Raw genomic sequence first — 72,089 nt, 5'->3', positions numbered from 1 at the left:
AGAAAGGAGAGAAAAAGAATGCAGAAATGCTAGCTACACAGAGACACAAGTCCTTGTTTTCCTTCAAAATGGCTAGTTCAGTCGCAAGGAGGTACATACTGTGTACCACACAGTGACCTCTGTCTGATCCCCCCCCAAAAAAATCTTTAAGTGGTTGGAGTATTCAGGAAACATCCTGGGCAGGTTTAGCTATCACCTTCTCCTTGGGCATTGATAATTCAGTCTACTGTATTACTCTCAATTTCCCCTTTCCTCAGTTCAAATGACTGATCATGTTTTAAATTCGATGTACCTGAAATGCCATGCAAAAGATCCACTGAAGTTCTGCCTTGACCTAGGGTGAGGAATGGCTCCTTGGTCCATGTCTTTTTAGCCACTCTATAATCATACAAATACCCCTGATTTGGTCTGGTTTTGCACATTTGTTTGAAGTCAGAGTGTGTACTTATTTTAGAGAGCCCTGCATTAAAACTGAGAGTGCATTAATATTGCAGAGACAAGTCTGCAATATTAAAAGACTGCAAGTCTGAGGCAGTCTTTACATATTTGTGAATTCGGACTTCAAAGGAATCCTGTGCTTAAATCCTGATGACCAATCACCAAATGAAATATGCTGGTTTGCTTAATCCCAGAGGTGAGAGACGCTCATGCTGTGATACTTGGGTACTCGAAGACCTGTCTCTGAGGTCTGTTTCTGGACAGAATTTCAGCCTCTGATCAGTCACTTCAGGACAACACTGTGGCCTCTCCCCTGCAACTTTAGTAACAGCAGTTAAATTCTTCTTATGTGCATCTTTCCTTAATGTAAAACTTTTTTTTTTAAAGGCTTTCAAGGAAGCCCGTATTGTTGGGTCACTTCAGGAAAACTTTTTTTTAAGGTAGAAACCACCGCCTTGTTAAGCAGCTTCTGCTGTTACGGAGCCCCCATAAAATCACAGCTCTCTGCTTCTGCCCCTGCTGACTCCTTACCTGGACAGCTGTGGTGGTTTCACCTGTGGAAACTCATTGATGGCCTACTGCTAAGATGGCTGGTCCTTAAATAACTGAATTAACTGACACACACAACATAATTGGAGAAAAAGAGGCCACGACTTTTTTGATCACAGCAACAGTCATCTTGGCCAAGCATTGGTTTGGATCCACCTCGTCGGGGGACCCAAATGCCCCCCGATGTCACCCACTCCTTGAAAGACCTCTGGGTTGGCAGTTCCCCTGCGAGGCCATGCAGACGCAAGCCACTTTGTGTCTCCCTTGCCTCCTAGTGCAGGGGCAAATCTCTCCCCCCCCCCAAGCTGGGGCAGATCCAGGTCCCCCGCCCAGGTTCCCACGTGAGGATTTCTCACTCATGCAGACATGCAGGTCTCCACCTGCTGTCCAACCATCGGTTGGATCCTCCCCAATGCCTGAAAATGCCTTCCACGCTGTGATGATTGAACACATAAAACTAATAACCCAACAAAGTAATAACCATATCAACCTGTGAGCACAGAAAAGTAGTGCAACCAACTAGGGCCAGCGGGCAGGGAGACTTATGTTCTGATGAGCAAGGCTCCAAGCCTCAGCTCGCCTTTCTTTTTTAACTGTGCTGGCGGACCAGACTGAAAACCCTGTTCATCAGGTCCGCTGGCTAGCAACCCCACACTCTCTGCCCTGCGCCATCCCAATCCCTGCAGGGGACGTTGTCATCGAGCCAGTGCAGGCCACCCCCGGCTCCTTTGCCACTCGCCATGTGGTGGCGGCCATCTTTTTTCTTGGCAGCCACCAGCAGAACCCAGCAGTTGCTCTGGCCTCAATGCGGGACTGGGTAAGTCTGTGTCCCGATCATTTGAAAAAAAAATGTACATCACAACAGATCCAAGTACATTTTCTTCATTGCATAGTTGTATCCTTACTGTCCAATTTGTGCTCAATGTGCTGCTGTTAACAATATAGCAACTCTGCCAGGGAGAAAAAGTCTGGCTTACTGCAGGGATTGTTTAATTTTGTATGCGAAAGATACCTCCCCCTTCCCATTTCTGCATTCCTCAGTTCATTTTCCCCCACCAATTCATCATTTCCTCACAATGACTCTGTGAAGAAGTAGACTAAGTAGGAAGTAGTGTCTCGCCCAGGTCACCCAGAGAGTTTCAGTGGTGGTCTAAACATAAATCTTCTGAGCCCCAGTCCAATGCTGTAATCACTGCTTCCTTCTTTCTGTTTGCCATTCTAGAGAAAAAGGTGGTTTCATTACCACTATTTATTTATTTATTTATTTATTTATTTATTTATTTATTTATTTATTTATTTATTTATTTATTTATTTATTTATTTAACTAACTAACTAACTAACTAACTAACTAACTAACTAACTAACTAACTAACTAACAAACATATGCCTCCCACACTACTCAAAGGTTTCTTATATTGAACTAAAGTGACACATGCAATTTCATGCTACTCATGTAGAACTAGCTCTTCTTTTTTAAAAAGATGGACACAGACTTTTCCACCCTGAGGGACAGAAATGAAGAGTGGAAACAATTAAATGTGCTGCTTAGATGTTTGAAGCACTCTCTGGGCAGTTTACAAGTTTTTAATTATGCAGACTAAATGTTGCCCCCTCAGCAAGTTGGGTACTCAGTTTACTAAGCTCGGAAAGATGGAAGGCTGAGTTAAAATGTGATCTGGCTACTTAAGCCCGTTGTGATCAAATTCCGGTCGTGAGCAGAGTTTTGAGCGCAGTACTGCAGTCTGACCATTGTACCACGAGGCTCCAGACATAGGGATGCAGTACGATGAGAAATGCTTTCCCTGATGAGTTATGCCTCTCCTACAGGCACAGTCTTGCCACATGCATAGCCTTAAATCGTGGGATGATAGAGCAGGAGCAAGATATGCAAGGTTGGCTCATAGGAACTGGAGTCAAATAGGAGAGATCTAAATCCACTATTAGGTTAACCTAGAATAGACCCACTGAAAGGAGCAGGACTTATGTCAGGTCTGACTGACAGATCTCATTCATTTTATTGGGTTGGATTTATGGATTTATGGACTACGGTGTTTAATTTGCTTTTTACTCCCTGCTAGTATCAACCACCTATTGTCATCCTATAACTCTTCGAAACAAAGCATTTGTTCTCTGTAAGATACTTGATTTATCATAGATATTATTGGTTTTTCTCCCACCATCCATATGGTATCCCCTCTGTCTCAGTTAGTGAGGCTTAGGGCGCTGAAGAAGTCAATCAGCAACACATCTTTGGCTATGGAAAAAAATAAATGAAGGAGTCAAAACTGGGGCAACCTTTAAACTAATTCATCTTAGACCTGTTTGGGAAGTTTTCTGTGGCATAGCAAAGAATAGTACCATATGGTAGGTGACAAAGTGTTACCATGCATTTCTTGCTAAAAATTATCACTTTATCTTTGGGTGCCAGCTCTTAAACATGGCATAAATCACAGGCTTACATTCAACACATCACGTTTTTGAGCCTTCAGAATACAGGAGCAAGAAGATATTCTATCTGATGCCATCATGCAGCTGTTCAGGACTTTTATCATTACTGTCCAGTACATGGTGAAATTACCTGAATGCCAGCCATAATTCAGCCATTAAAGAATCCTGATAGGGCTGTCATTGTGGAAATGCTTGATTCTGAAATGGTGCTAATTAAGTTGGAACTACAGGGCTACAAATAGCCAAAAGGTCTTCAATTCAAGATCAAATCATGATGAGAAGAGGATGGGAAGATTATATTTGGACTATAGTTCCCAGACCCCCTAGTCAACATGGCTACTTGGTATGCTTAGTGAATTTTGGGACTTGTTATCTAAAAATTACTTGATCAAATTCTGAGCTCTTTTTGTTTTGGGAGCATGTATTTCAAGGGCTATAGATTTGGAATAATGAGCCTAATGGCTCTTCTATAATCTACAGAAAATGTCTTCTGCTGGCAGGTCCCTTCCTTTCCTTTTGAATAGCCCCCACCCCCAAAGAAAGGAAACATTTATTGAATAGGAGAGGTCTATAGCAAAATTAAAACTTTGCAGCATTTGGAAAGCACCTGGAGAAGACTGCAAAAAATTGGAAATGCCTGGAGAAAGAAGGGCTTATGCAGTTTGGTGGCCAGATGCAAGAGAGGGCAGGGCTCCTGCATCTTTTGTTCAGTAGAAGAGGGAATTTCAGATGGTGAAACTCTAGATCTATGCAGCTGCAAAAGAGCTCTGCCCTGCTGTATCAAACCTGGCAACAGAGTAGGAGCCAAAGAGCTGATGAAATGCTGTTGTAATTTAAGCTGCTGTCAGTTCTTTCTACAAGGTATTAATTACACATGTCCTGTACCATGATTAATGAATAGAAGATTTTTCTTGTGCTGGACTTGCATAGGAAAAATGAGTGCCTGGAACATTTCCTGAGGCTCAGCAGAGGGTGATTAGAATAGGCTTCGTTTAACAAAGGCCTTTTAGTAAATGAAATGGGGTTGGGGATAAAATCCCTCCCAAGGAAATTGCGATTCTGTGGGAAATACGAACAAAGCAGGCTTTCCATGTTGAAGAACTATGGAAGTTGTAATCCCACATATTTAGAGGGTACCAGATTGAGGAAGGCTACTGTAGAGGACAACTGTGGCACCAATGTGTCCTAAATAGCAAAGGACAAGGCCCTACCTGAATGGCTAGCTTCTGTTCGAAGGGTTCTCCAATCCACGTCTGGTGCATAATCAAAGAACATAAAAAGTGGAAGCATAGATCTTAAAACTGCTTTTCAGTTCCTGTATTGATGAAAGTCCAAAGTCCGAATCTGAGTATCTGTACCAAGTCCCGAGTCCGAAGTTTCAAGTCTGAATCCCTACTAAAAACAATATTCCCCCCCCCCCGAGTCATTGGGGGGAAAAACTGGTCAAGTCTGAGTTGAGTTGCTGGTGTGACTTAAGTCTGACTTTGCAGTGCGTCCCATGACTCAAGTCCCCATCCCCGCTGCTTAAAAGATATTAATTACTTGTAGAAGATCAGTAGCTGGCTGGATAGCTCAGTGGTTTAGGTATCTGGTTGAGGAACCAGAGGTTGGAAATTTGATTCCCCACTGGGCCTCCTACAAGTAAAGCTAGCTTGTGTGGTCCTTTGGCAAGCTGCACAGTCCCAGAAGAAGGGAATGGCATGCCATGAGTATTCTTTACCTGGAAATCCCTGAAAAGGCTCACCCTAAGTAAAAATTGACTTGATGGCACATGGTTGTTATTACAATACCAGCACAATCTTATGGCCTCTTTTTCAGTGATCCGTTTCTACTTGGGGAGGGTGAACTACACAAGTGACCACTTTACCAAAAACTGTGCACAGCTGCCTGCCTGTTTCCTAGATAACCTTATCCCTTCCACACACATCCCATCTTCCTTTCAGAGCACAGTGAAGGTGAAAAACAGTGATCTTGATAGTACTGTATATTTCTCCATAAATCTATATATGGGAAATCTGAAGCATGGGATTCAAACATATCATTAAAATAAGGTCTATTTTGGCCAATATGGATACGACAGGTTTTGTTGTTGTGTGCCATCAAATTGATTCTGAATTATAGTGGCCCTAATAATTTTTTAAAAATGATATGTGAGATCTTCAAAGAGTGAGTTTCCATGGCTAGGTGGAGATTTGAATCCAGGCTTTCTGAGTCCTAATCCAACACTCTATCTGCTACACCACACTGACTCTCATGGCAGGTTTAGTGTGCAGCCGTCTCTAAATGAGTCTGGAGGCTTCTACAAATTTGCATAGTTTTTTTTCCTGGTAGCATCACCTTTGTTCTGGGGTGTGCCAAGGAACTGGAAAGGCTTTGGATCCACTGTAAAAATACCTCCTGAAAGGATATTCATGTGCATGTATGAAGTACTCCAGCCCTTATTTTACATCTGTTAAAAGAAAGTGGATGAATAAGAGGGAAGGGGTGGAAAAATGCTATCTTTCACCGTCTTCTCTGCTGGTATAGCCCTGGAAGGAAATAGGTACTAGTCCCCCACTCCACTGGATTGTTCAAAGATTGATTGATTGATAAAGAAAAGCTTTGTGTCTAGCTATAGGTTCTAATTTGTTTTTCTGTGCCTTTTCAGAATCTACATATACTTATATTGCTAGATATAGGACAGTCAGGGATGTGTGTGTGTGTGTGTGTGTGTGTGTGTGTGTGTGTGTGTGTGTGTGTGTGTGTGTGTGTGTGTGTGTGTGTGTGTGTGTGTGTGTGTGTGTGTGTGAGAGAGAGAGAGAGAGAGAGAGAGAGAGAGAGAGAGAAACCCTTTGCTACAGCCTTGCCCATGTTCCCTTGACGAGACAAAGCTATTGAATTATTCCCTGTTTTAGCATTCAGTCTGGGCATCAAGATTGCTCTGCCAGAGGCATTGACTGCTATTTTTAACTTGGGGACCTATGAAGCTCTGTCCTGCATTCCTCAGTAAATAACACTTACGTGAACCTCCTTCCAATCAATCTACCTCTTTTCTAGTGAGACCGATGTTAATAGGGAAGCCATGTCACCAACCGAACTGTGGAAGAAAGAGAGATAAATCTTACGGGATTCAATCTCATTAAGAGGCTAGGGAGAATGCTCTCTGTTAGGGCTGTGTGATGGATAGAGATCTTAGTCACCAGAATTCTGATGGCCTCTTTCTCTGGATAGGCTCAGCTCTGGCCTTGAAGACAAAAGAAAAACAATCCTAAAATAGTTGTTGTAGGTTTTTCGGGCTGTCTGGCCGTGTTCTTGAGGTTTTTCTTCCTAATGTTTTGCCAGTCTCTGTGGCCAGCATCTTCAGAGGACAGGAGTCAGAACTCTTTCTGTGCTCTGTCTGTGGACTGAGAGTTTGGCCAGAGAGCCCAAAAAACTTACAACAACCATTGGATCCTGGCTGTGAAAGTCTTCAAGAATATTAAAATATATGACAAGAAGCCCTGTGGACTTCCCATGGGCTCTTGATCATAACTTTTACTGCTTTAAAAACAAAAGAACTGATTTCTTGAAGAGCTTGAACAATCAATGGACTATGTCCCCAAATCCTCTAGCCAACTTGACCAGTGTCAGTCTTGGCTGAGCATTCTGGGAGTTGTAGTCCTAGAAAGTACGTTTTCAAAGCTCTGAAGCTAACACTGGTTTTCTTTTGTGCTTCCACATCAGTGAGCTAGGCCATGACAATCTGATTTGACCTTCATTCTGGATTGCTTCTATTTATGTAATCATGATAAACTGAGAATCCTTCTATGACTACCAAGAAAAGAAATGCAATTTTACTGTTAATTCTGAACATAGTTGATAGTAAACAGTTTCTAGCGGCCTATCTCATACCCTAGGCAGAATTGTGGTCATATGATTTCAGAAATTAATTTCCGAAATGCACCACAACATAGCACTTCAGTGCTGCCACATCCAATGTCCCTACAGCTGTGATGCTATCCAACCTCCATGAAGAGAGGAAGAGAAGAAGAAGGTAAGAAAATATAGAAAGTGGATGAAAATATGAGGAGTTTGAAGATGGGAAAAGGACCAAGAAAAGAGTCTGTATTCACTTGAGTTGACCATAAGTTGCTTCTATTTCAAAGATGGGAGGAAACTGGAGGAAATGTGTTGCTACTCTTTTCTTTTCCTTCTCCAATCCAAATGCACCTCTAATTTCCTACTGAGAGGAGAATCTAGCTTGCATTCCTTTGGGTTGGCATCCCACCAGGAGACCTGGGTTCTCCTCTCCTAAATACACTGTGTGCAGCTTTGATGATGCTGACAGAGCACCCACTGATGCAAGTCAGAGACGAATGGAGTCCCAACAGTTTTTGCCAGCAGACAGACTCGCTGTAATAAACTGTGTTTGGTGCTAATGAGAAGAGTCATTGGCGCCAAGGGCACATCCCTCTGGGGACAAGGTCCTTTCAGGATAAAGGGAAGCATTTCATTAAGGGCAAATAAATGGACATGGAGGAAATGAAGGAGAACTGAAGTATTAAGTCCAGTTTTAGAGCAGTGCAGAAGGAATAAGAGAAAATAATTTTTAGTTTTGCTAAGCAGAGTTGCTATTAATAATGCCCTTTTAACTTAATAATAATGTGGCTTCTAAATCAACATACATTACAGCAACCTGTTGCACTAAATATGAAGTAAAACAGGCATGGCAGGATTCCTAGTGATTTACAGTGGTGCCTCAACTTATGACCATAATCCATTCCAGAAGAGATCGTAAGTCAAAATGGTTGTAAGTCGAAGCAGCATTTCCCATTGAAATGCATTGAAACCTGATTAATCTGTTCTGGCTGTTTTTTGGTTGTATCTAGAGGTGCCAGTTGCAATTTGAAGCTTTTGTTCCTATAGAAACAAATGCAAAAAGCGGTTAATCCATCCTCTGCCACTAGGGGGAGAATGTTTCTTGTTTTAAACTAAGATGACTTAGGTTAAAAAAAGGGCAGGAAAGGAAGGAGGGAGGGAAGGAACAATGGGGAAAAGAGGAAAGAAAGAAGGTTATTACTGGGGCACACAGACCCCTCGGACAAAGGTTTGTTCTGTTAAGCACAAAAACAGAGGAGAGAGAGAGAGAGAGAGAGAGAGAGAGAGAGAGAGAGAGAGAGAGAGAGAGAGAGAGAGAGAGAGAGAGAGAGAGAGAGAAGACAATGTGGGGGGAGTTTGGAGTCTAAAACACCTTTTGAACAAAACACCTTTTAAACCAAACACCTTTTAAACCAAACCAAGCACCTTTTAAACAAAACACATTTTAAAACCAAATACCTTTTAAAGCCAAACACATTTTAAACCCACCCACCAACACTTTTTAGAAGACTGGAGGGCCTGGCGTACTCTGGTCCATGAGGTCACGAAGAGTCAGACACAACTTAACATCTAAACAACAACAAAACACCTTTTAAAACAAAAGAGAGGTCACAGTACACAAACCCTAGGAGCCACAGAATGCAAAAATTAATAAATAAATTTTACATTTTAAAATTACAGTCTAATTTTCACATTTTATACCCACACTGCAAGACGCATCAGAACACAGAAACATAACCCCCACCTAGCCCAAACCCACGTTTCAAAAACCCTGTACAGTAAATACAGTACTCACCCAGAACAGGCAGTCTCTCTATTTTAAAAAAGTCAAAAATCCAAAAAGCTATTTTTTTAAAAGCCAAAAAAAAACCAAAACAAAACAGTACAGTACAGTATCAGGCAGTACCAGGCAGTCCAAAGTCTCTCTCCATATCCATACACACTAACCGCTGGGGTGAATGAGGTACAGAGAAGCAGCCGCTTCCCTGACCAACGGTTAACTGAAAGCAGTTCAAATTTCCCGCTTTCCCTGCATTTTTCCCCCGGTCGTAAGTCAAAGCTCCGGTCACAAGTGGAAGCACAATTTTGCATCTGGAGCTGTTTGTAAGTAGGGACGTTTGTAAGTCGAGACACCACTGTACTTCAAAATAGGCTGGCATGCCGTGGGAAGACCTGTGCAGGAAGTGGTGGGTGTGAGAGCAATTTATGTTTGTTGTAACAGCCACCATTTTGATATGTCTCCTTCCCTCTGCATGTCAGCAAAACCCATTGAGGTGGTCATGGCAATTTTTTAAAAAAATGACTTTTCCATTCACTGGACTGAACATGCCAGGAATGAACACAGCACCTTAATATATTAGTAGGCATGCCTTGGCTACCCTGAAAAGATGACATAAAATATTTCATATAATTAAATATAAATATGCAGAGCTTGAAATATATACTGCTAGCATTTATAAAACATCATTGTCATGTGGATTTTTGACTTCCAGACACACACAGGTCTGGCAGCTATCCTACTGGAATGGAGTCAGGACAGCTTTCCCCAATTACTATTGTTTTACAATACAGAGATTCCAAAACTGGATTGAGATAGGTTATTATTATTCTAAGGTAGGGGTGGGCCAAATGCATATCTCCAGATGCTGGACTGCAGCTCTCATATATCACCATTATTATTATTATTATTATTATTATTATTATTATTATTATTATTATTATTATTATTATTATTATTATTATTATTATTATTATTATTATTATTATTATTATTATTATTATATTGTAGATGTTGTGGTCTACAGTTCCCATCACCCATACCCAGCATGGCTAACGTCAAATGATTGTGACAGTTGTAGTCTGATGTACCTAAGTGGCAATGGGTTCTCCACTCTGCTGTAGACCTATCTAGCCTGATGTGCCTAATTTCAAGGTGAAGACTATCAGGCTAGCTCTCCTAAGGTCCCAATCCAGCCTGCTTAGGTTCCCTAGACTGCCACCATCGTTTTGGTGGCTTCCCATTTTTTGTTTGAGTTTTCCCCAATATCATATGTTCAAATGCCTCTCCTGACACTTTAGATACTGACAGAAGAATTAAATATATTTAAAATTAAAATATGCTGGTAATACTGGGCTCATATTTTTGGTTTGGGCCCTATCCATCATTGGGAAGATTTCCCAGCCCAGTTTCTTATCTGATATTGAATACAGTCCTCAGGCTGAAAGGGGCTCCTCTCTTTGCTCTCCTGTGACTGGCAATGGCTCTCCGGGAACCCAGGCAGAAAGAGGATTTGCCAAACCGCGCTTCTTCAGATCCTTTCACTGGAGATGTTCAGGACTGAATTTTGGGCCCTTCTACACACGAAGCATAGTTACAGTTATTCTGTGATCATGTACAGTGGGGTCTTGATTTGAGAACTTAATCCGTATTGGAAGGCAGTTCTCAAGTCAAAAAGTCTGTAGGTCAAGTCTCCATTGACCTACAGTGCATTGAAAACCGATTAATCCCGTAACAGGCCGTTTTTGCTCCATTTTGGTTTTTTTCTGGTCTGTAAGTCAATTCTCATTCTGCAAGTCAAACCTAAATTTTGCGGCCAGAGAAGTCTGTAACTCAAAAAGTCTGTAAGTCAAGCCATCTGTAAGTCAAGGGTCCACTGTAATAGTCTCCTTGGTCATAGCCCCAACTATGCATCACCAGAAGAAAGGACAAAAGAGGGCTCTGGCCAGAATCCTGTTTAAGAAAAACATGCACAAAAGGGCCATTGCATGGGTGGTTACATCATTCTCTCCTCTTGTCCATCTGGCAGCTGGGAATGTGACTGGTTGCATACAAGTAGTTGTTTTCTCAACCAGAGGAAGTAGTGAAAGGCAACTGCAGAGGCTGGGTGGTTTGCACGGCTGTTCAATCACAGTACACAGTCCCTACATAGGTAATTTACATGTACAGATGCAAAATATTATTATTTTGGCAAGTTATAGGAAATTACAATGCATAATTACAAGTGGGCAAGAGTGAGGCCAGGTGACCTGTGTGTCTGCTGAGGCTCACTGTGGAAAGGCAATTTCAGAGTTTCTGATCCCCCTGCTTATGGTTCTTATATCTTTTAAACCAAACTCACACTGAACAGCCATTCAAATAGAGGATTCCTTTAAAAGGAGGACTGTCCTCTGGCAGTCCCTTCAAATAGAAGACTAGCCTCTTTAAACCAGGGCATGTGGCTGCCCAAAACCGCCAAGCAATTTTTGGTTTCACTCCAGGTCCACCTAATTTTCTGTTTCCCTTGTTCCTGAGCACCAGACATTTCACACCGTGTTTGTGACCAGCAGCATGTGTAAATATGTAGAAAATCTGCCCTTTGAATGTTTCTGTTTAATCTCCCCAATTAGGGCATACAACACATTTCAATAAGACAATTAACAGTTTGAACCTAATCTAATTTTGAATAGCTGTGCCATTCATATGTTCAAGCTTTCAAAAGAAACATCTTAGTCCATTCTTGACCCTAGTCCAACATGCATTCCAGCAGCTAATTAGAAATTATAGAAAACTGTACTTTCTTTTAATAGCCCTGAACTTTCCACCTTTCAGTTAAAATGAAAGTAAATAATGTTCATTCTGCTCATGAAAAATATTCACACTTCTGAAACTATTCACAAATGCATATCAGTGGCTTATGAGTATGCCCATTGAGTCCATTTTTAAATGGTTCTTTGTCTGTGCATTGGACATGAACTAAAGAGCTGTTCAAAAATAGGTCACCTTCAGATAGAGAACTCTCCTCTGACTTAGGAGATATGGCCACCCTAATATGCGGCTTTGGCCAACTGGACTGCAGATGTAGCCATTTGGGATGATGGAAGCTGAGAGGAATGCATGCAACCATATCTTTCTGCTTCATCACACATTTGATTCCCATAGTGCAGGGTGGTGGAACTGCACAGAAGTGAATATAAGGGGCCCTTCTGCAACTGAGCACAGCAACACATACATTCTACAGAGCAGTAGTTAGAGCAGTGTGACAAGAACTGTCTCCCTAGAAGAGGGGTTCCCAGTCTGGGGTCTCCAGATATTCTTGGACTGCAGCTCCCAGAAGCCTTCACCACTAGCTGTGCTGCTAGGAGCTTCTGGGATTTGCAGTCCAAGAATGTCTGGTGACCCAAGATTGGAGAAAACTACATGGTTGGGCAACATGAAACTTGGAGGCTGCATGCATCCCCCAGTTTCCATGGGGTCCCTTAGCAATATGATCCCCAAATTGTTAAAAAGATCTATTCAGGTGGGGCTCAGAAAGTCCCCTTGTCCACAAGTAAGTTTTGAAGACAGGGACCAGTGATGTATTGCCATCTTTGCATGAAAACTTTTATGAAATTGAAAATTTTCAGTGCTTAATTTTTTCATTGAAAAAATTCCATTCATAAACAACAATTTAAAAAATGACCATAGTCATTTTGCACCAGATTAATTGAAATTGTGTCAAGATATGAGGGCCAATTGTGGCTGACATGCCAGTCATATGCTCAGTAGTGTGCTAGTTATGTTACTGAGCATGTGGCAAGACACTCAACCAAGACCTTACTAGCTGCAGTATGTGGCTCTGACTTACGCAGTTTCATTTACTCCAGAGTGAAATTGCAATGACTGCTTTCATAAAATTCATTAGTGGATGCCTATGTGCCTCACTCTGAAATTAGACTAAAGCACTACATGTAATTCTACAGATTGTCACAGGAAAACTGGAAATGGCCATATGACCTCAGTGGAAAAGAAATCAAGGCCAATTTGTTAGATATGCTAAAATTATTCTGTCAACAGTTTTCAATGTCTTTCCCCCTTAAATTTAAACAACAACAAAATTAAGGGTAGTTTATCTAAAAATTTAGGGATGTGTATTTTAATGAAAACAATTTTACTTAGTACTTTAAATGTGAACATAATATTTACATTATATGAAGTTGGCTTTATTCCCCCTTCTCATAAAAATTTTAATTCAAATATCTAAGGCCTTTGGGGCAGAAACATTTTGTTTCTTAAACAGAAGTGAAACAAACATGCTAAATTAGAGCAGACTTTCTTTAGGGTGTTGGAGATTCTCCTAATTTTCAGGTACAGATTTTCTGGAAACCCACCTCACTGACAATGTAGGGAATTTCCATATAGCAATCACACCTAATAATCAAAGCTCAAAAAGGCAGCTTTTGTGAACATTCCAGAACCCTAGCCAAGAAAATAACTTATTCCAAACTGTTGTTACACTTAATAGCCAACAGATTTTTCTTAGTTCTTGTGTTGTGGCTCAGGAAGGACACAGCCCTCAACTGCAGCTTTTTAGAAAGCCTTCTTGAATAAACATGTAAGAAAAGTGTCTTCTGTCTCGGACTTCCTGAAGCCATCCAGTGTTATTCAATATTTGTTCATCTGCATTGAGAATTGTAATATACATTTAAATGAACCCAGCAATAAAATGTCATGGAAATAAACCCTCAATATGTGTTCCACATTAGCAAGCTGTTGTTAACCTGGGAGAAGCAATCCATAGGATTTCCCAGGGTGTGTCTGGAGAAGGCATCAGATTAGTTTCACATACTGCTTAAGCAATTGACAACCACAGGCACCCAGCTCTACGCGGCCCTGATCCACTGTTCTCTTACAAACTTGGCTCTTATTTCCTTCTTGCCACCTTGCTGCTAGTCTCTCATTTCAGTTTAAATATTTGTTGACATTTCCCTCCCCTTCCTTTTGATATTGTTTGTGGGTAGCACAGCTTGGGAACCCATCATTCCTCTTGTTTGATCGGAAGCAGTAGCTGTTCACAAGATGGTGCCAAGTCCTGTGGATTTTTCCTCACAAGGAAAATGCCATCAGGTTTAGCAAGACTTGGTCCTAAGTAAGTCTATCAATTAATTTTTTTCCATTGGATGTATATTTCTTGTTTTCCCCCAAAGGAGGACACTCAAGACAACTGATTAAGATAAAATAAAACATAGCAAATATAATTAAAACATAATTTAAAAAAATACAAAGAAGAGAAACAGCAGGGCCCACACAGTTAAAAGCACCTTCTGCAATCACACAGTTGTTAAAGACTTGCCTGAATAAATATGAGAGCAAGGAGTGGGAGTGCTGAGCTCTTGATGTAACCATTGAATTGTAGACCACTGGAAAAAAAAAGAGATAAGAGATAAATCTATTTTTTTGTGTCATCATATTGTGAACGTGTCACCCAGAGATCTCTTCCCATGACCTGCCCATGAACCGTATTCATGCATTTCCTGTTCCTTCCTGTGGCAAACAGATCTAGATTTGGTTGACTCCAGCAAATGCGTGTCTCTTTGAAAACATGGGGTGCAAATTCTCACACATGGATCAGAGTTTTCTGTCAACTCGAGGAATCCATCATTTGGTTGTCTTCTCTTGCAACATGGACAGTTTCTGGGAAAATCTGTCTCTGAACATAACATTCCCATAGCTGGGCTGACAGATAAAGGAGTGACATGGAATGGGTTCCCCTTACTCTTTATGGTGGCGTTATCTGTAGCCACTTCTACTACCTTGCTCATAATTAGCTTAACCTGATCTTTAGTCTTGTATGGGTAATGACTGCTATGGTGGATGCCATGTAACCCAATTAGTTTGGAGCCATGTGAGCTGTCTCTATTGCTCCTGCCATAATTTTTTTAGAAATATTAATTTCTGTATCCTGTCCACTTTTGAATTCAGAATGGCTCCAATATACTGGACTAATCTTATTGGTCTTAAATGTAACCATGAAGAAAAAGATCTATCTATCTATCTATCTATCTATCTATCTATCTATCTATCTATCTATCTATCTATCTATCTATCTATCTATCTATCTATCTATCTATCTATCTATCTATCTATCTATCTATCTATCTATCTATCTGCCTGCCTGCCTGCCTGCCTGCCTGCCTGCCTGCCTGCCTGCCTGCCTGCCTGCCTGCCTGCCTGCCTGCCTGTCTGTCTATATCAGAATTGTCATCGAAAAGTGTAACTTTTCCAGTTCTTCTACAAAGTATGGTATTGACAATATCCTTTCATTTTTGAGTTTTCTTACTTCTGGGTGCTTTTGAATTGTATCTTGGATAGCAATCCAGCCAATTATGTAGTTCTACATTTCATTGATTCCAATCAGGGAGTTAAATACTTGCCTCAGTTTATTAATGCTCCTGTCTTTTACAAGACTGGCAAGATGTATTGCTCACATCATGCTGGAGTTTTATGCACATGATGAAGTGATTGGCGCTAATGGAAGTTCATCTTCTAATTCATGAACTAGTCAGACACCATTACAGCAGTATTCTTCAGTCATTTTGCTCTCTTCCCCCCCCCCCCCCAGCATTTACTCAGTGAGGAAACAAGCCTGGATGACAAGTGAGGGATACGTTCCCTGCCTGGTCATCTGATGAGTCTGGCACACAAATGGATCCTGCCACCAGGGGTCTTATATTGCAGATACCTGTCCTACAGTTTAAGAAGCCAGGCCAGGTGCGGGCAAATGTTGCTGCACTACAAAACTGTCAGCTCTGGCTGCATAGGTAATGGTCATGAACGATGGGAATCACAGAATTGTAGAGCTCAAGGGACCCCAAGGGTGGCTTAGTCCAGTCCCCTGCCAAAGCATGAGGTCCATAGTTAAAGCTTCCCTGACAGGTGGCATCTAACCTCTGCTTAAAATCCTCCAGTCCACCATGCTCCAGACAATCCATTCCAGTGTCAAGCAGGTCTAATGTCAAGAGTAAGGTAAAGGTAAAGGTTCCCCGGACAATTTGTCCAGTCGTGTCTGCAGACAATCTTCCATCGTCATTTGAATCCATTATTTTGAGTCTAAAGAGACCTGGGAGGCTGGATTTTGCCCATGCCTGATCCAGACCCTGAGTCAGCCTTCCACAACCTAGTAGCTCAGGATAGTTTAGACTGCAGCTCCCATCACCCCCAGCTAATACAGCCAGTGGTGAGAGATCATAGAAATTGAAGTCCAAAGCTTCTGGAGGGTACTGCATTGAGGAAGGCTGCAAAAGGTGTTATACTGTCACACACACACCCTTTCTGCTGCAACAGATTCCTTTTTTAGGATATAAGCATGTGATTGTTGGAAAATGTCCAGCAAGTTAAATGGTTTGGACCAGGCCTTTGTACATGACACCCTAAGTGTGAAAACAGGCAAGACGTCTGCTGTCAGTTTTCTTAACCAATGTCAAGCAGGTGTGGAGTAAATAATGAATGTTGGTGTTGTTGGCTGCAGAGTAAAACACTCTCTACCTTTTTGCTATATGAAGCCATCAGACCTGAAACAACACCCTGCAGCTGCAGTGATATATCAGGGGGGTGTCCAGTGGCAAAAGCAAACAGACTACAATGTTTCTCCTCTTGCTTGCTCTGAACTATGGTTCCAGAGACAGGAATTAACAGCAATGCTCTTTGCTCACTCCTCCCCCTGCCTGTGCCTTTCATTGCTGCAACATATTTGCTGGGTTGGCTGCATTAGGACAAATGAAAGGCATTCTCACTGGCTTAATTGATCCTCAGGGGGAATTGATGCTGCAGAAAGCCAGGCCCCATGTATCGCAAAAGGCACAGTCAAGTTCTGTTTTCTTGACCTGCCACAGGAGTTGCTAAGCTCTCTGCTCACACATTCCTGTCAATGGCTGTGATTTGATTTTTGGCATCTGTGGTTGCTTCTACCACCAGCATAGTCATATCTACCCATTTTGTCCCATCCCAACGTTGCCATAGTCTATCTTTTTCACCCTTGTTGGTAATGGAGGTGCAAGAGGAGGCCATATTATCCAATATCATGGCCTCGTGGTAAGAGACTATGCTATATTGATGTCTAAGGATAGTCTCTTGCTGATGTGCAACAGCAAAATCCCCATCTTCAAAGTTTGCAGAATAGTAATAGAAAAGAGATGCTTGTCGCTTGTCCCAGCTCCTGCCAACCTAGCAGTTCGGAAGCATGCAAATGCGAGTAGATAAATAGGTACCACCCCGGTGGGAAGGTAACAGCATTCCGTGTCTAGTCACGCTGGCCATGTGACCATAGAAACTGTCTTTGGACAAATGCTGGCTCTACGGCTTGGAAACAGGGATGAACACTGTGCCGTAGAGTCAGACATGACTGGACATATTACTTTACCTAATAGAAAAGAGAGGAAGGATGCTGTCTTACGGTTCCTGTTGTACAAAGGGAAAGACTATATTTAAGTTCAGCTGGATGATCCTGAAGCAATTAACTGTTGTTAATTGCCAATCAAAGAGAGGAGGATTCAGACAAAACCAGAATGACATGAGTTCAGTTCTGCCTGCAGTTGGCGCCACCATTTTTTGACAGTGGTCAAAATAGCTCTTATCTTCAAACATCCACTGTCACTCTGAGAGTGCCCTTTATTCTAACCCATCCCTTTCCTTCCCTGATATTTAGCTTCTAATCAGGACATAAAAAAATGTTATAGTAGAACCAGGGTTTGCTGAGTTGAAGTGCAGTCTTTTTTTCTCCCAAGCACCCAGAGATGTGGATATCATCTGCCACACCCATTTGTCTTCCACGTTTATTCTGAGCTTAGCTGAATTGCTCACAGAAGCTGGAACAGGGAAAGATTTATCCCAGCAGCTGTATGTTGCTGTGAACTCTCCCAGTGGTAATGTAAAATATTTTGGGCACATTTGGTCTTAGATTAAAAATTAAATTAAGAGACAATAACTTGACAAAAGACTAGCTCATCCTCCTGCAAATGAAAACAGCTGGAACTGGTTTGCTGGCATGGAATTAGACAGCTGCCTACATTTTTAGACTCTCTTTGCAGGTGCTGCTAAAAGGATGATCATGATGAACTTCAGAATTTACCACTACAAGGAGTTGAGCAAGGGGACTGCTACTGAATGCTCTTCAGCTAGTTCTTGGCACTAGCACATAAGTAATCTCATAGCAATTATTCATGGTATACATATATGTTAAAAGCCTTAATGTAGAGGATACTAAAAATAGCACAGAATATGTATTGTGTAGGGACAGAAAGGTCAGGTTGAACATCCTGTCCCATGTCTCCCCAAGCTCCATCATGCTATACTGACATGAGTACAACATGGTGGAAGCAAAACCTGGGATATGGCTATGCAGGTGGAAGTAAGTGAAGATGATTCCAAATGGCTTGGTCTACCCATAAGGAAACAGGAAAAGGTTCACCTCCAACTATGATGTCCCAAACTATCAGTAAATAGTAACCAACCTCCATGCTGGAGCATAGGGACCAGTTCCCCTGCATTATCTGATCCATTTTCAAAGGCAGCCCCAAATATAATACATTGTAGTACCCTAACCTAGGGATTTCCCTGTCCAGATTAGGACATAGTTGCACTACCAGCCAAAGTGAGCAAGTGACAGTGCAGTTCCACTACCTTTCTGCTGAAAATAACTCTTCCAAAAGGCTTCCAGGAGTGATGTTAGTCTCTCAAAGAACAAGACCAGCGTGTGTCATGCAGAACACAAATAAGGACGTAATTAATACTTGTAGGCTTTTTTCATACTCAACCAACAAAGGTGTGCTGATATACCAAGACACCTTCATTGAAAAAACTTTCAACCACTGCAAGAATTTCCAAATGTTTTATTCTCATCTGCAATAATGACATTAAGTGAAGATTTACATCCCTAGCAGCAAATTATGTGGAAAGGCAGAAAGCAGTCCTAGAGTTGAAGTTATGGATGTAATACAGTAATGGAAGTCTGGATCTTTCACCTCACCGAATACTGTTGTTTTCAGCTATGCTCTGTTATCTATTAGAAATGTCCAAAGTAAATCTCAGTTGCAGTTTATGAGGAAGTCCACAGGATGTCCTCAGAGCTTCACACAAATGCCACACTAGAGATTCCCTGCTTTTTGTTCTTAAACAGTCTTGGCTATTTTGAGCTATTTTAATTTTGGGGGAGACTAAAAACAAAAACTTTAAGTGGCAAGAGAGGTCAGACAGTAAAATAACTGCTTGAGATGTATGAAAAGCTGGTCTGGGTAATAGTGTTGTTCTGGGATTTTGCCCAGGGACCGAGTGTTTGTGTTTCTTTTATCCTAACATAGAGGGAATCCTGAGCCCCATTACCTCCACTAATATTCTGAGCCCTGGCTAGACTCCTGAGACTTTTTATTTTCCCAATTTTTGGAAATGACTCTTTCTAATCCATTCAACACAAAGAACTCAGTGAGTTGGGTATCTATTGCAGAGCCAGAAGTCTTCCACACGGTGCCTCCCAGGATAAAAGCCAGTGTATGTGGCCCTAGGTGAGCTGCACAGTCCCAGGATGCCCCTAGAAGAAGAGGATAGTAAATCATTTCTGAGCGTTTTATATCTAGAAAACCCTGGAAAAAGGTTGCCATGTGCTGGAGTCAATCTGATGGCATGTCGTTGTTGTTGGTTTCTCTAACCAACTCCATCACGAGATCAAACCAGTCATCATGATCAGCAATTTCCATTGCTGCCATTATTTTTTTATCTATCTATCTATCTATCTATCTATCTATCTATCTATCTATCTATCTATCTATCTATCTATCTATCTATCTATCTATCTATCTATCTATCTATCTATCTATCTATCTATCTATCTATCTATCTATCTATCTATCTATCTATACATACCCCGCCTAGCTGGTCATTGCGACCACTCTAGGTGGCTTACAACACAAAATGCATAAACAAATATATAAAAAAAGAATTATTACACAATTAGACAATTCTGCAAGATGGAGAGCACACAAAATAAATCAAACAGATTTAGAGGAGGGGAGGGAATCAGGAATTAACTGGGAGGAAGGCCTGCCTAAACATCCACATTTTTAATTGATTTTTGAAAGTACCCAGCAAAGGAGCCACGCAAATCTCCAGAGGCAGATTGTTCCAGAGGCGAGGAGCCACTGCCGAGAAGGCCCGGTTTCTTGTTTTTTCCTTTTGGGCCTCCCTCAGCGTCAGGCCATGCAGATGTACTGTGAAATGTTGCTACCCAACCTCTCAGAACAACCAAATGGTCATAACTGGATGGAAAATACATTATACGCTATAATTTCTCAAGGGCAAGCTATGTTGGCCTGTAGTAGGTTGCAGCAGAACCAGCAAAGAATCATGTAGGATCTTAAAGATTAATGAATTTTATTTAACACATCTGGAGAAATGGACAATTGTCCACAAAAGCTTATACCAAATACAACTTCCTAGTCATTTGAGATGTAACAAGATTCATTGTTTGTTTTGCTGAAACATCCTGTGTGGACTCCATTTTGTCTTACAGCCTCTCTTTTGCCACTGAGAGATTATGCCACTGAGAAGTTGAAGTAAATCCAGGACCCAGCTCACCTGGTGTCTTGATAGCACCCTGTGGAGCAATGTGGAGTGAAATGGTTCTGATGGCATGGGCCTGCTTTACAAGTGCTTGCATACCTTACATGGGCATACTAGAACTCTCTCTCAGCCTTGACCAACCAGAAGAGTGGTCACTGAGCCCAGAGGAAAGGGCCAGGTGGGCATATCTGAGAGGGGAGGTTCTCTCTGCTGTCCACCTTAACAGTACAAAACTGTTTCCCACCAAGCTCCAGGTTTCAGTCTCAAAGACCCTACCCGCCCTCCCTGTTACTTATTTTGCATACCTTTATTGTGTTTTATTATGGATTTGGTGTTTGGCCTTATATGTATTCTGGCTCTTCTGTTTTGCAATATTTGGAGTATGATCCAGGCAATGAGCCTGATCCAAGGTGAGGTTAATGAGATTTATGTGCCAGCCCCATTTGAGGGAATCCCCTTGAAAGATCTTAGGATGAATTCTTTAAGAACAAACCCATTTTAGGATTTTCTGGGCCTGCTTCCCTCCCAGGTGGTAGGAGAACCACATAGTGGCTTACATCCATATGGCGTTCACTCATTTGCTATACTTCCTGTGGTTTCTGCCAGCTGGTGTGCTGTGGGTGGAGGGTCATGGGCTGGCAGACATATTGTCTGATGCCTGGATCTGTTGTGTTATATTGCAGCAAGGTACTTTAGTAGTAAGCAATATAGTCATGGCCAATTTCACTGCAGGAGTGTGTGTGTTCATGTGTTTTCTTTGCACTCGTCCCCTATTTTCCCTGCCTTTTACTGCTACGCAGCTGCCACCTGGGAGTTTCTCAGCATGATTAGGTATGGCACAAGAAGAACATAATATTTGCAAGCAGAATTGTTTTCCTTCAGCATTCTCATGGGGAAGGTTTCCTGTGTACAAAGCAACCCATAATCTTCCTTTGTTAGGCTAACTAATTCCAGTTTTCCCTCCATCTCTTGTGATGTACCTTTCCTTCAGATCAGCATGCTGTTGACTCAAAGCAGGAAATCTGAGGGATGTTTTGCCTGCTGAAATGGTTATGTACCAGAGAAACTGATTTTTCATCGACACCCACTGCCAGTATTTGCATCACCCCCTGATTCTGCCAAGTCTGTACAGGCAGAGGATTAGCACCGATAGCTATGTCAGCCTGCCATTGGAAAACTGGTCTTTGTATACAGTATGCTGCACCAGAAAACCTTTGCCATGGCTCCTGCTGAAGAGAAGCAACAGCATTTCACCAGCAGGCAAGACCCTTAGGCAATTTACACTCAAGATGATTTCTCACTAAGCCTCCTCTTCTACCCCTTTACCCTGCACAACTTGGTCTGCATAATATGAGCAAGACTGCAATATGTGAAACTGCATTTTTGTCCTAAGCCATCACTTTATTTATATATACACAATATAATATGACTGATTATTGACCTGAACTTGGAATAGTTACTTTTTTAAAAACTACAGCTCCTGGAATTCTCCAGCCAGCACAGTTAGTCGCAATACTAGTTGAGGAATTTTGGCAGACACAGTCCAAAAAAGTTACGTTTCCTAATTCTAATATTGTTGTTATTAAAATTAGCCCCTTGCCTATATCATGGGAACAAAAGGTAGGGTGTTTCTGTTTGTTGTTTAACATTTGTCTGCTGTGTTTATTTTCTCTGGTGTACATATTATCAGTCTACATCAGGGGTCAGGGAACTTTTTTACTTTTTACCCCCCACCCAAAATTTATTTATGTTGACATTACCCCCCTTGGCTCTTGCCGTCCGCAGCCGACCCACGCCCCTCCTGCGCTCACCCGGGACCTGTGGCCACCATCCAGGCAGCCAGTCTGGAGCTGCCACATCGCTGGGAAAGTGCGTCCTTGGAGAGGGGAGGGAAGGGGGCCTCCTTGCCAGTGCACTGGGCAGGTGGGCGCAGGCAGGAAGGAGAGCTTCGGCCAGGGCTCCGCTGGGCAAAAAGTCCAGCTGGCCTGGTACGCCACCCTCCCCCCCCCACTTTGGAGGTGAGGAGGACAGGTGCGTGCCCTGTGCAGTTCCTCACCAGGGCTCGCTCTTCGCGCGATGGAATGCCTGCCTACACACAGCATGGTCAGAAATAAAATGTCTGGGGGTAAAATGCCTGCAGCGACCATCCCCATTGCCCCCAGGATTTTCATTTTTACCCCATTTGGGGTAATTTACCCCTGTTCCCTGACCACTGGTCTACATTATTAAATCATGGCTACATATTGTAGCTATGATCCAAATCCCATTTAGTGTTTGGGAGCCCTATCCCAGTGATTTCAACAGGCGAGACTTAAGCATGTGCCTTATGCTTCATCTGAAATCAGTGAAATCTAAAGGTATGAAATAAACCCCATGCATTTTAGCACAGAAGTTATTGGACAGCATCACCCAGCATTGGCTGTTGCTAGGGTCAATTAATACTGTTGTCCAACAACACTTCGTCTATTCCTCCTTTAAGCCCTACTCAGTTATTCTGTAATGTAGAATTATCAATATAGTTGGCTCTGCTTAAAATCCATTTCTTTTGCCTCAGACTCTTCTACTAATGAAGAGTGAGTTGTTAGAAGTCTCTTCTAATATTCAATCAAAATTCTGTCCTTGTCACTGGAATCAGGAACTCTCCTCTAGAGAATCTGAGAAGAAATTTATTCCATCATCTATATAGCAGCCTTTCAAATAACAGAAGATAACAGTCAAGAGATGCTCAGGCCAGTGCTTTCAGAAGAACAGAAATACTGGTGTGTCTAGGATGTCAATACTGTTAAGTTTCAGCGGTTGGCTTTCTGAGAATGAGAACGCTGGTACCTAAAATTTCCAGGCAAGAGTTCGTATTCTGACTGAAATTATTTAAGAACCCATAGCATCCTAATGAGTTAATATGTCTAATTAAGGGAGAATTAATGGTTTGCCATCAAAATCATTCAGCAGTAGGATGAATGAAAAGGATGAGTGAGAAGTTAAAGTTTAAAGAAAAATTACAGATTTCCCCATAGGATCTTCTGGATAGTTTTCCATCCTTCAACCCATTTGAGTTTTATATCTACAGTCTTCTGTTTGGGTTCAACACAGCTGGTTTCCTTTATAATTTTCTCATGATTGTGAAGAATCATTTGGGGAAGACTGTGAGAAAGGAGATTTGACCTCGTCCTTGCAAGTCTTGGGTTGACAGCTACAACTGACCTTCCTATGCAAAGGCTACTAGAAGTGAAGAAGGTGTAATAACTATACAAGTGCAATGAACTAAGTGCCAACAGGGAGTAACAGAAGTAGAGGCAACTAGCTTGAGTTTCCTAGAGCAAAGGATTATCATAGCACTTTGCACCTCTTTTGGATATACCTCCATCTTGGTTGCATCTCTTGGAAAGAAATGTTCAGGTAGCCATAGGAATATAGATTTTAATTGTGTTACTTGCTAATAACTAGCCAGAACTGAAAGAGATCCACTGTACATTGTCTGGATGATACTGACAATTTCAACCACCAAAGGAAGTAGATGGGGGAAAAGTGAAATGCAATTAAAAAAAAATAGCAGGCAGGACTGCACTCTAGCTTTGTCAAGTGTTCTGTGGAAGCTGTTATGAGGTGAACATCTTACTGTGTCGCTGCTCACTGGTTATCATATGCCCAGTCCAGGTTTTGCAACTGGACCTTGGTGTGCAGTGGATTAAACCGAAATACTGAATACACACAACACAGACTGTATATGTGTGTGTACACACACACACTTGCAGGGACTAAAATCTGGGTCACTGATGCAAAGGCATCCATCTCTATACATTGATTTCTTGGCTATTGCATTTCAGCTTTCAGTCCTGTAGCAGAAGCAATATTCAACTCTAATTAGAGGAACTGTCAGTCAAGGCATCAGATTGGTTGCTCTCCCGCACACAGAAATGGCTTCATCCCTGCTACATGATTAGGAAATGCCCTGGAGGTTGTTTCAGGATTCTTTGAACCTGTCATGCCTAGAAATCTAATGTCATAGCAGGAACTATTGCACCGCCACAGGGCTTCCATGGGAAGAAATGAAGAGCCCACGACCACCATGGGTGCATTTTAAAGAGTACTGAGGCACACAAACTCTTGTACAGTCAGATTTTTGTTCTTCCTCTGTTTCCCCTACCAACTTGGAAGAATTCAGCTGAAGCCCTTAAGCTTCGATTGATGGCTGTGTCTAGAACATAATAATTCAGAGGATGGCAAAATAGTCTCACAGTTCACAGCTGATGGTGCTCTTCCTAATCCTTGGGATATCCCACCGCATATAACGAACCTTCATGTCCCTGTAGCAAAGCTGGCTCGTTCCCTGGTCATTCAGCGTTGACAGGAGGCGATGACTATAGATTCATCAATCTGTGGAGCTCAACAGCACAGGCGGCACCACATAGAAGAGTCTCGGCTAGCTAACAGTCAGAGCCACAAAACTGTAGCTACAAGGGTAAATAAGCAGCCTTCTCCAAACTACGCAGGGAAAGGAGTTTCAGGAGCGCAGCAGAGTGGGAAGGAAGGTGTGGGAAAGGTGTCAGTTCTTCTTGCACTGAATAATGCTGGATTGACACTCAGGATTGCAGAGTAGTTGCTTTCTCAGGCGTGTTGTCAAGGAAGAATTCTCTGGGTGGGCTAGCTAGGAGTCAGAGACACACAGAGCTTCTACTGCATCACTCAGGCCCTGGTTCACTCCACCTACAGCCAGGAGGCAGTTTTTTACCACAATGCTGGAGCAGGCACATCGTGGGGTGGGCATAGGTGGTAGGCATTCCCATTTGCTTTTCCCAGGATGAAAGGCCTCAGCTGATTCCAGAACAGTTGGCTGGTTTCCTGATGAGGAGGGGGGAGGAAGGGAGCAGAGAGAGAGAGAGACAGAGAGAGATACAGACAGACAGACAGACAGACAGACAGCACACAAGAATATTAAGTGAAACAATCAAATACTTGATTCTGCACTTTTATAATACAATGCAAACCAATTTTTGAACAAAACAAAAAGAAACCACAACCTTTACCACACCCAATATATCATTTTAATGGAAAGTCAGCATAAATAGAGATATAAATTAGATGTTTAAATTGTCTGGCTCCCAACTTAAGAATCCTGGAGGCTGTAATTTTCTGATGCAGCCAGAAAATTACAAATAAATTCTGAGCAGCTCCACATAATTATAGTCTCCAGGATTTTTTTTGGGGGGGGGGGAGGCGTGGATGAGAAACTCTGACATGTTCAGTTGAATTGGTAGTCTTGCCGTTCTCTTACCCCAGAAGATGGAATTGATTTTAGAAAAGTCCATGTTTCTCTGCACTTCTGAAGAAAGCATAGGCACAAGGAGAATATTTTTTAGGCTTGAAAATGAATTTATGGTGGCTTTCATGCCCTAGAAATAAAATGGTGTTGATTCTGGATTGTGTTCATGTTCAGGGCTACAGAAACAGTTCTGAATTTGTGGCATTCCATAACATATTTAGGACACCTTGTATTTTTATATAGTTCAAGTTTATGAAGATGTGGGATTTGTTTGGTTTCTACATTCCAGTTATCTGTAACATTTCTATATTTAACCTCTTTCTCTCTCTTTCATGTCATCTCTTCTCAGTCAGTTTCTTAAATCTAATGAAATAAGATTTTACCAGAATTTGAAAAAGTTACTTCTTTGCTCTAAACTACCCAGAATCTTAGCTATGTTATCCGGGGAAATCTGAGAGTTGTAGACCAAAGAAGTAACTTTTCCAAACTCTGGATTTTACCTCCAAAATGCTCCCACCATAGTAAACTAATTTCCGTGTTGGTAAAGCATTTTTTCTGTTTTTGTACACAGAGAGTAACTCTAGAAGACCACTAAAGGCCACAGATTGGAGTGGAGAATGTGTGGGCTCTGTGCACTATTGGGTTGCAACGTCCTTTCTTGTTGGCTATCCTGGCCAAGGCTGATGTGAGGTTCAGTCTCACAACATTTAGAGGGCCACACATTCCCCACCGCACCCTAGACTGTAGTCTGACAAGCAGAGACAGGTGGATTGGCTTTGTCAGGCTGATTGGCTTCCAAACTGTATTAGGAAAAAATGGCTGAAATCCTGTCATACTGCTACATATGTGGTAGACAAATGGTGCAACATTCAGTCACATCTAGCTGGCAATTAATGAGTCCCTGCTGGGAATCATGAGCATGTACGAAGCCACAAGGCTTACGTGCCCCCAAGAATCCCAGTGGGTGCTCATTAACTGCTACCTAGAAGTGACAGTGTTTTCCACTTGCCTTCTGTAATAAAGCAACAGGTTTTCATCAGTATGTGCAGTGAGGATGAGGCAACGTTAAGGTGAGATATGACTTGGTGATGAGATGGAAAAGTATACTAGAACTATTGATTTAATGAATATATAGTTCCAAAAGTTACAGAAGGATGTCTCGTTGAGGAGATGGGCACAAATCATTCTCACCTAATCCTCCAGCTACAATTATTCTTCCTTTCAAATACCCAGCTACAAAATCTGCTCGCCTTTTCTTCAGAAAGAATGAGCTCTCAGTCTTCATCCAGCCCCCTGAAAATTAACCAGATTATCTGTTAAGTAATTGTGATTCAATGAAATCAAGAAATGACATGTTCTACAATGACAGCATCAGGGAAAGGAGACATAGTTTGAATTTGTGTGTCTGACTACACAAATATTCTACATTTAGAATACAAAAACAAGCATATACAGTGGTGCCTCGCATTATGATGTTAATTCGTTCCAGCAAAATCGCTGTATAATGAAAACATCATAAAGCGAAATTAAAAAGCCATAGAAACGCATTAAAACCCGATTAGTGCATTCCTATGGGCTTGCAGCCAATGCTGCAAAGACAAATACTGCATAGGAACCTGGAATGTAAGATCTATGAACCTCGGGAAGCTGGAGGTGGTCAAACAGGAGATGGCAAGAATAAACATCGACATCCTGGGCATCAGTGAACTAAAATGGACAGGAATGGGCGAATTCAGCTCAGATGATTATCATATCTACTATTGTGGGCAAGAATCCCGTAGAAGGAATGGAGTAGCCTTCATAGTCAACAAAAGAGTGGGAAAAGCTGTAATGGGATACAAACAAAACAAAAAACCACCCTCAAGTTCTTTTCATTTTTATAAGTAAAAAATGTGAATTTTGGCGAATTCAGATAAAAAATAACAATTCATCACTAATTACTAGTATTTATTTCTGTGACATACTCTTCCATATTGTCCCTTTAAGTAGTGGATAGTAGAGACCGAGGGAGACCAAGGAGGAGCTCACCTTGCTCAATGTCAAAGACATCTACATTCTTCATAAACTTGGGCTGACGATATAACCTCCCCTGCCGTAATCCTCCAAGGCTGAAGATGTTGTTCTCTGTGCACACAAAGCTGGAGAAAGCTCTTTTGCTGGGAATGTTGGGGAATTTGGTCCAAGTTCGGGTCTCAGTATCAAAGACTTCAAAGGCATTCACAGCATATTTTGATTGCCTTCCACCTAGGATGAAAAGTGTACAGTACAGCGTCAATTTTGATCAACAGCAAAATTTTGGATTTCTGTCCATTTGCATAATTTGGTCAGAACTAATGGGAGTTAAGGACATAATCTTAAACAAAATTTTAAGAGGAAATAAAGGGAAATGATAACTCTGTGTCCTTAATAGATTTTTCCCTCCAGCAATTATTAACTGGATGGTACCAAGCTACCATTTGGAGGATATGAAATTGGTTATTCCTAGATAATCCCTTAAATCACTTTTTAAAAAAGCAATTTGCATTATACTGATTGTTATTATGTGCCGTCAAATCAAAACCAACATGTAACAACCCTTTTAGGGCTTTCAAGGTAAGTGAGATATTTAAGGAGTGGTTTTACCAGTTCCACACCCCCAGTGAGTTTTCATGGCTGAGTGGGGATTTAAACCCAGGCTTCCTAAATCCTAGTCCATCACTCTATCCACTACACAACACTGGCTATTCTTCATACAGGTAGCTCATCATAAAGTAGATTTGATTGCTCCTTGAGATTATAATCCAGAACAATCACAAAGCAGGACATTTTATATCTATCTATAACTTTGTCAATATATCTATCTACACATAGCACATGGGCATGCCACTCCATAAATGTGATAGCTTGTTTGATAATGATTCATTGTATGAATTTGTTGACAACAGTCCATTCCAAAATGATTCTATGAGTTCTTCTTATCTACCATTCAGTCTCTTAGGTATTGTATAATGCCATCATTCATATGAAGGCTATTTCAATCATTTAGAAAACGCTGAAGTTGTTCTTCTACAAATTTATTTTCTTTTCACTGTTTGTCTATTCATATTTACACTTGATCTTGTGAAACACACTTGTTAAAATGTATTGGGTGACCTCTAACACAATCTTGCATAGTGAGTGTCAACAGGGCTGGAGAATTATTGGCTTGGGGGATTTCTCCAGAAGTGGAAAAATATATATATAATTTAAAAGAAAATAAAAATAAAAATGTAAAAATAGGTCAATGCAGACTAAGCATGCTCAGTAGCCACAGAATGTTGAATATCACTCAGGAAAGAATAAACATAATATACAGTAAATTTAAATAAACAAGATGGAGTAGGACGAGGAACGGAATAGCATATCCTGGGAAAGAACATGGCTGACCTGTTAGGAAGGGACATTTCACTACAACATTTTGTTGCCAGCCAGTTTGATGTAACTGACTAAACAAACTGTCCTTTGGCACTTGCTTCAATTTAGCACATTTTGTTTTGTTTTTTGTTTTGTTTTTTGTTTTGCTACTTCTTCCTGAGACAAGCCAGTCCTTCACTGAAACTACTGTCCTTACCAGACCACACAATTCTGACAGCCTATTGAATTGGAAATTAAGCTTGTGGACATGGGAAATGGGGTGTTTGTTTCTCTCCCCCATCCACACCACAATTTTCAGATGAGCCTCCCCAGAAATCCATGAGCTCTTAGGGTCTACATCTTTCATCTCTCCACTACACTTTCTATGCTGGGCTGATATATTTTAAATATCCAAAGCAGAAGCATGTACAAACATGTCTTATTACTAAAACCTAAATAATCTTTGGTTTGATTAGGTTTATTTGCAATGTCTGTCATGAGGTTTTATTTGCAATGTCTTCCAGATGGAGTAACAGAATAAAAATATAGCCATAAAAATTCAAAGTAGAATATACAATTGTGTCAAAATCCAAAATCCTTCAACATACATAGTAGCTAAGAATAAATGAAAACAATAACAATGCGTTACAAGCTATCTAATATTTAGATAAACAGACAGGTCATCAACATATGCTGAAAGTGTAATAGCATCAGCATGTGTTTCATCTGCCCTCTTTTTTAAGATCATAAGAATGACCTTGCTCAGTCAGGAAAAGGGCCACCAAACTCAATATCCTTTGCAGGAATCACAGCCACCAGTCAAGAGGAAGTCCATCCAAAATTGGTCTCAAGTCCATTTTCTTTGTAATCTACATTTGATTTAATATGTAGGTAGGTAGGTATGCTCTGTCAAGCTGATTCCAACTTATGGCAACTCTTTTTAGGGTTTTTGAAGTAGAGACGACTCAGAAGTAGTTTGCTACTCCTTCCTTTTTGGTGCACCCTGGTACTGTGCAGCTTGGCTATACCTACACAGGCTGGCTCTTATCATAGGAGGCGCAGTGGGGAATCAAATTTGCAACCTTTGGCTCTTCAGCCAGATGCCTAAACCACTGCGCTATCCAGCCAACTTTGATTTAATATAAATTAGGTTAGATTCCATTTTAATGCCCATTCCATCCACATCAGCATAAAAGGACTGTAAGCTTAAAAAACCCTTCACTGATTGCTGCCTTCTTGTGGTGAAGGGGCTTGAATAATTCAGAGAAGCTATGGGCTATGCCCTGCAGGGACACCCAAGAAGGACATGTCATAGTGGAGAGTTCTGACTAAACGTGAGCCCCCTGGAGCAGGAACTGGCAAGCCACTCCAGCATCTTTGCCAAGAAAACTCCATGGACAGAAACAAAAGGCTAAAAGATATGACACTGGAAGATGAGCCCCTCAGGTCGGAAGGTGTCCAACATGCTACTGAGGAAGAGCGGAGCACAAGAACAAGTAGCTCCAGAGCTAATTAAGTGGTTGGGCCAAGGCCGAAAGGACGCTCAGCTGCGGACGTGCCTAGAAGTGAAAGGGAAGTCCGATGCTGCAAAACAGGAGAGGACAAGAATAAACATTGATATCCTGGGCATCAGTGAACTAAAATGGACAGGAATGGCCAAATTCAGTCCAGATGATTATCATATCTACTATCGTGGGCAAGAATCCCGTAGAAGGAATGGAGTAGCCCTCATAGTCAACAAAAGAGTGGGAAAAGCTGTACTGGGATACAATCTCAAAAATGAGAGAATGATTTCAATACAAATCCAAGGCAGACCTTTCAACATCCACAATAATCCAAGTTTATGCACCAACCACCAATACTGAAGAGGCTGAAACTGACCAATTCTATGAAGATTTACAACACCTTCTAGAACTGACACCAAAGAAATATGTTCTTGTCATTATAGGGGACTGAAATGCTAAAGTCGGGAGTCAAGAGATAAAAGGAACAACAAGTAAGTTTGGCCTTGGAGTTCAAAACAAAGCAGGGCAAAGGCTAATAGAGTTTTGTCAAGAGAACAAGCTGGTCATCACAAACACTCTTTTCCAACAACACAAGAGGTGACTCTACACATGGGCATCACCAAATGGGCAATACCGAAATCAAATTGATTATATTCTCTGCAGCCAAAGATGGAGAAGCTCTATACTGTCAGCAAAAACAAGACCTGATTGTGGTTCTGATCATCAGCTTCTTATAGCAAAACTCAAGCTTAAACTGAAGAAAGTAGGAAAAACCACTGGGCTAGTCAGGGACAATCTAAACTAAATCCCTTATGAATAAACGGTGGAAGTGAAGAACAGATTTAAGGAACTCGATTTGGTGGACAAAATGCCTGAAGAACTATGGATGGAGCCTCGTAACTTTGTACAGGAGGCAGCAAGGAAAACCATCCCAAAGAAAAGGAAATGCAAGAAAGCAAAGTGGCTGTCCAACGAGGCCTTAGAAATAGCAGAGAAGAGAAGGGAAATAAAATGCAAGGGGTATAGGGAAAGTTACAGAAACTTGAATTCAGACTTCCAAAGATTGGCAAGGAGAGACAAGAGGGCCTTCTTAAATGAACAGTGCAAAGAAATTGAGGAAAATAGTAGAAAGGGAAAAACCAGAGATCTGTTCAAGAAAACTGGAGATATTAAAGGAACATTTTGTGCAAAGACGGACATGATAAAGAACAAAAATGGTAGGGACCTAACAGAAACAGAAGACATCAAGAAGAGGTGGCAAGAATATACAGAGGAATTATACCAGAAAGATTTGGATGTCCCGGACAACCCAGATAGTGTAGTTGCTGACCATGAGCCAGACATCCTGGAGAGTGAAGTCAAGTGGGCCTTAGAAAGCCTGGCTAACAATCTATATTTATTTATTTATTAAATTTATACCCCGCCCATTTAGACTCAAGTCTACTCTAGGCGGCTAACAATAAAAAGTAGCATAAAAGCAGTATAATAAAATAGAGAACAACAATAATAATATCGTTCAAGATGGGGAAAAGATAAAAATAATCAAACGATGACAGGAGGGAAAGCCTTCCTAAAGAGCCAGGTTTTAAGTTGGCTCTTAAAAACACCTAGTGAGGGAGCCATATAGCTCTCTGAAGGGAGACTGTTCCAAAGGTGAGGACAGGAATATATGTGGGACAGGAAGCAACAGTTAGAACTGGATATGGAACAACTGATTGGTTCAAAATTTGGAAAGGAGTATGACAAGGCTGTACATTATCCCCCTGCTTATTTAACTTATATGCAGAATACATCATGCTAAAGGCTGGACTGGAGGAATCCCAAACCAGAATTAAGATTGCCTCAGATATAGCCTCAGATATGCAGATGATACCACTCTGATGGCAGAAAGTGAGGACGAATTAAAGAACATCTTAATGAGGGTGAAACTGGAGAGCGGGAAACATGGTCTGAAGCTCAACATCAAAAAAACTAAGATCATGGCCAATGGACCCATCACCTCCTGGCAAATAGAAAGGGAAGATATGGAGGCAGTGACAGCTTTTACTTTTTGGGCTCCATGATCACTGCAGATGGTGACAGCAGCCATGAAATTAAAAGACCCCTGCTTCTTGGGAGGAAAGTGATAAAAAACCTAGACAGCATCTTAAAAAGCAGAGACATCACCTTGCCAACAAAAGTCAGAATAGTCAAAGCTATGGTTTTTCCAGTAGTGATGTACATAAGTGAGAGCTGGACCATAAAGAAGGCTGACCGCCAAAGAATTGATGCTTTTGAATTGTGGTGCTGGAGGAGACTCTTGAGAGTCCCCTGGACTGCAAAGAGAAAAAGCCTATCCATTCTGAAGAAAATCAACCCTGAGTGCTCACTGGAAGGACAGATCCTGAAGCTCAGGCTCCAATACTTTGGTCATCTCATGAGAAGATTCCCTGGAAAGGACCCTGATGTTGAGAAAGTGTGAGGGCAAGAGGAGAAGGGGACGACAGAGGACGAGATGGTTGGACAGTGTCATTGAAGCTACCAACATGAATTTGGCCCAACTCTGGGAGGCAGTGGAAGACAGGAGGGCCTGACATGCTCTGGTCCATGGGGTCACGAAGAGTCGGACACGACTTAATGACTAAACAACAAAAGCTTAATAATCAGAAATTTCACTCCTAGTTGCAAGGGTGCTTTTGAAGCCATGGGACAAAAACAGATTGGCAAAGTACTAGTTCTTGCAAGATGCTTCAGGAAGGAGCATGTCTTCTTGGTTTCTCTATCAATAACTGCACAAAGTCCAAGACTGTCCTTCTGAATCAATCAGATACATTTCACGTCCTCTCTTTAGTTCAGCTGGCATAGGCCCCTTACACTAAAATAAACACAAATGGCATGGTTCCCTGCACAAGGCTCTAAATCTGATTTGATTACTAAAGTACTCTTTACAATACGGATGGCTGCCACAGAGTACAAGTGCTCTTGGACAAGTAGCACACAGAAAGTCTCCTTATTGAGCCTGCATCCCATGGGGAAGTTCATGCTGCAAGAAGAGATAGCCACAAAGGGAAAGGACTCTTTGGGTTTGCCAGTGGCAAAGGAAAGAGATGCACTGTAAAGATCCATCTGGAGACTGTCCTTTTAGTTAAAGATCATGGACGGCAGCTATCATTTCCACCTTGACTGCCCCTCCTATCTGCTTCTTCTCCTACAGTACAGGGAGACGATGAAAGAGCAAAATGACTCCCACAGAAAACCTTGTTTGTCTCTCAGGATTGCCACCTTTTCTATTGGCTCTGTTCTTACACATGTGACCACAGACCTTAGTGTTTTATGTGTTGTGGAGATGCCATAAAATACAGAGAAACTTGAAAAGAGGGGGAGACCCCTGAAATTTGAGTACAAGATGCTCTCCATCCCACTCTACAAGCCACCCATGCATGAATCAGCATATCTGATTCAAATTCTTGCCTCTTAACATGTCCATAGACACATAGTAAGATGTGATAGTATTATTTTGGGATTTTTACATGATTTTGATGTCAGCCAACAGTAAAAGAAAGGGTAAGGGTGGCTCTACCATTAGGAGGCAGCTAGTTGTGGGTATCATTAAAGGATAGACATTTAATATATATTTATCACTGGGCTGGATGCAGACTAATTGAAATTGTGTCCCATGGAATGAATGGGGCAAGCTGATCATGACTTTGTTCCCACATAAATCAATGAGACTTATTATTAACTCATTTATTTTGGATCCAGCCCAGAGGGTACAAGTACAGTATGTGCTTCAGCTGTCATAATAATTTGATTTAAATTATTTGACCAAACTTACTTGACAACTTTGTGTAGTATCTACGTATTCTGCTGTGGTTTATATGTATGTGTGGGATTTACTGTTTTGCCTCAGGCAGCAAAATGTTTTGGTCTTGGCCTAGAAATTCAGAATATAATATAAATGTTACACAGAGAGGAAATAATTCAGTGCAGGAATATTGCTTAGAGTAGCATTCTTGCTATGATACCTAGAAATTCGTAAGGAGAAACATGTTCTGGTCTGATAAATTCACCCAATGGATTTTTGGGTGCCAGTAAAACTGTTATTAGAGGCATCAAAATAGGGCAATAATATGGTGGCAAAACCTGATAACTGAACTCTCTGGATAGAAATCTAAGAACATGCAGAGGGTTACATTGTTCAAATGTAAAAGCATCATAGAATGTGTAAACAAAAAAAAAGTCTTGTGGCACTTAAAAACAAATATGATGTATATTCCACAAGAGATCACTTGGTCTTATATATGGTACATGAATTTTCCCCTTCTGTTCTAATGTTGGAACTCCACTGCCATAATCATCTTGGGTAAATTTTGAAAGTCTAAAATTAAAAGCCTCTTGAAATGTGGCACTGAAGTGTTTGCTTTATTTTTGACTGTCTCCTAGAACAGAGGAAGAAACCTCTCCAGGTGCTCAAATAAAATACAAGCAAACAGTATATATCAGAATATTAAAATTTAATTTCTTCTATTCATCTTCTCTTTTACGGAGTTTGTGATGTCACTTTTGGCTATTTTGCCTTTGGATACAGCAGCTTTGAATAATGCTGTGCTGCATTCAAACCAGTCTCCAAGGTTTGTCAGCTAATATGTACTCCTTTGAGCACTTCTTTCCCCATTTATTTTACCTTGAATGATCAGTGGTAAACGTGCATGCATGCACGCACGCACGCACACACACAAATACTGTACTGCACATAGGACAGTCTTATCCATATTTCAGGAATAGTTGTTCTGTAGATTTGATTGCAAAAATTCACTGGAACATTTTGATCACCTCTTTTAAAAAAGCAATTATATGAATTTGACACAACTCCGGGAGGCAGTGGAAGATAGGAGGGCCTGGCGTGCTCTGGTCCATGGGGTCACGAAGAGTCGGACACGACTAAACGACTAAACGAAACGACAAAAACACTATTCTGCCTAGGAGCTTTGCATTTTTTTGTTAGCTTTATTGCATTTCAGATTTCTGTATTGCTGGTGCTATCAACATCTGTATATACATTCTGTTGGTCTGTTATCTTCAAACAGCTCTTTAATGTACTTTCTCCTTACTATGACATCAAGTATCAGAGAATTATTATCAGCAGTGGATATTGTTGTCTTTTGAATACACCCCCATCTCCTTTTATGGATATTAAAAATGTTGTGGATCATCTGCAGGTTTTCTATTCCTACACATTGTTTGGACTGTCATTTTGCTTTAGCTATCCTATTCCCTCCCTCCCTCCCCCCGATATTCATGTATTCTTCTCTGTATATACAGGAATGTCTTTACTTCTTTCTTTTCATCTCTGTTCCATCATTTTCCCTGCCACTCATTTCTTCACAATTCTACTTTTCAGGGTTTTTGGTCACATCCGCTAATACCAATGTCAATTCACAGTACGTAATTAAATTTTATATTTGGACTTTCTGATTGTGTGACCTTATAATATCAGCATGAATCCCTTCCTTAACAACAGCAGATATAGTTAGATTACTTAGTTGTTGGTGAGAACAAGACTGAGATCATAATTTAGATCAGTTCTGGGACAGGTTTTGATAAGCTGAACAGTTTGGGTACTTCTGATTACCTAGGATATACTAGAGAGGAGCAGCAAGCTAAAATTTCTGCCTCATATACCACCAGGCATAAATGAAACTGATTCATGTACCCTTCTGAATTAGTAGATTATTCTTATTAAAAGTGATCCATGGAACCATTGTAAGCAAATCAAGGAATATTTTTAAAAGTAGAAAACAAACATGATTTCAAGCCCTGAAAATGCATGTGTTTGAACATAAATGACTCTACCATGTCTGTGGACCACCTGCGAATTTCAGAGTGACAATTGTCTGTAATTATCTTCTGCTTTGTTTTGATACCACATAACCAAATCTGGGGGAAAAATGCACTGACATAAATTATGACTAATTCACAAATTTTGATGCTTCTATAACACATCTTTAGCCATATCACTGTGCATCAGCAGCATGGCTAAAAACTCTGCAATGAATAAATGATGGGGAAGGACTAGTTCTGAGGTCTAATGGCAGGAACACACCTTACCATTGTAGCACTCAGACTAAATGCTATATAACTCCACTTATTTCCAGTTCAGAACCTTCCTTCTACTATGGGCCCTTGCAGACTTACTAAGGCTGAAAATACATGGGTAAACAGTATGGGATTTGCTTTAGGAGTAAAATGGACACATTCATTTTTTTCAACTGATCACATGATGCAAAGACCAATACGAATCGGACTGGCCCTTTTTTGCTTCTGAAGCAGAGTTCCTCCTCCTCCACCACCACCACCACCACTGTGGGGGCCTCTCCTTTTCTCAAACCAGATGTATTCAAATGGTGCTTTCCTTCGTGGACATCCACTGCAAACAGGAAATGCCACAGCACCAAACTCTGACCTCAGAAAATGTGATACAAAAAACTAAACCAAGAGAGGGTTTTTTTAAAAAAAGATCTGCAGACCCATGGGGGAAAATCAATACAATGTGCAATTGGATGAATGTCATCTAGATGTCTAACAAATTTCCATTATGATCAGTGCTTAATGGGGAGCTTAAAAGGATAAAGATGCCTTGGCTAGAAGAGCCCTGAGTTACTGCTGTGAATGTTGCTCTATTAGGTCACAGGGAAAAAGACAGGTTCCGCAATCAGAGAAACTACTACTATGACTACATCAAGTACTGTAGGCATCCTTCAGTCTTGAAAGACTACAGTAGCATGCTCTGAGTAGAGGTCTTGGAACAGCATCTAGTGTGGCTGAGAAGGCCAATTCGAGAGTGACAATCCCTTCCACACTGAAGACAAATACAATCTGTCCCCTGTCCAGCTCCCTGATTTTGCTGGTTTCAGGACTGCCTCTTTGCCTCAGCCCGCTGGACAAGGGTCTCTTCAAATTAGGAGAGGCAATGTAATACCGCCTGCCTCCAGGCTGAATGCTCAGATGTCAAGGTTTCCCATCTGTTCAGGTCCATTCCTAAGACCTTCAGATCCTACTTGCAGATATCCTTGTATCACAGCTGTGGTCTCCCTCTGGGGAGATGTCCCTGCACTAATTTTCCATACAGGAGATCTTTTGGAATCCGACCATCAGCTATTCTCACAACATGCCCAAGCCAACATAGACGGTGCTGTTTCAGTAATGCATACATGCTAAAAAATTCCAGCTCATTCTAGGACTACTCTATTTGGAACCAGGTGGTACCAAAATGTATTGGAGGCAACGCATATGGAATGTGTTCAGCTTCCTCTCCTGCTGTGCACAAAGGGTCCAGGAATGACTGCAGTACTCTACAGGAGTGTGCTCAGGACACAGGCTCTATAGACCTGGATCTTGGTATATGTCATCAGCTTCTTATTGAGCCATGCTCTCTTTGTGAGTCTTGAGAACATGGTAGCTGCTTTCCCAATGTGTTTATCTAGCTGAACATCTAGAGAGAGAGTGTCAGAGATTATTGAGCCAAGGTACATGAAATCATGAACAACCTCCAGTTCTTGTGTAGAGATGGTAATAGAGGGAGGTGAGTCCATGCCTTGGCCCATGACTTGTGTTTTCTTTAGGCTGATTGTTAATCCAAAATTCTGGCACGCCTTACTAAGAAAGTTAATAAGTTGTTAGAGCTCTTCAGCAGAATGGGCAACAACAGCTGCATCATCAGCAAAGAGGAAGTCCCGCATTTCAGTTGGACTTTGGACTTCGCTCTCAATCTAGAGAGATTAAAGAGCTTTCTGTCTGATCTAGTCTGGAGATAGAAACCTTCTGTTGCAGTTCCAAAGGCATGCTTCAGCATGACAGCAAAAAAGATCCCAAGCAGAGTTGGCACGAGGACACAGCCCTGTTTCACTCTGCTTCAGGTGTCAAAGGGATCTGATGTTGAGCCATCAAAAACTTCAGTGCCCTTAATTTCCTCATGAAAGGACCTGATGATGTTAAGGAGTCGAGGTGGACATCCAGTCTTGGGAAGTATTTTAAAAATGTCGTCCCTGCTAACCAAATCAAAGGCCTTTGTAAGATCTATGAAGGCCACAAAGAGTGGCTCTCGTTGTTCCCTACATTTCTCCTGCAACTGTCTGAGGGAAAATACCATGTCACTGGTGGTATTAGCTCAAAACCTATATTGTGATTCTGGATAGACTCTGTCTGCAAGCACCTGGAGCAACACAGGCAAACAGCTTCCCTACAACACTGAGATGCCACAGTAGTTATTGCAGTTGCCCCTATCACCTTTGTTCTTGTACAATGTGACGATGTTTGCATCCTTCATGTCCTGCAGTACTCCACCTTCCCTCCAGCAAAGATGAAAGATTTCATACAGCTCAGTGGTGATCTCTTTACAGCATTTCAACAGGGATGCTATCCTTCCCAGATGCCTTGCCGGAGGTGAGGGAACCCAAGGCTGCTTTTATTTCTGCTGAAGTTGGTTCGCTGTCCAACTCTTCCAAGACAGGCAGGCACCTGATGTTATTTAATGTTTCATCGGTTACTACATTCTCTCTGGAATATAGCTCAGAGTAGTGCTGCACTCAGCGTTCCATCTGCTGTGCTCGGTCCTGGATGATCACGCCTGTAGCAGACTTCAAAGGAGCAGATTTCTTCTGTATTGGACCTAAAGCCTGCTTGATACTGTCATACATATTCCCATGATGTTACCTGTGTCCGCTGCTGTCTGTATCTGAGAGCACAGCTGAAGCCAATACTCATTAGAGCATCTCCTGGCAGTCTGTTGGACTTGGCTATGAGCAACTCGAAGAATCTGCAAGTTGTACTCACTAGGACAGGCTTTGTATGCTGCTAGAGCTCTCCTCTTATCCTCGATGGCTGGCATCAACTCCTCCGAATGGGCTTAAAACCAGTCTGCCATCTTTTTGGTCTTTTTGCCAAATGTGGACAAGGCAGTGTTATAAACAGCATTCTTGAAATGTTCCCATCGTTCAGATGCATTTGCAACAGCCGGGCCTGGAAGAGTTTCCTCAAGCGCTTGGGCAAATTCCTCCACTTTTCTTTGATTGTGAGTCTTGCTGATGTCAATACATGAGTTACACAGATATCCAATATTTTCCCTAGTACACACCTCCTCCGCTTCCCCCTTTTTATCCTCATTATTGTTCTGTAACGTAGGTCAAGGTGTGAGAGAGTAACTGGTCCAAGGTCACCCAGTCAATTTCATGGCTTGGTGGGGAAGCGAACCTGGACCACTTCAATTCAGGAACTAACCACTGGATAACACTAGCTTTCCAAGAGTCCAGAGAGAAGTGTGAGGAGAAGATACAGAGCCACTTTCTCTTGGTCTCAGAATCCTCCCAAAAGGGAGTGCCATCCTCCTCAACAGTTCTTCCTGTGTTCTGTTTTTGAAGTGTCATATCCATTTCTTTAAGTTTCCTTCCTTGCACTTTACTTTTTCTTCTTCTTACTGTATCTATTGGTGGATGCAAATCAGAAATGCCTGGCATCCGCATTTGAGAAATGATGTTCTAAAAGGAGCTTGTGATAGTTATAGCTCTCTGTATATTCTGGGATTAAATATATGCTACCCAGTTTTGGTATTAAGCTGCTTGCTTCTAGACAAGCAGCTCCTTAATCTACTAAGATTGCTCTATTTGCTTTTCTGGTGTTAATCTATGTGTAGCATTTATTGCAACCAGTCTTCCATATTAATGGACATATTACATTTTTTCTGTGTACACCATCAGCTATATTCTATATGCATTGGCTGTCACTATTTTCAAGGCTGTACTTGTAGTCTCCAGCACCCTGACCACTTGGAGTGCCTCTCTAGACCTAAGGTGGGTGGAAGCTTCTTGGGAACAGAACGAACTGGTTGCTCCTAAATCCAGGTCTGAATTGATGTATGCCTTTCCTAATAATAACACCTTACCCATCAACATGTGTGCATCTGTTTCAACCTACTTTCCTGTTTGCAAAATAAGCAAAAAGATAAATATACACAAATGTGTTTCTTCTACGCAAGAGATTTAGGCTACATGAGCCAGCTGTATCTGGTGCAGAATGTAAGTTCCTCTGCTGCTCACTCCTTTTTTTTTTTAAATTAGGACAAACCTCCCAGGTATAGAAAAGGCCTATATGGGAGACAAATATGACACAGGTAGCAGCCTCTTAGCCTAGAACAGAGGGGGGCAATGTATGACCCTACAGATGTTGATAGACACTGCAACTTCTGCCCATCTTAGATACTAAAACTACAGTGATTTAGTGCACAGAAATATGGTGGCAGCTTGTGATTGGTGGGGCAGAAGTGGGTACTTATACCTGCAAACAGAGAAGCAGGCAAGTATTCACACATACACAGAATTTCTGCCACTGGTAAGGAGGTAGGCAGGGGTGGGGTGTTGGTGGTAGCCTGTGCTGTGGCAGCATTTCAGATTCAGGAATACAAGAATGAAAACAATAATTCTTGAGCACCCCTGTATGCTTAAATTGTAATAATAAAAAACAACAGCAACAGAAGCAACAGCTGCAAAGATAACATAAGCGAAGCACTGACAGAAAATTTTGGCATTTGGGGAATAAAGTACATTTGACAGAGTGGCAAACGTACATACTTTTCTTCCTAAAATATTGCAACAAGAAAGTTCAATTCATAAAGCAAAAGCAAAGCGTGCTGCTTATATACCGCCCCATAACGCTTCAAGCACTCTCTGGGCGGTTTACAAGGTCATTATGCAGGCTACACATTGCCCCCCCCCCCAGTGAGCTGGGTGCTCATTTTACGGACCTCAGAAGGATAGAGGACCGAGTCAACCTTGAGCCGGCTACCTGGGATTGAACCCCGGGTCGTGACCACAGTTTTAGCTGCAGTACAGCAGTTTAAACACTGTGCACAATTCATTAAAGTATTATCTTCAATTGTTTTAGATGATAAATCCAGCCCATAGACCTCAGCAGAAAAATAGAATTGGGTGTAGATTCTGGTCTGACATTTACAATCCTAAGCAATTCCAGTGAATTCGTTGTCTATTAGAGATGAGTGGAGGATGGGAGGAAGAAGCATCCGGAAGCTACAGTGGACCCTTGACTTACAGACGGCTTGACTTACAGACTTTTTGAGTTACAAACTTCTCTGGTCGCAAAATTTAGGTTTGACTTGCAGACTGAGATTTGACTTACAGACCAGAAAAAAACCAAAATGGAACAAAAACGGCCTGTTACGGGATTAATCGGTTTTCAATGCACTGTAGGTCAATGGAGACTTGACTTACAGACTTTTTGACTTGAGAACCGCCTTCCAATACGGATTAAATTCTCAAGTCAAGACCCCACTGTATTTGGAAAAGTAGGGGAGAGTCATGAAAACATCCATTGGCCAGTCAAATGCATAATGATAAGAGGAAGAGGCCTGAGGGCCATTCTTACCCAGCACGTAGATCTTTGTGGCCCGCAGGAAGGAGGTGGCAGCATACCTGGGTGTAGGCATGGTTGCCAATGATACCCAAATGTCCTTTAGCATGTCATAATGCTGCATATAATTGTGAGGGCGCAAGTCTGCTCCCATTCCCCCTGCTGCATAGATTCTGTAGTCTGGAAAATACAGTACAGTAAGTCAGAAAAGAGAGAAAAGTCCAAATGTGAAATTAGCTCCTGGTTTATCCCTGTTTTATTTCAGAAGCTTTTGAAGAGGTCCTCTCTCTCTTTCTGATGGGTTAATAGTACGTACTCCAAACACATATAGGACCCTCATTGCCCCCATTCTAGAGCAAAACAATAATCAAAAGGGAAAAATAATGTGATCAGAATAGGTAATAGAGCCCTGTGTCTGTCAGGATAAAAATGATCCTGTGTTGCCCCATAGGAAACTGAAATCTGAGACTTTATTCCACCTCCAAACAGAAACTAAATACGTATTCCTGAGATTTGGCTGAAAATGTGGAAAGGTGAAGGCATCTTCTCTTACAGAAAACTGCAGTATATATAACGTAAATCATGGTGGGTGTTCTTGTTGGTAAAAGTAACCAGATCATTGTGTGTAAACTTCAAATCATATAAAGGTCTGGAGACAGGAAGATTGTTAATATGCCTTTTATAACCATCACTGTTTATTGAAGATGTTTATTCAATCTTAGCAGAGCTTGGAAAACTTTCTTTTTTGGATGACAGCTCCCAAATTTGCCAGGAAAAAAACCTTTTGTGTTCTCTGTATCTTGGCCTATATTTCCAAATATTCATCCTCCTCCTCATTTGTCATCAAGTCAATTCTGACTTATGGTGATCCCTTTCAGAGTTTTCCAGGTAGAGAGTACTCAGAAGTGGTTCACCATTCCCTTCTTCTAGAGTGCCCTGGGACTGTGCAGCTTGCCCAAGGCCACACAGGCTGTTGCTTCTGGCTGGATAGCTCAGTGGGGAATCGAACTTCCAGCCTCTGGCTTAGCAACAAAATGCCTAAACCACTGACCTATCCAGCCATCTATAGTCCCTAATGATATCTTATATGGAATGATATCAAGAGAGTTTGATTTCTCTGAGTGTGGGGGTTGCTAAGAGAATTACAATAACAGTATACGAAGGGTACATACGATCCATCTGAAATGGTGCGGGGGTTCAAAAATAGCTTGTCAAGAAAAGCACAGAGATGCAGTTGTGGTGAGGAGGCAGTGTGATGGTTTATGTATACTTTTTCTCAGCAGTGACCTTAGCTTTCACACATCTTGTGACCTCTTCTGGCAAAGCCCTTCAAGCAGTCCCAGGAGCTAGAAAGCTCTGATAGACTTGTCCTTTAAGAACTATAAAAGGCATTCTGCAAACAAAACAGCCTGTCCTATATTTGGCAGGACTACAGAACAGTGTCTGGCTGTTGTTGCTTTTTTACAAGCAGAGAGGAGGTCACTGAAACAGACGGTGCTCTCCAATTACAAGGCAGACTTCACAGCCAGTTCTAGACCAGGCTGTCGAAAATCACTTGACGTTACCCAGAGCAATTCCAAGGTGGTTATTCCAACTCCTCAGGCACAAGGACCAAAGCCAGAACATATTCACAGGTAGTAAAATTTGGCTAATAGGCCCTCACTGACTAGATCTTTTTCTGAGTAAGAAGAAATACATTTAAGTCCTCCAATTACAGTACATGACTTAGAAGAAACACACTGAGGAGAATTCTTAAAAGCAAACATTACATTGGCAACAGATACTTTAGTAAAAACATTGCTCTTGCCTTTCACTGTTACAGAGATCCCCATTGAAGCTTCCCTCAAAGAGTTTCTTTTCTTCCACTTGCCCTCATCTATATTGTACATCTCCACAATCTTCAGGGGCATCTGGTTGGCTCCAACACCTCCAATCACCATTATCCTCTTGCCCAGTGTAGCTACAGCCACCCCAGCCCTGGCTGTAGGCATTGGAGGAAGAGAATTCCATTGGTTGGCTTCAGGGGAGTACACCTCAAAACAGTCCATGGGGACGCCATTGTCATCACAACCCCCAATGGCAAAGACCTGACCCCCAGCCTCTACCAAGGAGCAGTATACTCTGGGACTGGGTAGGGGTGCCAGAGTTTTCCACTGAAAGTCTTTGATGCTAGGCACTTCCATCTCAGGAACAAGACAGGCATCTGCTAAACAGCCTGTTTATACTGCAAGAAAAAGAAAAAGAGAGAGAAAAGGAAAGGCAGGGTTGCAAACAATCATTCACACACAAAAAGGTCAATAGCTAGAGAATTTAGCAAGTCATTCACCTCTGTTAACAATAGTCTCCAATAACGATAGCTCACCTCAGCCTTTGCCATGCTAGCACTCTCCAGTTACGTGGGACTGTGATGTCTATTATTCCCAGATGCTATTGTGTTATCAGCAATAGTACATAGGCTGGGAATGACAGAGGTTAAATCTACAAATTTGGAGGGTGCCAGGTTAAGAAAAGCTGTCCTATCAGCTCCACGGATGCTCAAGGTGCTGATAGTTCCTTTTGCTGAGTCTCTGTTAATCCTCTGTGGTTTCATCTGCTAGAATTTGATTGTGCGCAGTAATGATCATAATAAAGATAATAATTTGTTTAAAAAACCAGTTGTACTCACTTCTTTGTTTCTGCATCCTAAACCTGGCATTCAGACGTATCAGTGTTGCTCTTCCTTCTACAGCTTTCTTCTGGGAACTTTGCGTCCCTTAAATTCCTTCTGTCACCATCTTCCCAGACAAGCTACGGCCCAGCTGTCCCATCCCCTGTAAGTTGCCTCTGCCTTTTGGAGCAGAGCAGAGCTGTGAATGCATTAGAGAACAGCCTGTTAGTTACAAACACAGTCCTCCTAACAGCTGACAAGTATGTAGATGAGAAGAATAGATGCAGAGAAATGGAGAGCTGCACTGAGCAGAGAGCAGTAATTGCTGTGCATTCTCCAAATGAACAGATCCAGACATATTTCATCACAGCACCAAGATTTATTAGTCTTCATTTTTAAAAAGGTCACACTTGCCTAACAGAAGTGTTTTATTTGCTTCTTTGGCCTCCTGCATGTGCTATAATAGAGACCAAGTTCTAATTTAACTATCGTCTCACACGTTATACCAAAAGAGACATCTTGCACATATAATGCTATACAATGGCACCATAAAATGCAAATACTCTTTTTTTACTACATTATTGTTACCAGCTTATTTAGCATCTACTGCAGCAGGATTACAAAGTGTGTGGCAGTTGGCCTGTACTATGCCCACTGGGGCTATTTTAACATTACTCTCCTTGTGTGCAATATCAGCAGGAATACAAGTTTTCCCATAGCCTGTATGTGTAGAAAATAACATTAGGTTTGGCCTAAATGCTTGTGGTACATGAGGAAAAGCTGTGGTGCTCACCAACATTAAAAGCCCATCCAAAATCAATTTGGAAGGCAACAGAAATAGTTCCTGCCTGCTGCAATAGGCCCCAAAGACCACTGGAACCAATTTAATTCATTTATGTTTTAGGTTTGCAATTTAATTATATTTTATTCAGTTTTATTGTCAGCTGCCTTGAGTCCCATTCTGGGATGAAAGACAGGATATAAATCCATTCTTTTGAAAGAAACAAGGAAAAAGCACAGGCTTCTGCTTTTACAGTTACTGGGGGTGGTTGGGAGAGAAATAACCTAAAGTTTAATTTGTCCTTGGTGAGCTTTTAAACAGCCAATAGGCAATATTTCAAGAGTTACTTCGGTTTTACAGCTTATTACGATTCTTGGGTGCAAGCAGACAACCACTGGGTATAAATAGGTATCACAAGAGTGAGGAATGTTGCCTAGCAACTGGAACTAAAGCACTGTCCCTTTAACCTGATCTTTTTGTATACAAGTAATTTAGTTTCTGGCTGCAGTCACACCAGCGAAATGTCCCCTGTGGTTATGTGACTTTTAATTGTGTTTCTGTAATGTTTTGCGATCACGTGGCATTTACTCCAGGATGTGCGTCCTAATGTGTTTATGGGTTACCAAGTCATTTCCTTCCAATTCAATAAATGCCTAGATCTTCTTGTTCACACCATTTGACTGAAGTTAACCCATGCATCAACAGAAATGACGCAGAAAAATAAAATAAAACATTAAAATATTTTAAAAGTGCATGCACGGTGACAGTATTTGAGAAAAAGTTGCAATAAGACTGTTCACACACACAGCTACAGAACATTTTTTTAAAAAGACCTGCAACAAAAAAAGTAAAAGTATCTGGGCAAGTGTGAGATGATCTGCGGACTGGAAGATAACATTTGCCTTGGGTGATGATGACCTTTCTGTCTCTCTATAAGTTGATTCTTTTAGATGAACAGCAACAGATCAACACAGTGCAAAGTCAGAGATAAGATGGCAGTAGCATGGAGCTGTGGCATCATCACTTCACACATAGAGGTACAAAAGCAATTCTGGAGATGCAAAATAAAAAAAACTTGCTACAGGTATCAAGATAAAGCTTCCAGTAAAAAGCTGTAAAGGAATGGATAGAAGCACTGCACAAGAATGAAAGATGGACACTGACTAAGCTGTCACCAGACAAGAAAGCCATCGGATGCAAGTGGATATTCAAGCTGAAACATGGTGCAATGGAGAAGTGGAAGGCAAGACTAGTTACAAAAGAGTTCCTACAAAAATATGGGGAAACTTTGATGAAACCTTTGCTCCTGTTGTCAAGAGCACAGCACAATATGAACGTTGCTGAGTGTGGCAGCCTCCAGAAAGATACAAGTCAAGCACCTAGATGTCAAGACTGCATTTCAACATTGAGAGATTGCAGAGGAGCTGTATATGGAGCAGCAACCAGAAGCATCCTGATTTTGTATCAGAACTAAAGAAAGGCCTGTATGGACTGAAGCAAGCTGATTGGGCCTGGAATGAGAAACTGGAGAACATTCTACTGCAACAAGGCTTCAAGCAAAAGTTTGAATTTATTGCTGCAGCTGAAGCATGCAGAAAACTGCTACGGTTAGAGAACCTGCTGAATGATTTTGGGATCAAGGAAGAGACGCTGATCCAGGTGATGGAAGACAACTAGAAGTGCTTCAAGCTGTTGCAAAGTGAAAAAGACGAAGGCACACTCCAAACACATCAGCATGAGATGCCACTTTGTCACAAGACTGATAAAAGTGTCATATAGATGGTTACTGTCCCATCGTAGAGATACAGTAACAGTGGACAGCTCCTTCGAGAGACTGCCCCCAGAACTTGTGTAGCGAGATGGGTCTTCAAGAGGGTGGCTGCTTGTGAGTTTGAGAATGGGTATGGGAGTTTTTCAGTTTCACCTTCTACCTTTATTAAGTTTGGCTGCGAAGCCCCTTTCTGGGCTGGGGTGTCTATCAATCTCTATCCAGCGCTAACCGATACTTCCTTCCCTGCCTCTCTGATATAAAAGAGAGCCACACCTCTCTGCTAAGAGCCTTAGCCCCCCAGCCCAGTCTATTAGAGTCAGTCAGTCCGTTGTAATCATTGAGTCTGATGAGGCCTGTTGTCACAAGTAATCACATTTGTTCTGCTTGATCTTTTCAATTGCAAGTAAATGAAACATGTTTATTCTTTCTGCTGATGCTAATTCTGCTCTGTGCCCTGCACTTCTGCTCTTCAGCTAGAGGGATCAAACCAAAAATTCAAGACTATGTAATATAATATAAAGAAGATGCAGATTGGCTGGTGAGGTCATCAGAGGAAGATACCCAGGAGAGGGAAAAGGTTAGGTAAAGCACTGAAGGAACAAAAGGTAAGGAAGAACAAAGCTTTTGCCTGCAGTGGTGATTGTATTTGAAATGGTTGTTAAGTACATTCATTCCTGTTGCTGAGGCAGATACAATTGTTTTGAATGAACCCACTGAGAAAAGGACAGGAGTACTTTATTTTATTTTATTTATTGGACTTATATACCGCCCCATAGCGCTACAAGCACTCTCCGGGCGGTTTACAATTTTTTAATTATACAGGCTACACATTGCCCCCCCAGCAAGCTGGGTACTCATTTTACCGACCTCGGAAGGATGGAAGGCTGAGTCAATCTTGAGCTGGCTACCTGGGATTTGAACCCCAGGTCGTGAGCACAGTTTTAGCTGCAGTACAGCGTTTTAACCACTGCGCCACGAGGCACTTCTGTCTTAGCAGCTGCAGATGTTGCTTCTTACAAATGGAACACATGGCATTACTGAAAATTAACTTCCATATAAGATTTAAAGAAGGAAGACAGTTCTGTTCTCTAGTAATATTTATTTGTAAGATACTGACAAGTACATATTGGTGTTTTAAAACCTAGAGAATATTTGTAGTACTCTAAGTGGACCCATTGTTACTGTTCTTGTCACTGCCATCCATTATTATTTGGTTCTGATTTATATCTCATTAATACCATTTAGTTCAATTATAATTCAATTATTAATCTGCCTCTTCTCAGAGAAGGGAAGGCTGCTCACAAAAACAAGTGCATTATAAAATGCTCTCTACTGATTATTGTTTTTTCACTTAAAACAGATATCATATGGTATTATTTGCCACCACATCTCTGGCAATCACAAGGTAAAAGAAATGGTATTATATTTCCTTACAAAGCAGAGGGTTTTTAAAATAAACCCCAGAAAAGATCACATAGAGATATATATTGGTGACCTCTCAGCTGTTATTCTCTAGCAACAAATAAATACAATCAAAGCTCTTAGCTGTGGAGAGTCTTCACGTCCCTGGGCACATTTTCAGTTCACAGCAAGTGACAAGGAATTGAAAATGGTACCATAAGGGCAAGAGCAAGCAATGTATTATCAAATGCAAAATCAGTTGGAAATCAGATTCTTCTAGACATATTCCCAAATGACCCTGGTTCAATTCAGATGCTTCTTTCAACACGGTAAATCCACCAGACTATGCATGCAACTTTTGAGAGTAAACTAGTCATCACTACTGGCCACCCTGTGAGCTAGTACATGATTGCATTGTTGCAGAAACGTGAAATATCATTATCTTCATCACCTGGTAGAACATTAATGACAGCAGATTTCCAGGTGATACAAGCAGTGGGTAAGTAACGGTAGGGTGGCACAACCAGGGCTTTCAATTAGGTATTAGAATTTAAAGGGCACAAGTATTTGTTGCTGGAGGAGTGTGAATAGCCCTCCAGCTCTTTAATTTTATGGAAGGGGTATAGCCAGCTCAGTCCAAGGCATATACTGCCTTTAGCCACTTCTTCCTAGAAAGAAGCAAACACAAAATAGGTGTGCTGATTGTGGACCCAATATGGCTCTAGTATGCTTAGACTGCAGATGGTGACAGCAGCCACGAAATCAAAAGACGTCTGCTTCTTAGGAGGAAAGCTATGACAAACCTAGACAGCATCTTAAAAAGCAGAAACATCACCTTGCCAACAAAGGTCTGCATAGTCAAAGCTGTGGCTTTTCCAGTAGTGATGTATGGAAGTGAGAGCTGGACCATAAAGAAGGCTAACCGCCGAAGAATTGATGCTTTTGAATTGTGGTGCTGGAGAGACCCTGGAGAGTCCCCCTAGACTGCAAGGAGAACAAACCTATCCATTTTAAAGGAAATCAACCCTGAGTGCTCACTGGAAGGACAGATCCTGAAGCTGAGGCTTCAATACTTTGGCCATTTCATGAGAAGAGAAGACTCCCTGGAAAAGACCCTGATGTTGAGAAAGTTTGAAGGCAAGAGGAGAAGGGGACGACAGAGGATGAGATGGTTGGACAGTGTCACCGAAGCTACCAACATGAATTTGACCCAACTCTGGGAGGTAGTGGAAGATAGTAGGGCCTGGCGTGCTCTGGTCCATGGGGTCACAAAGAGTCGGACATGTCTTAACAACTAAACAACAAAGACATAGGTGTTCCTTCCTATTCCTGTCCTCTCCTTACATATGTGACCCAAATTGCTAGTCATGGCTCTACCTTTCTGAGTATAAATTACAGTATTATTTAGTATGTGGTAAAAGGGGGATGAAGAGCCTTCATATCATAGCCTAAAGGTGAGATTCCCTAATCCAGCCCATGATACTCTCCCAGCCAGGCCAGACTCCCTTCCCTGGACTACTTTTCATCTGCACCATGGAGAAACATGTTTCTAATCCTTCCTACCCAATGGCATTATGAGGATGAAGACTGGACTCTCTCTACTTCCTAGTTGACCAACACACACCTGGTAAAGCATGGAGCCATTTGAAAACTATGTGTATTACTCATATTCCATATGAACGCAGAGAGTTTGTGAAAGAGTTTGACGAGGGAATGTGGGTCTTTCCCATTTGCTCAGAACAACAAATGGTAAGTTGTGACAACTCCTAGGAGTGAGTGGTGTATGACTTAAAACAGATATAATATGGTGTTATTTGCCACCACAACTCTGGCAATCATAAGGTAAAAGAAATGGTATTATATTTTCTTATAAAGCAGAGGGTTTTTAAAATAAACCCCAAGAAAGATCACATAGAAATATATATTGGTGACCTCTCAGCTGGTCTATACACTGCCTGCACTAGCCAGATGTTAAGGGCTACCTAATAGTATGTTTCAAAATCTTTCTTTTGAGAAAAACACAGCTTCTTAGTGTGGTTTGTGAATGTCTCAGTTTTTAATTAACAAAGAGTATTTAAGGACAAGAGTTATGGGCCTAGATTCAATATGACATTGGAAATATTTGGCAGGGGGGACGACACCAGCTGTACTTCCTGGAGTGACTGCTTGCTCTTTGGCAGCGTTATTTCAGCTGTTCATCACTTAAACACAACTAAATATCTATAACTATATCTATATTTGATTCCAGAGTGCTGTTGAGTCAATTCCGACCTATGGTGACTCTTTTCAGGGTTTTTCAGATAGAAAATACTCAGAAGTGGCTTACCATTCTTTTCTTCTGTGGGCATCTTGGGACTGTGCAGCTTGCTCAAGGCCACACAGGTCAGTTATTTGGGAGGGCGCAGTGGAGAATTGACCTCTGAACCTTTGGCTCCACACCCAAGTACTCAGTTCACAGAGCTATCCAGCCAGAGGAGTGTGTGGCCTTGGGCAAGCTGCACAGTCCCAGGATGCTTACAGGTGAAGGGAACAGCAAACCCCTTCTGAGTACTCTCTACCTAGAAAACCCTGAAAAAGGTTGCTATAAGCCAGCATTTATTTCACAGCACACATTATCTATATTAATAATTGCCATTTATTATGCACTTGGTGTCACAAAGAGAGCAGAAGAGAATAAGTAAAGAGTTGCTTTTTTTCTTTTTCAGTTTTTCAATTCTGACTTACAAATATTCTCTCCCTTGAGTAGTTTGTTTTAAAAGTACCCACTCAACCAATAAGAGACATTACAGAAGCAGAGGAAAACTGGGGGGGGGGCAGTTTTCAACCAGACACTTTTGCCTAACTATTCCCCCTTGCAAATGCTCTCAGGCTACTTCTGATTTATGAATTAATTACTTCCAAAAAAGTCTTCTCACAAACGGCCCTGCTCAGGTCTTGTAAACTAAAGGCCATGGCTTCCTTTATTTGAGTCATCTATTTCATGTTAGGTCTTTCTCTTCCTTTGCTAATTTCAACATTTCCTAATATCATTATATTTTCCAACAAGTCATGCCTTCTCACATGATACTCAGAGAATAGCCTCAATTTAGTCATTGTAGCTTCTAGTCACAATTCAGCATGACTTGACCTAGAAATTATTTGTCTAGCTGTCTGTCTGTCTGTCCATAAAGTGATTTTGTTCCAGTACCCAATGAATATTTGCAATATGATCTCTAGTGCTATTAACCCAGCAGGCAGTCAGTGAGGCAGGGGTTCAACAGTTCTTGGCCTGCTGGTCTGACTTGATCCAGCAGGCAGGCAGGCAGGCAGGCAAGCACGACTTGGTTGGAACTTGGCCTGAGGAGGCAACTGGAATCAGCAGCTGGAGTTCTGACTGAGAGGCAGGTTTAGGGACCAGCAGGCAAGTAGGCAGGTCCTTTTTTCCCCAGGAGGACTGGAGGGTGGGCAGGTGGGCAGGCAGGCAGGCTCAGGCAGACAGGCGGTGTGTTAAGGGACAGACTGTCATTGGAACCCTACCTCTTTGAGTTCAGTGAGGGGAAGCCCGACAAGAGAAGGTTCACCTTGATGAATGACAGTCTCTCCACATTAACGGGATCCAAACACGAGCGGTGTGGTCGGAGTATGTCTCTGAGATGGGAAAACACGTGCTCACTCTGGACACTGGTGGCGGGGATGGAAAGGAGGTCTATGGCCACATTGGACAACTCCAGCCATATGACTAGTTTCCTAACCCAGTAATGGAGGTAATCTGACTGATGGGGCTGAGGGGGCTCAGCCAGATATTCCTGCACCATTATCTCTGCCGAATCCTCCTCAGCTGGCTATCTTTCCAGAAAGGGCTTGAGCACCTCAGGGAGAGGGCCAGCCAATCAGTGGCACTGATGCCCACCTCTCTCCCCCTGGGCAGAATGGCCATGGAGGACATGATGTCCTCCAAAACAGCCTTCTACTCCACCAGGTGGGACGCCATGGTGTAGGTGGAGTCCCACCTGGTGAGCAGGTCTGTCAGGAGAACATGGGTCTCCTGACCAACTCCTCCTGCCTCTCACACGGTCGGCGGGCAGATTTCAGGCGGCGGGAAAAGTAGCCCACCAGTTGGCGGCATTGCTCCAGGAGGTGCCTCCTCCTGCCTCTCTCCTGCCTCCCCTGGAGTTGCTCTTTTCCCTCTCCCAGATGGCATGGACAAAGTGCCTTCCCTAGACAGTAGTACCCCTCCAGATGTTGGTGGAGGGTGGTGGAGGACGGGATGCCTGGGGTCTGACCCCCTCCAGACCACCCCAAGGTAGGTATTGCAGTGTACAAGCTGTGGGTCATCGCTGAGTGCCATGAAATGATCCCACATGGCCCCTCTGCCATGTTTGCCCAAACGAGGACCCACTGCCTGCCCCCGATTGCAGGTCTGGGAAGAACTCTGTGTCCCAGGGGTGCTCCTGGTCTGGGAGGAGGGAACAGATTACTCTGGGAACAGGGGTGGGCTGGGGGCTGTGAAGCCTGCTTTGCCGTTACTGGTTCCAAATCAGACTGGGATCTTCAGAAACCAGTAACTCCTCAGATTCCTCTAGGAAGAGGAGCGGCAGTTCTTTTGGCACCTCTGGAAGCTTTGGTTCCATGCTTGCCTGCAAGGCCACTGGAGGAGGAACAGTGCCACTGGTTATCATAGACATGGTTGTGTATGTGGTGGTCATCATGACAGTGCTACTACCTAGCCTGCGTAGCTTCACAGCCTTCTTTCCCTTGGATTGCCCCTGAAGAAATCCCTTCATTTTCTACTGCCTGCCCAACAAACCAACTAAACAAATAGAGCAATGGAGATTGAGGAAGGAAAGTAATAGAGGGTCAGAGAGTGTGTGTAAATCTTATTTTTAGAATGATGGTGGTGTAATTCTTTTACTAAAATGAGACCCCCCAATATAATGTAATTGGGAAAGTCCCCCCCAACCTACTGTGGCAGAGAAGCCAAAAAAGTCTAAAAAGAAAAGCCCTGCCAGCTAAGTCTCAGTCACACACACCCAAATAAGTTTTGGAAGAAAAAGGAATGATGGATCCAGCCAGCCACCAAATTCCCTGAGAGACACAAGCCTCTCTAAAATGAACTATTGAAAACTGAATAATCTTCCCACCTAGACACGCACCTGCCCACACAACCAATTTGGGGAAAGGAAAAATGATTCTCCTAAAATAAACTTTTGAAAACTGAATATAAAGGAAAAGAGATTTCTCAGTCACACGATGACAGTTCCACCACCACCACCAGACGATACACACACACACACACACACACACACACACACACACACACACACACACACACACACGCACACGCACACGCACACACACACACACACAAGCTCCAGGGGGGGGAAAAGGTTTGATTGATTTGAATTTGAAATAAAATTAAGCCCTTCCAAAGAAGTAGCCTAAGATACCTGAAATCCCTCTCCAAATTCCCAGTAAAGTTGATGATGAATGATGAAGAAAAAGAAAAATATAAGTGGTTGTTGTGGGTTTTTCAGGCTCTTTGGCCGTGTTCTAAAGGTTGTTCTTCCTAACGTTTCGCCAGTCTCTGTGGACGGAATCTTCAGAGGCCACAGAGACTGGCAAATCGTTAGGAAGAACAACCTTCAGAACATGGCCAAAGAGCCCGAAAAACCCACAACAACCATTAGATCCCGGCCATGAAAGCCTTTGCGAATACAAAAATATAAGTCTTTGCTTTGCTGCCGCAAAAGCGAAACCGCAAGAGCACCAGCAAGCCAGTGAGCAGCAACTGTTCTCACTCCAGAGAGCACAAACAGAAGTGGGGAATGGCAGGACGGGAAAAGCTTATATGAAGTGTCTGTTAAAGTAGATACACCTTTCAGCAGTGCTATTGGCTGCCGGACATGCCAATCCAGGATCTCTGTCCTGATTGGCCAGAACTTCAAATTGGCGCCAGCAAGCTCAGAGAGGCCCCCAAAAGGGGTAACAAATATAGACAAATATAAATGGATCAACGAATAAAACCAAGGAAATATTTGTCAAGTCATATTCGTCCTGATTTAAAATTTTAGAAATACAGATCGACGAATATATGATTAATTGGTTATATTCATCAGAAAAACTAATCCGTTTTTATATTCATCCCCATCTCTAATTCAAGTTATATCTGTGGTCCCTCTGTTAAAACGGTATAAAGGAGACCACTTCCTGAGCCCTATCAAGAGCCACTGCTTGACAATCAGAACAGCCAGGCATGGTACAGATGGACAAACACTCTGACTCAGTTTGGAAACTAATGTCTCTTCTTCTGCAGCTGGTTTTCAAGAACATAAGGAACCAGATAACTCACTCATGATTTATGCTGCCAAGCATCAAGTCTAACCAAGGACTGTTGCCATGGTTAGAAATCATCTCTTCCTGTTTTGGTTTTTTGGATGGCCTTTGAGAACAGGATGAGATTTAACGGATTGTTAAGGTCCTTCAAGGATTTGTCTGATAATCCTTGGAAATGCAATTCGCACAGTGAGGCAAAAATATGTTTTGCAGTAAAACAAATTTTTTTCCTGAGTCCCCCCTCCCATTTCTATCTCTTTCTTCTACTTTCTTAACACCACAGATGTTTTCTGCTGCACTTTGTGAGGGGTATACAAAACTGACTTTCCTTATCATCCAGACATAATGTTCGTAAAGCATCTGTCAGGATATTACTGTACATCTCATTCTTTGGCATTTAGAAGGCTCCTAGCACAGAGTAAGCATTATTGCTTTTCTCTCTTCGTATTGGAAGCACTGCCTCACTTCATTAGGTGAGCAATAATAATAAGCAATATTATGCAGAAATACATTTTCTTTTTAAAATGAAATCCTTACTGCTGACTTCATAATCCAGAAACGTGATACACAGCCCCATGCACCTAGCAAGGGGTTTCTGAGCAAGCAGCCATACATCTGACCATTTATAGTGCAGCATGACCTTAAGCTTTGACACTGTCAAAAGAATAAATTGACAATCTGACCCACAGCCTTCTTTTCTCCCGCAATTATGTTTAGCATCAGACGGCATCTCAAAGCTGTGTTCTGACAAAAACTACTCTCCAAGCAAAGCATAAAGACACATGTAGTAACCTAATGACCTCTAAGAAGCATGCAGTTTTTTGTTTGGCTGCCAATGAAGACTTCAAGATGGCTTTGTATTTCCAATTTGAAAAGGTAGCTATGTTTTTGACAAAACGGGACTGTTTTATTTGGGGCAGAAAGGCAAGTTTAGGTGAACAAACTCCAAATGCCTACATACTGCAAATCTGGAATTTTTCTCCCTCTCTCATTCCCTCCATATACATGCACCCCTCCTCTCCAAATCCATTTGTATATAAGTTACTCACGTACATCTGTGACTTCAGTTCCTGGGAGAATGCAGTCCTTTGTGCATGGAAATTAAGCCCCAAAGAGATGCAGGCGGTGTGTTGTTAAAGGACGACTAAAGGAAAGGAATTGCCCAGCTGCATAAATCCAACACATATAATATTCACTTTTCATTACAGAAGCTGAAATACAATCGCATACGGAGGAATCCCCATCTGCTGGGGTGACCTGTATTTTCTCAATGCCTAGACTAGAGTCAGCTAGAGAAGTGTGTGTGTGTGTGTCTACAGCTACGCACTGGATTAGAAGAGCCAGAATAAGCCTTTTATGGCTCCCATGCTTGCACAGGAAGTTTTCCAATAGGCTCTTGTGTGGCAAATTGCAGAGGCTACAAGCGGGGGGGGGGGAGCTCAGTTGGGAGTGCAAAGTTGAGATAGGTGAAAATGTCAGAAACAGAGATGAAAAAATATATGAGAGGCTTTTAAAATACAAGGAACCATGTTCAGCCTTACAGTAAACTAGCACAGTCCTAATGACAACATTTGTGCTAACATCAGCCCCCATCGATGGTTTCTCTTCAGACAAGCCCCTTCATTCCTGACAGCAAACTCTATACCATTTCCCTGTTTGCCCCAAGCAATGTGTAATAATTGTGCTAGCTCAGAAGCTCTGCAATTCCTTCCATAGTTGCCTCTGCAGCTTGTGTGATGGAGAAGTACAATTATTCCCAGAAAAGAGCTCTGCTGCCTAGCAAAGAGAGAGAGAGAGAGAGAGAGAGAGAGAGAGAGAGAGAGAGAGAGAGAGAGAGAGAGAGAGAGAGAGTGTGTGTGTGTGTGTGTGTGTGGTGTGTGTGTGTGTGTGTGTGTGTGTGTGTGTGTGTGTGTGTAAGCTCGTGCTGCTGTTATTAGTCTGTTTGTCTGAAAGGTACCACATGGCCCTTTGTAATTTGGGAAGGAGAAGGAATAGCAAAGCTATCTAGAGAAGTTACCATTCTCTTATCAAACACAGCAATGAAGGCTTCAGGGTCCAGGTACGACCACACCTAGCAGATATAAGCCCTTGCCTTCCAACAAGAAATGAAATCTCTACTGCCTCAATCTCTAACTTTTAAAGTTTCACAACACTGACCTTTGGCTGAGAATGTACCTGCCTGGTGAAAATAATGCCGACTTCGCTATAGGTCACCAGCGTTTCCTATCACTCGGCCAAGTGCCTCCTGAGCTGCTCTGTTAACCTTGAGCCCCTCAACAGCACTGCTATTTCTTCTCCTTCCCAAAATTACAAAGGGTTGTGTGACACTTTTCAGACTAGCTGACTGATTATAGTCGCATGAGCTTCGCAGAGACACTGCCAGTTCCCTCAGATCCCCACCAGGTTGGGCAGCAGAGCTTTGGTATATGACTCTTTGGGACTGGGGAATCCTGGAAATTGTTGTCCAGAAAGTAATTTTTCCAAGTTCTGCCGGATATCATAAAAGATAGGACTACCATATTTTTCTGTGTATAAGATGCTCCAATATATAAGACACCCCCCACTTTTCTAACCCCAAATTAGAAAATCTGATGTCTGCTTTCCCCACTGCTTCTTTTTGCTAAGCCCCATGGGGCTTAGGAAGTGGTGGGGAAACAGTGTTCAAGGTGATCCTGCAGGCCTTTGATCGCTGCTTTCCCCCTCCTTTTGCTAAGTCCCACGGGGCTTAGCAAGTGGAGGGGGAAAGCAGCGATCAAAGCGCAGCAGGATCGCTTTGACGCCTCCCCCTCCACTTGTTTTTGTTCTCTCCTCAGCTTACCTCCGTGTATAAGACGACCCTCAATTTTTAGTCTAATAATTTTAGACAAAAGTATTGTCTTATACACGGAAAAATTCTGTAATCTCAGTATAAAGATGGCAAGGTTTCTCTGAGGCTGGAAGTCATCAACTGGTGTGTCCAAGCTTTACTTTTCCCATCTTTCCTTCTTAGTTCATGATTTCTGACACCAGGAAAAATGTGCTGAAAGTTGTACCATTGTCTGTATCTCACCTTTTCTTTTCAGCTTTGCAAGTGATGTGCCTCAATATAAAATTATCTGTTACAGAAAACCTGCTATTAGAACAGAAATTATATAAGTATTCAAGATGATTCTGGCAGAACTTTGAGTCTGAAAAATCCATCTTGAATACAAAGCCTATATTTAACTCACAAAGACCAGTCACAGAAGATAGCAATCTACTTTGCAAACAATAAGGAGAGAAAAACTCATGCTCTGACAATCACACACTTCCAACCATTAAGAAATGTTTTCTCCTAATGGTGGGTTATCTGTAAAGTTCCATTCAGTTCTGATATACATTATAGCACTGAACAGCCCTGCAATGCTGTGAGTCACTACTTGGAGTCATTTCTCAAGGTCCAGATTTATAATTCTCAGAATGGAGCAAGCCATAGATTAAGAGATCAGAAGAGAGGTTTATTAGATTATTTTGTCATGTGAGCTAGCTGCACTACACATCATTTCCTCCACCAGAGATGTAACTTCTCAGTCGTTCTGCCAACTCCTGCGACGTTGCTGGAACCAGTTGTATTGGCTCTTGCCTTTCCATTGGACCATTTCAGCAACGTGGAGAGGGGGGATTTGCTGCTTGGGTAACAGCCTATCCTCCATACTACTTTACCCAGGCTTCATGCTCTGGAGAGGACACTTCTCGGTGCAGAGCATGTTACCATAGTCTCTCGAGACTGAAGGATGCCTATGATTATGTAAGTTCTGAATAAAAAAAGATGGTGGTCTCAGCAGTGCACAGATGCCCCACAGATCAAGACAAATGCCTTTCAATAACACCACAGGTACACAGCAGTGCGCATTGGCTTCCCATTTTATGCCTGCGAAAAGCCAGATTGTCCTTTCCACTCTGATTGAGATATATCTTCAGTGTATTCAGCCTCTAGTCATCTATCATCATGCAGAAAAAGAAAACCATCCTAAACATACAGTCTTTATATGGGGGCCAAAGGTTGTAATGTGGCATACAGGGCATACAGTAATTGTTCTGGTTTTCCTTACCAGGAATTTACATTAGCATCCTCACATCAGCCTTTTCTAATGTGATGCTATCCAGAGGTGTAGGATTACAGCTTTCATCATGACACATTAGCTTGCAAGGCTAGCTAGAGAGGTAGTAGCTTTACAGTATGCAAGTGCTTTGTGCACAACCTCAGGCCTTACTAGGGAAGGTTGCCCCAGATACGTGACCTGTTGCACTTGAGATATTTATTCTAGATACTCTCCCTCTGACCTTGCTGTCCTTTTTCTAGCCACATGTTACATGCTATGTGCTTATTGTTGATTGGAATACTTAGGCTGCATCCCTATATACACATTCAGTCTTGGTAGTCCAACAGGAGGTGAAGACACTGATGGGACAGAGGTCTTGTTGATGTTAATGGAATTTTAATGGGCATGCTTATTGCTGATTGGAATGCTTAGGCTGCAGTCCTATATATGCAATTAAGTCCAACTAAAATCAATGGGACTTACTTCTGTGTAAACATATACAAGAGTGTGCTGTTGTTATGTTAGTGATTAGTTCTTGTGTTTGACAGCATTCCCAAGCTCAGGTACTAGCTGCAAGGCATGATTGAGGAATAATAAGTATAAAATATTATTAATAATGTGTGATCAATAGTAAAGAGTTCATGGCACTTATCCAATTGATTCATACAGCACTTAGAAGTTAATGGGAAAATGTTGAATCATACTTTCCAAAAATATTACAACATACCTCTTATTCAGGAAATTCCATGTAATTTGCAATTGTTAAAATTTGCCAGTGTTCATGGGTAGTTCTGACTGAATGCAAATAGCAACCTTAACTTTGAAGTGTGAGATCCGGGGTCCAGAAAGGACACATCTGCAGGAGTTTCCGCTTTTACAGTGGCATTCTCTGTAGCCGTTCAAACACAAATTCTTACTGGACAGTTTGAGCATTTCACCGCCACCACCCCCAAGGTATTTATTATGTCAAAAAGAAGAAAACATTTCATTTCAGAAAGCTAAAGGCGAGTAGTGGCTAAGAGTGGGTTGTGATGCAGAAAGCAATGGTTCAAATGTCACTCTTGAAGTAAAACTATTTACAATTTTCAAAAAGCTACTTTTTTGGACTCAGACTTCCAGAGCCTACCAGCTATGTGGATTCTGACTGGGAGAAATCTGAAAGCTAGAGTTCTAGAAAAGTAAGTTTACCAAAGTCTCCTCATCAGGTAACCAGAGGCAGCCTATTTTCTCTCATCCCTACCCCACCTTTTTATCCTCATACTGAAGATGGGTTTTTTGTAGACCATTGGTCTAGATGGGTGGGGTATAAATAGAATAAATAAATAACAATTGTAGGCATCCTTCAGTCTCAGAACAGTCTCTCGAGACTGAAGGATGCCTACAACAACCCCATCTTCAGTAGGAGGATAACATGGATCAGGACTAATCAAGATATTTTGTTGCCAGAGACAGAGAAGCAAAAGGAGCACCCACCCAATCTACTTGAAGTCAAAATGCCTAATAGCTAAAGATGGGGAAATGTATTTTGGCACATGGAAAAGGACTGCCTCACAAGATTATTGTAAGATCAAAATGGACCATATTTTGTAGCATCATGACAGCCCTGAAGGAAATAGGGTCTATAAATATTAATAACACCTAGTCATCCAATTAACAGCATCCTTCCAAGAAAATCTGAAAACTCAGAGGTGTTCCTTGTGAACTCCTCTTTCCCCACACACACCTCATTGCAAGAGCAGGTGGTACTTTTATTAGACCACTAAAAAAGTCAAGCAAACAGCTAGCTTTCGATAATTCCTCAGGCTGTGCACCAAGAATTTGGGGATAGTTCAGAAGAATTATATATTAGAGACCCAAAGGCTCATGGCAGATGTTTATGCCAGATCTTCTTCTTAAGTTAAGCAGTTGGCAAACAACTTGTGGGATGTGTGTGATTTCAAACTCTTCCCTAGACACCAATAGGGAGGTAAATTCCAACCAGGACTGGCAATCGTTTGTCTAAATTGATTGGGAGAGAGATTCCAATCAACACTACTAGAGGTGGAATCTAAAGTCTACCTTTCTGATTTGAGATACATATATTTGGATGTTATTAGTTCATGGATGTGCTATAAATCAGAATTAACTTGATCACTGGTAATAATAACATGAACAATACAGTCACTTGAGTACCTCCAAGTAGTAAGCAATGGTATTATCTCATTTTTTTAAAAAAATCCAAAGTTTAGTGTGGAAAATGTTCACACTATATTGTGACACATAAAATCTGGTCATAAAGATTGGGGTCAGACGAAAAGTGTCTGGCAGTTTGAATGAGAAAGTTTTGTGCAGAGGCTGGACACTTCTCTCATCTCAAACATGTCCCTGCCCAGAGGAATTGTGCAATTTAAAATCAAACAATAAGTTATTTTTTAAAAAAATCTGGCCACATACATTTATTCTAATATGTTATTGGGCAAACATTGCTTAAAGCAGCATAGCTGATTTCTCACCAGAAATATTGGTGAGGGCAAAGAAGAACGTGGCTCATTTGGAGAGCAAAAGGAGGCCACAGCCAACTCATGGAGAGGAAATGAACAGATATGTTTCTGTTTTACATGTGTACAAATTATCTAAGTATTAATCTAGAAACATGTGTTTTTTTTAGATTTCAAACCAAAGTGCTCTGAGCCAATATGGCCAATGGACATGATGGCTGAAGGATTCTGGGAGCTGAAGTCCAAAAAGTAGCTTTCCCAGCCTCTGCAAGCTCTCCTCGGCCCATACAGTTGGTAAGAGCTTTTCCCTTGGCGGGAGGATACAGCCATGCAGATTGCCAGATTTTCTGCTCAGTCACCTAAGGGAGCTTCCACAAGTAGACCTGATCCAAGATATTTTGATCTCTGAAGGAACAGACAATACGTACTATGTACTAGCATTGATTGGACTGCACCTGTGGCCATTGGCTAGTTCAAAAATCTCAAGACAAATACGAGGCACGCACTGCTGTGCCCTCTCGTAAAGGGGAACATTGAAAGAGTTCAGGAGAAATCACTCAGGGGTTGGTATCCCAGCATCTGCCATATGAGACATCCTGCCTACTGGTAGGGCGAGCCTCATCCTTAAACTCGATCCTTGTAAACTAGTTTATGGGTTCTAGTAGCTATTTTGCTTGTTTACATGATTATACAGTGATTTCTGTCTAGGGCTTGGTCAATAATCAACAACATCTGGTTTGAAGGGCTTGGGAAACTGCACCGAAAAAGAGTTTTTTAAATTAAAATATTGCAGATCACCCGCGGCCCTGTAAACAGCAAGAGCTAACCATGCAGCACTTTAAAATGCATCATCGTCTAATTTTAAGAATATGGAAATAGCATGGTCAATGGTCACAGAGTAAATTTAGCATTATGGCAGTAATCCCCTTGCCTGACTCCACAGACTCTTTTCCATATGATTTTATAAGGGTATGAATAGGGCAAGGTGAGAACTTTTTTTAGTGCGTTTTTGATCAGAATTAATCAAAATTTAGAAATGTCTTGATATTCAGGATGGAAAGAATCAAATATTCAACAATATTAAGCTGTAAGAGAAATTAAAACTGCCTGATTAAATCTCTGATCCTATGGCATGAAGTATTTGAGCCCAAACCTCAGGCTCCAAATTTGGGGCTGAATCTTGGTGTATTCAACCATGGCATTACAGACACATTTAGTGCCAGCTCTTCTCTTCTGACTGACTTCTCATCTTTAACACTTATATGTAAAATCAACAGATTTCCCATTCCTGGGTGCTATTCCTGGATTTAGCAAGAGATTGGGATCAGTTAACTGGAGCATCTAGTGGAGTTTGATTTCCCACAGTGCCTTGAAGGAGAAGAGCCAGGCAGGCAGGCAAACCACATGGTCCCAGAGTGTCTTCAAAAGAAGGCAAACCACTTTTGAGTACTTTATACGTAGAAAACCCCAAGAAACGTTGCCACGAGTCAGACTCAAGTTGATGGCATATACAGTCATTACCAATTAGAGGCTATAGCAACTATGGCATTCCAAAGTAGTCAAGAAGCAAATTGTTTTTAAGAGTAGTGCAAGATGAATTATCTTTTGTTTACAACCTTATTGGGAAGGAATTGTGTGGTATGGAACAAGGAAAAAAAAAACATTGTTTTTAAAAGCAAAGCAGGTTGCTTAAAATAGGAATTTTTGAAACATGATGTGAATTTTTTTAAAATGTGAAACACAAAATGCCAATAAACAAGATTGTTGCATTGGTTTCATAAACCAACCTCCTGTCTTCTTTTAATGGTTTTAATCTCTAAACTATCCAACAGGACTATTTAATTTGCATATAAATAGAATGATTTGGAAGTAAATGAAACTAATATTAAAAGGCTAATTAATCCACAGCTGGTACTTTAAAAAGGAAAGAGATGAAATTTTCCAGATAGATTTCCACAAAGTAGAGAAGAAAACTGATGTTTGTTCTGCATAAACTACACGGACATAGCTGTGCAAACATTTCCTGAGTAGTGCGCCCCACCATAGGCAAAATGTTACTGGCACAACAGTTGTGTATGCATTCTTTACTCCCATAGCAAGCTATATATATTATATATAAATTGGAGTGATCATTTTAATAGTTCTCTTTGCTTTTCTATGCTATCTTCCCTCCCTAAGCTCAAGGCAACAACCCTGTGAAGTAGGTCAGGCTAAGAGAGAGTGGCTGGCCCAAGAGGAACCCCAAGTTTGATCATTCAGTGGGGATCCTTTTAAAAGTGTGTGTGTCCTTCTCTCTATCACATACTTGTTATCTTTAAAATGGTGGCAATGTCACCATTGGTGTTCACATCTGGGCAGAGAGATGGATTAATCTGTTAGAATGATGGATGGGCCTATTAGAATTGTCTGTTTCTGAAGACTTATAGATCCAACTGGTTTCCAGAATGTCCTTGGGTTTTTTTCTGGGTGACCTGGTTGGCGCTCCTGTCAAAGACCAGGTCTTCCACTGGTATTCAGAGATGACCCATGTAGTAGACATGATCACTCCTAAAAACCCTTCTCGGTGGAGAGCCTGATCCTCCCCATGGTTTACAAAATAGTTGAAGGCGATAAAGCAATTATGAAGACAGTTAGAGAGCAGATGGAGGAAAGCTCCCACAGAATGCAATCTGGCTGCAGCCAGGGAGATGCCTGGCAAATATTGTAATTTAATTAAGGCCACAAAAAAGCCTATAATTCCCAATTAATTAACATGGCCTCCAGTCAACAGGTGGAATACTTTTTAGTTGTCCGCAGCCTTACAAGTTCCATACAGAAGTAATAATTACAGCCAACCATAGAGAACTGTAACCAACTGGCAGCCTGTTTTATTTATTTACTTATTTATTTGGCTCTTATACCGCCCATCTAGATTAATCTACTCTGGGTGGTTTACAGTCCAAAAAGCAATAGAATTAAAAACATCAAGTAAAAAAAAAAAAACTAGAACCAGCAAACATAATCCAAGATGGAGAAACCAGGGGAAGAAATTAAGCAATGTCAGGAGGGAAGGCCTGCCTGAAAAACCAGGTTTTCCGTTTATTTTTAAAAATTTCCAGCAAGGGAGCCAGGCAGGATCAAAGGTTCATTGCATCCATCAAGACCTTGATTCCTTACTTATTCCCATAGATCAGATGAGATGTTCAAAGTCTAGTCAGGTTATATTGGATCAGTTTCATTTAGTAAGGCCTGAGGTTGTGCACGAAGCACTTGCACACTGTAAAGCTACCACCTCTCTTTTAGACCCTTGCCCATCTTGGCTATTAAAATCTAGTAAGAATATAACAGTTGAATGTGCCGCTTATGTTTACAATGCTTCTCTCCAAGACGGCCTTGTGACGTCCTCTTTAAAAAACTATTAATATGGTCCATTCCTTAAAAAAAAAAAAAAAACTAATTTGGCAATGGATGACTTGAACAATGATAGACACGTCTCAAATATTCCTTTCCTGAGAAGGTTGATTGAGAAGATGGTAGCTGACCAGCTGCAGGTTCTTGGAAGAAATAATAGTCTGGATCCAATTCAATTGGAGTTTAGGTTGTGACGTGGTACTGAAACGGCAATGGTCACCCTGCAAGATGATGCCCTGAGGGAGGAAGACAAGGGGAGCGTAATCCTGTTGGTCCTCCTGGATCTTTCCGTAGCCTTTGATACCACTGACCATGGTATTCTTCTGCAAAGGAATTGGGGGCTCCATACATCAGTGGTTCTGGTCCTTTCTTGATGGGTGATTCCACATAATCAGCTTGTGGAGGCCATGTCCACCCCTCCACAGGGTCAACCATCTCCCCAATGCTCTTTAACATCTATATGAAGCTGATGTGAAGTCATACAGAGATTTGCCATTTTCTCTCACCAGTGTGCTGATGACATGCAGCTCTCTCTCTCTCTTTCCCTTTCTTCCTGTACAGATGATGCTACACAGGTCCTTAAGTGCTGTCTATCTCTGGGGCCAGCAGATTAACACTGAATCCAGATGTGATGGAAATTCTACTGTTGGGAGTATTGCCATACTGGTTAGAGGGAAATTTATCCAGCCTTGATGGGATTACACCCCCTCTGAAAGGTTGGGTACACAGTGTGGGGGGTACTTTTTGGCCCAGCACTCTCTATGGAGGCTCAAATATCTGCTGTGACCAAGAGAACCTTCTGTCCACTTTGGTTGATTGCCCAAGTGTACCCCTGGATTTAAAAAAAAGCCTAGCAACATTGGTAATCTCAAAAATAAGACTACTGTAATGCTCACTATATAGAGCTTCCCTTGAAGTCAGTACATAAACTTCAGCAGGTCCAAAATAAAGTGTGACTAACAAATTTGACCACATATCCTCAGACCTGGTGTCTCTTCATTTGGTCTCTGCTAATTTCCATGCTGAATTCAAAGTGCTGACTATGACATATAATGCCCATAACTGTTTAGGACCTCAATACTTCTCAGAACATATTTCCCAGAAATCAGCTATCTGACCCACCTGCTCCTCTCAATCCATGCTGTTCAAAGTTTCTGCACTGAGGGAGGCCAAAAAGGTGAATATGAGGAATGGTGCCTTTTCAGCTGTGGCTCCTAGTCTCTCGAATAAAAAGCTGACAGAGGTATATTGGGCTCCTTCCCTCCTGGCATTTAGAAAAATGTAACGTGGCAAAAAGTAAATTATTTAAAGCTGCCATTATCTACTGAATCTCTAGAGTGCTGCCAATAATTTTCTAATTTTAAAAAACATTTTAATCAATTTTACTTTTGTTGTTGTTATTGTGGTGTACTAAGGGTTTGCAAGTTTTTAACCCTGTGCAAACCACCCAGTGTACTGCTTGGACTAACAAGGCAGTATATAAAATAAATAAAAACTATTGCTACAACTCATCCAGCTAGAATGTAACCCATAGATAAACATCAATGCTTTTTGTGCTTTAAACTTAAAGAACTACAATGAAGAGATGCTATAGGAGGGAAACATGTCAAGTTACCCAAGTCTCAACATTTGGACAGTTTGCAATGATTTACTTTTTGTAAAAGTTGCTCTTGCATAAATAGATACATTGTGTAGTTGTAAAATTCCTGCTGTGATATGAAAAGAAACATACTATGAATTATCATGATACAGGACTCCTCAACAGCTCAAAGAAATCAGAAATGAAAGATCTGGAGTGATGTCCAGGACTTAAACATTACTCTTCAGAGAATTGTTAAGAGGATAGAAATCTGGGTCTTGTAAGCAAGACCCAAGGTCTTGTAGCCGCCCAGAGTAGACTATGTCTAGATGGGCGGCATATAAATGCAATAAATAAATAAATAAATAAATAAATAAATAAATAAATAAATAAATAAATAAATAAATAAATAAATAAATAAATAAATAAATAAATAAATAAATAAATAAATAAATAAATAAATAAATAAGAACAGTACAATTTCTCAATTTTTGTACAGAAGAAAAGCACAAAACCCCATCAGATCCACCCTAGTAACATGGAAGATAGTGAGGTATCTATAGGATTGTTAAACACAACACTATTTCCACTAAAATGAAATTCCTGCCCTGCTCCCCATCAATGATCAAGAGGTTGTTTACACTCCCACTAGCTTTACTACTCCCTGGCTGAAATCTAGTAGCAAGTTACAACTAGATTAAGCCCACTGGATCAATGGAATTTTTGGAGGCGTTGACTCACTAAATCCCAAGCAATTCAATTGGTCTGCTCTAATTTTGACTTACCACTAGATTTCAGCCATTGTGTTAATTTGATCCACCCTCCATGTAAATAGAGGTATCATCAAATTGCACTTCAAATATGTATCCTTCAAAGTACAGTCCAATATTTTCTCAGTCAGCTTCATAGGTTGCCCAATGCAGTTCTACAAGAAGCCATTGCTATGCATATGTAAAAGCATGTTGCTCCATAATTGGCAGTGGGAATATAACCCATCTTTACCTTTAGCTATACATGTCTTTGATAATGGAAAAGCGTAGCACTGATAGGAAAATAAAGAGAGGCTTCTGATAAATGTGTATTCTCACAAGCTCACATTATTCTGATGCACTGCCGTCAAAGGCTACAAATCTCCTTCACCACCCCTTTAGCAAATTAAGTCAGAGCACCAACACCCAGTTTTGCAGCATCTCCAGCTGTAGGCCATACCAGCAGTGAAATTTGTAGGGCCCTTGTTGTGAGCAAATGTTAGAGACATTAAATCTTCATGAGAACCCAGCTCGCTTCCCTTAAAACATATAATTTGGTGTTACAGTTATTCATATCAAGGATAGTTATTCATTTAAACAAGCTTACCTTGCTAGGAAGACGGCCTCCAACTATCAGCTGCAAAATACAAAGGGATATAACAGGATTGGGGAGGAAGAAGGGCTATACCGGAGAAAGGAGTGCAGGGGAAGATGGTGATCTCAGTCACGACACAAAATCCAAGGTGTACAGCACAGAACTGGTGATTTCCCTGTTGCCCAGCTCAGAGTCGACAAGCTGGAAGAGAACGGATGCTTAAGAGCCATGCTTATATAATACCAGACTCTTGATACAATTACAGAGGAAGGCAGAAGTTGGCTTTGTCTAGCTGGTCCTCTTTGAAAAGATACAAGATGCACACGCACACATGGCACAATCTCCAGAGCTTCCGCTAGCTTCACTGATTGCGGTAGGTGGAAGAAAGCGGATACGGTGTTGTTGTGCGGAGAGAGAGAGAGAGAGAGAAAAAAAACAGTTAATGCCATGGAAACAATCCCATCCTAGAGATGCAAGAAGTCAGGCTGTCAAAGGAAAAGGGAAGGGGGAAGCATCTGGTGTGCATGGCCGGGAGAGGTCTGTGTGGCAGCTTATTAAGCTGAAATATGATCAGGAGCGCTGTGGATAGCTGAGAGGCCAGGCGTCATGGGCTCCAGCTGCTCTTTGGGTCCCTCAGACAGGCTTTGCCTTGTCAGGACATGGAGAGGTAGCAGGGCTAAATCTGTTGCAAGAGGCACAGGCGACACAAAAGGAGCTCCATAGCCCCTTCATTGTTAGTTTCCGCAAAACAGACAGGGAATAGTCTATGGGTTTATGCACCCGAGGTGAAATTATAGAGAAATTAACGTATGTGGGTTAGAGGCAATTGTGCTCGCACAACTGTATGGATTTTCACAGACTGGCATCTGTTTCCATGGGAACAAAGAGTTCTTTGGACTTGTAAATTAAACATAGGTTGAACACTCTATGCCGTACATTCCTTTCCCATTAAACATGCTATATTTAATAACACAGCTGGCTTGCAATATACAGTATATGTTGTTAAAGACGAAAATATATTTCTCCCCAATTCATACTATTATTTGACGGACAGAACTTAATATACAAGTATATACCCATCATGTCAGATTAAAATGGGCTATTCTCAGTTACCTTACAGGGTCACTAAAGCATAACTGGATAATATCTATGGTAGAAGTAGAACATTTGAAATGCATTGTACAATTTCTGTTTCCCAGAATTTTGATTATGTGGTAGCTAATATTATTCATTTAGTTCGAGATTCCTAGCAATATATTTTACAGCTCCTGCTATTTTACAATGGTGGCTAGAGGCAGAAATATTTATGAAGCCAAAAAAGAAAACCTTTCATCCTAAGGTTGAACTGCTCGATAGCTCAGTGGTTTTTGTACGGGCTGCGGAGCCAGAAGCTGGGAATTTGATTCCCCACTGTGCCTCCTTAACAGGGCTGGACCCAATGATCCCAGCTCTGCTGTTTTAAGATGATGATGATGATGATGATGATGATGATACTAAGTTTTTTTTTCTAAAGCAAGGATCCATTTTCGTCCATCCCACCATATGAGGTGAGACATTTACCTCAGGCAGCAGAGCACAAAGGATGGTGTAACTCTTCCCATCCTCACTCCCTGCAGGATGATGTTTGCTGCTGCTACAAACAGCTTCACCAACTGTTCTCCATCTACAGCAGGGGTGGGCTAACTATGCCTCAGAATCACATGCCCCCTCAAATGAACCCAGTGAGAGCCTCAAAGAGTACCTTTGCCCTGGTCACATCCTGAACATTTGAAATCTTTTTTTATTTTGATTTTGACGAGAAAGGCCCTTTATGCCTTCCATGGGACATGAGTGGAAATTCTGCCATGTTTCAGGCTGTTCAGCATCCTGGGACCACCACAATTTACAGGGTTTTATTAAAAAAAATTTAGCCAGTCGATTACAAAGGGGCGTTTTCAGTCAAACACACGTTTTTGTAGTGGAAGTGTAGGAGTGGGTGCAGTCCTCTAAGGTCCAGGGTGGCCATATGCAGCCCTCCCCAGTCTTTGTTAAGTGCCATAGCTGGGAAACTGGTGGGCAGACTTTCCAATGCAGAATGAGGCTCCAGTGAGGAAACATCCAGCACACAGCTTTCCTGAGCTTTTCTGAGCTCAGCATCATGAGTTGCTTGACAGCGCAGGCTGCCTGTTCGTCTGCAGCAAGAATAGTCTCAAAGGCTATTCTGCCCTCAATGCCTTGCTTTCGGGAAACACTCCTTAGGGTGAAGCATTGAGGATGAAGGAAACAGTGGATGGAGGAATCTGATGGATGTGGGATGGCAGCAGGTGTTTTTCCATGTAGCCAGGCAGACCAGAAGGAGATCATCGTCCATGCCATGATATCCAAAGCCGTTGAAGGGTCTAAAAAAACCACTAGGATCCACTTCCACTGTCTAGCTGTCAACAAAGATCATTTTAATAGGACAGCCAAAGCAATTTCTGTCCCCAAGCCAGGCCTGAAGCCAGATTGAAACAGATCCAGTTTCCTCTAAGAATTATTGGAACAGAAAATGAAATGATACGCAGATTCTAAGAACTGTGTATTTTTAAAAAAACTAGTTATCATATTATGCATATCTAAAACTAGAAAATATTGAAGAGCTTCTAGGAACTGTAAAATATTTTCTGGGCAAAAATATTTTAAACAAATAAAATAAATACATTATACTTCAAAAGTAATATGTAATTGTAATTTTAAAAGTAACTTGTCAAAGTAATGTTGAAATTTCCAGTTTCTCCCAAAGGTGCTAAGCTTCCCTGAGATCCCTTTTGTCTTGGGGAAGTCACTGTGGGCCACAGGACAAACGGAAACTTTTAATTTCAAACATAGCTGCTAGCAATCAAATCATCCTGACAGCAGTCACTCTTGGAAATGAAAGGCCCCCACCCTGGTAGCTCCCAACAGCTTTGCCCATGATGAAAGGGATTCTGTGGGAATCTCAGAACTTGTAGGGGGGGGACTTAAAAATGTTTAATTTCTGGAAAATTGCCACAGGTACTGACACCATCAGTCTTATGCAGCGTAAAGTTGGACAACAGAATTTTAGCCACTGTCTTTTGAAGTAACTTTTATAAGCTCTGTAATTCAAGTCTTAGATCCAGTTCTTTTCTCTAATGTAGCAGAAAATAAGTATCTGGATTCTTTTAATCATCCTGTTAGACTGCCATAGATATAAGAGTTCTTCATCCCAGCTTCAGACAGTAGATAATTCTGAATTCATACACACTCAGGGATGTACATTGAGCACAATCTTTGGTTGGATCAAAAAAATTGATGATTTAGAAAACAGCCCTTTTCAGCTTAAATCAGTTTGGTGTTTGTCTGCTCTGACATGGATAGGAGACCAAACCTAAATTTGGAAGCCAGCGCTTCTTGCTTCCCATGAGCTATAACTGGGAAACGACAAATAGATATAATTTTTTCTGCTTGGGAGAAATGTGTAGAATGTACAAGAAGAGTAGCCCTTTATGAGGTAATTGTGTCTATGAAAGTTTAGGCAAATAGGTGCAAACCTTGTTGTATCACATGCTGTTCACTGTGATTTAAAAAAACAAAACAAAAACAAAAGCCCCTGTTCACAATTTTACTTATTGGTGTACATTTGTGAAGATATTTGCTCCTTCAGAGGGGATCAGGCTTGCTACATATCCACAGAATAGGTATAGGGAATTTTGTGCGAGAGAAAGCTTTAGAATCTGTGTTTTTTAAAAGCATGTGCTTATAGCCATATATTTTTGTTCACAGTTATTATAAAAATGATATATAGGATACAGGGTGCTCTACTTAAATATAATGCCATTGAGTCAATTCCGACATGATGACTCTTTTCAGGGTTTTCTAGGTAGAGAGTACTCAGAAGTGGTTTGCCATTCCCTTCCTGGGATTGTGTGACTTGCCTGAGACCACACAGGCCGGCTCTTCTAAGAGGCAGAGTGGGGACTTGAACAACCAACCTCTGGGTCTGCAACCAGAAACCTAACTCACTGAGCTATCCGATCAGCCGTCCTACTTAGAGAAATCTACAAAATTGGAAAAGCATAGATGCAGTGATTTTAAAAAGTCTCCAATGCTCGGGGTGGTGGTGGTAGATGTGGAGTTGCTTTCACCCGCCTCCATAATTTTGGAGTCAAATTGCAAGAAAATGGCATGTGTCATA

The 72,089-nt window shown here is 41.6% G+C and overlaps 1 protein-coding gene across 6 annotated transcripts; it reads right to left on the bottom strand.

Moving 5' to 3' along the window:
* Nucleotides 1-24,017: 24,017 nt before the first annotated feature.
* Nucleotides 24,018-68,557, bottom strand: KLHDC8A (kelch domain containing 8A). Of its 6 annotated transcripts, none has more exons than XM_020797428.3 (7): nucleotides 67,928-68,557; nucleotides 44,818-44,998; nucleotides 43,960-44,376; nucleotides 42,168-42,332; nucleotides 27,907-28,122; nucleotides 27,070-27,171; nucleotides 24,018-25,457 (listed from the first exon to the last, which is right to left on the bottom strand). In XM_020797428.3, the coding sequence occupies exons 3-7, from the start codon at nucleotides 44,333-44,335 to the stop codon at nucleotides 25,264-25,266; spliced, it is 1,053 nt and encodes a 350-aa protein (XP_020653087.1). In that variant the 5' UTR covers nucleotides 44,336-44,376; nucleotides 44,818-44,998; nucleotides 67,928-68,557; the 3' UTR covers nucleotides 24,018-25,263. The 6 variants fall into 6 exon arrangements, with proteins under 6 accessions (XP_020653087.1, XP_020653063.1, XP_020653070.1 ...); XM_020797404.3 differs by lacking the exon at nucleotides 67,928-68,557 and adding an exon at nucleotides 56,118-56,461; XM_020797411.3 differs by lacking the exon at nucleotides 67,928-68,557 and adding an exon at nucleotides 56,114-56,454.
* Between the last annotated feature and the right edge of the window lie 3,532 nt (nucleotides 68,558-72,089).

This window comes from Pogona vitticeps, chromosome 4, assembly GCF_051106095.1.
Source record: "Pogona vitticeps strain Pit_001003342236 chromosome 4, PviZW2.1, whole genome shotgun sequence".
In the NCBI taxonomy this organism is placed as follows: domain Eukaryota; kingdom Metazoa; phylum Chordata; class Lepidosauria; order Squamata; family Agamidae; genus Pogona; species Pogona vitticeps.
This window is presented reverse-complemented; position numbering and strand designations above follow the sequence as displayed.

Bases quoted from the DNA above. Each gene is read 5' to 3' on its own strand.
- KLHDC8A (XM_020797428.3), bottom strand. From the start codon at position 44,335: ATGGAAGTGCCTAGCATCAAAGACTTTCAGTGGAAAACTCTGGCACCC. The intron at 28,123-42,167 runs GTAAGAATGGCC...TTTTCATCCTAG, and splicing joins CACAAAGATCTACGTGCTGG to GTGGAAGGCAATCAAAATAT. The intron at 27,172-27,906 runs GTGAGCTCCTCC...GTTAATTTTCAG, and splicing joins TGTCTTTGACATTGAGCAAG to GGGGCTGGATGAAGACTGAG.